Source organism: Quercus robur, chromosome 6 (genome assembly GCF_932294415.1).
Source record: "Quercus robur chromosome 6, dhQueRobu3.1, whole genome shotgun sequence".
In the NCBI taxonomy this organism is placed as follows: domain Eukaryota; kingdom Viridiplantae; phylum Streptophyta; class Magnoliopsida; order Fagales; family Fagaceae; genus Quercus; species Quercus robur.
Window position 1 is genome coordinate 53,673,065 of NC_065539.1, and position 70,000 is coordinate 53,743,064.

A 70,000-nucleotide genomic window follows, 5' to 3' on the forward strand; every position below is an offset into this window, starting at 1 on the left:
AATCTTATGAATTACTATTTTTTGAATGACAATGTTATGAATTATAGTCGACTATAATGTACTTTGTGTGACGAAATTCCTTTGAAATGGTTTGTCCATTAGTAAAACCGTAAAGACCTTTAATTAGACTGACATTTCCGCCGCTTTTTGTCTCACAGATAAAACAGTGTGAGAGAATGTGAGATGATACACACACACACACACACACATCCTCTATAAAGAGACCACCCTCAACTTCATCTTATAAATAAAAGCACTAAACTCTCACTCTCTTTATTAACATAACGCTACTATTAGTCACACAAAAAACAGAGCCTCTGCTCTCATGGACAAGGCCATACCCGAGTCTTGGAGACCCGACCCAGTCCATTCGGGCCTGTACCGGCCACCGGAGACCCCACGTGAGCCCATGGAGTTTCTGTCAAGGTCATGGAGTGTTTCAGCTCTGGAGGTCTCTAAGGCTCTGGCACCACCACCACAAATGGTACTCTCTAAGACCTCTAGTGGTGTTGTTAATGTGAATGGTAGTGGAGCTATAATGGAGGACTTGGCTGGTGAGTTAGAGGAGGCTGCTACGGTTTCTGGGAACCCTTTTTCGTTTGCTTCGTCTGAGACCTCTCAGATGGTCATGGAGAGGATCATGTCACAGTCGGTGAGTGAGTGTTGTAATTGTCACAAGCAGGGGACTAAATCAGATTCTTTGTGTGTGTGTGTGGACAAATTGTGGTGATTTTTTGTTTTTTGTTTTATGGGGTTTATTTATTGAAGCTTTTCTCTTTTTGTTTTTGTTCTCTTTCACTTTTAAAAGGTGGGTTTTATGATTATTCCACTTTGGCATTTGCTCTTAACTTGACTGCTTTGCTTCTTTCATTTTCTCTTTTTGTTGTTTTTCTTGTGTTTGTTTCTGGGTTTTGGCTCTTTACTCTTTAGTTCTCCAACTGAGTTTTTCCTTTCTTTTTCTTTTTTTTCATTCAAATTTTATGATACATGGAACTTCAATTCATGGCTTTTCAGGTTGGCCTTCTATTTCGAATTTTTAGTATTGTTTTTCCCTTGAACTGTTTTGAAAATTTTTGTCAAGGTTTTTTGTCTTGTTAACATTTTCAACATCCTCGGAGTATTCCTTAAACCGTTAATGTTAAGGATTTGTGTCTACACCTACTCTACAAAATCTCACAGGAAAATTTTGTGACCCTCAATTTGGCTATCTAATTAATTCACACCCCCATACCAAAAAAAAACCACAAAATGATTTCCCTTTTCAATTTCTCTAAAAAAATCATATTAATTCTACAATACCAAGGTACTAACACGTGGGTTTCATGATTTTTGTGTGTTTGCAGCAGGAGGTATCTCCACGAACCTCAGGTAGACTATCACACAGTAGTGGACCTCTCAATGGAACTCAGAGCTGTGGCTCCTTAACCGACAGCCCACCCGTCTCTCCATCTGAAATCGACGATGTTAAGGTTTCTTTCTCTCTCTCTCTCTCTTTCTTTTTTGCCGACGACCATTTTTCATGGTCACCGGAATGTTACACAAAAAAGTTACAAACACATAGAGACATATTATCCAAAGTCTGTACACGTTTTGCTCTTTTTGGGTACAAAGCACGAATACTGGGTTTAATTTTGACAGTACTGACTACTCATAGAGCAAACATCTTTCAGGCTTTCTCTGTAACCAACGCCCTTTATTAACACAGACAGTGTGACTAAGGCTGGTTGTTTTCACTTTCTTCAATGCTAGTTTATAGAATTTACGTTTTTTTTTTTTTTTTGGTTCTCCAAAACACACTCTTGCTTAATTAATTGTTCACTTTCGATTTTGACCCATCAAGTTAAATCGATTGTTTTCAGTCTTTAATTAATTTAGCCAATCGTGATTAAATAACTTAAACAGATTGTTTGTCTCTAAAAAACTTAAACAGATAACCTTAAATTGTACTAAAATCTCTTATTAGTTTAAATTTTAGAGACCAAACAAAATCTTTGATTTTTAGTGATATTACTATTTAATCTGCTTTGTGCTGCCTTTAATAATGACCAAAATTCATAAATTTGGCCTTGGAATAAGCATAAGTGTATATAGGTTGCAGAGTATGTTGGTACTTGTAACTTAAATTATTCACAATTGGCACAAATCTACCGTGGGTTTTACAGAAATGCCACTGAAATAATTGCTTGGTGTGCACGGCTTGTGTTTAGTCACTGGATTGCCTAACTCTGTTTCTTGGTCCCCCTTGGTTAGTGGCTTTTTTACTGTTGAGTACATGGTGCTTGTCACCAAAATCCTGTCCTTTTGGAGACTCTGTAACAAACACACCTTGATACCATAGCCCTTAGTTCTCGTCCCACTTGGGGTGCAAGGGTGCAGTAATGTCTCATGGACCCCTCAATACACCAGGTGGGTGCGCGCTTAGTACAACCGCACCCATTTAGTAATTCAGCTATGCCCAAAATCTAACTAGTATTTCTTATTTCTTATATTGTTATTATTGCTATTAGGACTTGTATTTATTAGTTATACCCATAAAAATTTATCATGTGGTGCATATACATACGCACCTAATAAAATAATAATGTTACACATATGAAATTACATTCTTAACTATTATTTCTTGTTTCTTATATTGTTATTATTGCTATTAGGACTTGTATTTATTAGTCACACCCGTTAAAATTTATTATGTGGTGCATATACATACGCACCTAATAACATAATAATGTTACACATATGACATTACACCCTCAATTTAGCCTCAATTGATGTGAGAGTGACCCCACACGCATTTATTTTTCTATGCAGTATGGCCGCTCAAGCAACCAGCATAACACCCAATTCCGTGCCGCCACAACAGGCGGCCCCACCCCCGCCGCTGGTGGTGGCAAGACGGTGGGGAGGTGGCTGAAGGACAGGAGGGAGAAAAAGAAAGAAGAGACCAGGGCCCAGAATGCCCAGCTCCATGCTGCCGTTTCGGTTGCTGGGGTGGCGGCTGCTGTCGCCGCTATTGCTGCTGCCACTGCTGCCACGTCTGGGGCTGGGAAAGACGAGGTAATGGCAAAGACCGACATGGCGGTGGCATCTGCTGCCACGTTAGTTGCTGCCCAGTGTGTCGAGGCGGCTGAGGCCATGGGGGCCGAGCGTGAGCACCTCGCGTCGGTTGTAGGCTCTGCCGTTAATGTCAGGTCAGCGGGGGATATTATGACATTAACTGCCGGAGCAGCCACAGGTATATGTTTAATGTAATTTCTAATTGGCTTAAATGGGCATTTATAGAATGTAAAATTAATAATTTAAAATCTTAATGACGAAATTGTCCCTGGGATTTGTGAAATGAATTGCAGCTTTACGTGGGGCTGCCACATTGAAGGCAAGGGCATTGAAGGAAGTTTGGAATATAGCTGCAGTTATACCGGTAGAGAAAGGAATGGGAGTTCCTAATAACGGTAGCAACGGTAATTCCAACAGTAGTTACAGTGGTGAGCTTGTTCCTGAAGAGAATTTCCTGGGCATATGCAGTAGAGAATTACTTGCGAGAGGCTGTGAGATCCTCAAGCGCACCCGCAAAGGTAATTTCCTGGTACTTTCCTGTCATATTTCAAAGGTATATGCTAAAGGTGCTAGCAATTTTACCATCAAAACCTTTTAAACTAATGTGATAATGACTGTAATTGGTGCGACATCAATTTAGTGTGCAGTTTGTTTATATGAAAAATAATGTTTCCGGTATTGCTTTTAATTGGAAGCAGAAAGTGACGTATTTATTAATTGTTTGGAAAAAATTGTGACCGTTACGTAATGTAAGGAGTCAATTATGGAGAAACAGTAAGCAATTATATGTCCTGAAATTTATGTTTATTTGTCCAAATTTAGATTTGTTGTTAGTATAGACACAGCTTACAAGGAAGAGAGTTTGATTGTACCATTGTTTTGATAAACGCAGGTGATCTTCATTGGAAAGTAGTCTCTGTTTACATCAACAGACTGAACCAGGTTAGTCTTTCTATGCTAAAGCCTAAAGCACTGTCTGATTTTCCTTTAGAAATTCTAATCACTTAATAATTTGGGAATCAATTAGACTTTTATTAGGAGTGTGAACCTGATAGATAAAAAGGTTGGGAGGGAAAGTTAGGAAAAACTGAGCATGATGAAATAAATGGATCTACTTTCTCTTTCTTTTTTTGCTTCTTTGGAATCTTTTAATATTTGAGCTTCTTTTTGTGCAGGTTATGTTGAAGATGAAGAGCAGGCACGTTGCTGGGACCATCACAAAAAAGAAAAAGAGTAAGTAATTGCTTTTGTCTTTTCTCTAATAAGTTTGAACAGAATTGGAGGTGGGTCTTCTTCCATTTGGGGATTTGTGAAAGCAAATGGCATTAAAGTGGGAAAAAGATCAAAAGGGTTAATCTTTAATTCGATCTCTTTTGAATTTTACAGATCAGGTGTTGGAGGTAATTAAAGATATGCCAGCATGGCCTGGCCGCCACTTGCTGGAAGGTGGTGAGCACCGCCGTTACTTTGGATTGAAGACCGTTATGCGTGGAGTCGTAGAATTTGAGTGCAAGAACCAGAAAGAGTATGATATCTGGACTCAAGGTGTGTCAAGGCTGCTCACAATTGCTGCAGAGAAGAATAGCAGGCATAGAGTTTGAACTTTGAAATGTGTTTGTTTGTTTACATTAGGGAGGGGGTGAAATTTTGGCAGATGGCAAAGTGGGGACTAGGATTTTATGGCCCTATGAACATAATAGATATTTTAAAATATGGTGGGGGCTGGATTTTTGTGTTCCTATTGTAAAAAGAAGAAAATTAAAAGATAAGTTATTATCCAAATGGGATCACTTTAATCATGGGGGGAATATGTATTTTGAGCTTTTCTTTTTGTTTCTGAATGGAAAAGTAAAGTGATTATCAAAGTAACAAACACCATGTGATTCAAGTCCTTGTTGTTTCACTGTTGTTTGATGAAAGAAAAAGGAGTATCTTGGACTGGGGCAGTCAAAAAGAGAAGGAACGAATCCCGTTTTAAGTAAAGCATAATATTTAGTAGAAGATGAGGACAATGTCCGATTCTATGTGTATGCTTTATTTTATTATTATGTGAGTTTGGCTTTTGTCCCTTGATCGTTTTGGGAGCATAGTTTATGACTTTTAAGGTTTCTGATGTGGTGGAACCAAAGATTGTCTTGTTCTGTAATCTTCCACTTTATATAATAATTTTGATTTGGATTAAGTGAACCAAGGTCTTTGATAATATTTTATTACTGAAAAAGTAGAATGACACCCATATTGTCATAAGTGGGATATAATAGTGGACATAGGTAAGCCCAATGGGACTAACAGTACATACACATTAATTTGTTGGTTTTCAGCTTAATATGATGGGTGTGTTAGAGGCCTAAAGAGGAGCCAGCCAAGACTACTAAATAAGTCTATGGCTGTAGGTTTGGTGTGTGTGCGCTTTTAAAATGTGGGGTAGGCCCACCAAAAAATGTGATTGAGATTTGAGGCCTCTTTTGAGGTGACTTCAAGGCCGAATTTGTGGAAATGGAGTTTAGGCTTTACCTCTTAAAGCTAAAAACTCCATAAAAATAAAGTGCAGAAGCTATAGCTAATAGCTACTGTAGCTACCCAACAGTTATAAAAGGCATTATCTTGTTGATGGATTAAGGAAGCAAAGTTTAGGGGTGTTTGGATTTCATATTTTCAATCATTCATTACTCAATTTTCATTATCCATCACTCAAATATGGTGGGTCCCATGTCTAGTGTGCTTGTTTGGATTTGTTTTCAGTTTCAGTTTTCATCACTCATAACTCTCCAAAATGAGTGATGAGTTACTGAAAATGAAAACACATTAAAATGTGTTTTTGAATCATGAGAAATGAGTTATCCTGGTAAATATGATAATTTCATTCAACTTATGGGATCCTTAGTTTTGTCTTGTCATGTCATGCCAGCTTACACCAACGGATCTCTCTTTCTCTCTCTTAGACTCTCTTTTCTTTTCTTTTCTTTTTTTACTTTTCTTTCTTTCTATTCTCCTCTCTAAATCTCTTCATTCTTCATTTTTTTTCTTCTACACAGAGCCTCCACTACTCCTCAAATCGCTAGTCATCGCTACCACAAGCCACCTCTGAACCACTCAAACCTCAAACTTGAACCCAAATCCCAATGATGACGAAGAACGAATCCCGAGTCAAATGACTCTAGTGATCCGAATCTCGACCACTCCTCACAACGAACTACTGTGACTCTACTCCGGCTTTGAATTCCATCGGTGAAGGCTCGGATTTTAGTTGGGTTTGCTATATTTGCGGGTTTGGGTTTTTTGTACATTTGTGTGTAGGTGGGTTTGGCTTTTTGGTTGTGAGCGTGTTTGATGGTTGGATTTTGTATAGCTATTGGTGGTGTTTATGGCGGTCGATTCTGGGTTTGCCATTAGTGGTAGTGATGGAGCTAGGTTTGGGTGTGGGTTTTATCTTCTCCAAGTAGAGTCACGTGGGTAAGGAAAAAATGGCAGTTGAAAAAAATCTGACCCTATGGCCTGTGGGCTCCACATGTTGGAGTTAGAGTTTAGTTTTTGTGATGAAAAAATTGTATCCAAACAAACTTTAGACTAAGTTAAGGTGAAAATAGAACTAAGATATGAGATGTGAGTTTTGAATTTTGAGTTACAAGAATTGAGTGATAAAAATTGAGTTAGAGTGATCTATTAAAACAAACAGGGCCTTAAGTTCAGCGAGGGAGGCTTTGGTAGCATAGGACTTGGCACTATCATTTCTGCAATACATAAATCATACAAAACATATGGCAAGATTCAAGTCCAATAACCATTCCTTTTCTATTTAATTGCACTAGGAAAGGATGCTTGATAATCTGCCTTGTATAGCTTGAGTTACTGCTTGGAAATTTCTCTAGGCTTATAAAAAATCTAGAATATAAATTGAACCCTCTTTTCAAAACCAAGGGTAAGATAAACAAAGAAAATCCCACCGTAGAGAAGCTAGGCAATAATATAGATATGAACAAAACAAAGATATTGTGTTTAATTGGATTTGCATTCTTAACCACACTTCTCTTCAATTGGGTAAAAAAGGCTCAAAGTTTCTATATCAATATGACTATTTGAAGATGCAAAGATATGAGATTGAGAGGAGAAAATGAAGGCTTTTAGCTGTCTGCAGCATCAAGTAAATTGAGGAGGCTGAGAAAGATGTTGAAAACATCTAGATACAAGGAAGCTGCAGCCCAGATATAATCATCATAGGAGTAGCGCTTGATCATATCGTCAGTGTCATAAACAAGAAAACCACAGAATATAAGCGATGCCAAACCACTGTATATCATCACGAATATCTTGCCCAGAGGGATAAAGATCTGTTCATTAAGAAGAGGTTCCATTAGTCCAAATTTGGATGAAGGGTGAGAGAGGAAACAAAACAAGTTGGGAAGTCCCATTTACCTGAATGAGTCCAAAGACTATGAGCACAAGGAGAGAAGCAAACAGAAAGGGTCCTAGAAAACTGAAATCTTTTCCTCTCTTCACTGCCCAGAAGGTGTAGAGAGTTAGGCTAACAACCGCAACACACGTGAGAATAGCAGCCTCCAAAATAATTCGTCCTGTTGACAACAAAATAAAGTTTAGTGTAAAATAAAAAACCACACAACTTGCATTGATTTTTAAGTTTTAACATCACAATAGTTATCAAGTAAGTAAAGGCTTACACTAACTAAACAAAACTAGATATCGAAATACTATTAGAAGAATGTCATCAACATTTTGTTACAAAAATTAACTAATCTGCATATTCTCAAAAATTCTTTCTTTTTTCAACCCTCTAAATTAAGCATGTTAGATTGTCTAGAATAATTTTTGTGCTCAAAACATTTCAAAACATGGATATTTCAAATAGGAACCTGCTTGTTTCAAAGTGCAAGATTTACAAATTGCAAAAGTCATGCCAAATTGCAATAAGTCCAAAGAGTTCATCAAGAGAAACTGATTCCAACCAACTGGTAACAGATGTAACAAGAGAATTATATTCAGATGGAAGACAGGCAAGAATATAAGAGTTAATTTCATAATCTCCAAGTGATTAACCAACAGAGGAAAGAAGATCAGCATGAGTTTTGGCCTTTCGGAAGTAATCTGGGATGGAGAGATGGCCTTTCTTCAAAGTCGCAAGTTGATAGCGCCTCTGCATAATTCATGCGCTAGATTGAGAAAAAACATCTTCTCCAAAGTTTGCCAGACTTCACGTAAAGAAGTCAATCCAACAATGTTTGGGACAAGGTTTTCCTAGATGATAGAGACTAAAACACTAGCTGATCAAGTTCAAACCAATGAGCATACTCAGGATTAGAGATTATGGTAGAGGCAGAGGAGGGAGACAATTGTTTTTGGAGGACGGCCTGTACTGCCATGAACATGATGGAGGATTTTGTTGCCATTAATATAGGGTAGAATAGCTGTTTTCCAAGAAAGGTATTTGTCTTTGGCAAGTTTGATTTGGAGATGATTTGATGGAATAAGTGTTAAGTAGGATCGGGAGGTGGTGGCTAAATCAACAGTAGAGGAGGAAGAGGAAGAATTTGACATGGTTGGACGTGAGTCCATTTGCTCTGATAGCATAAAGAGAATTTGAAATATGTAATGAGATTCTAAATGTGATTTGCTTCTCATGAAATCATTGGGAGCTTCTTCTTGTATTTATAACAATTGAAAATAAAAAATACATAGTTGTTATCAATCTCCTGTAACTGTTATCTGACATGGTTGATGGTTATCCTCTTGTGGTATTTGACTTAAATTGTGCTGATATGTTACTGGAGTTGAAATCGTGTGAGAGGATGGCTTTAATTGTGTTTGATTCAAATTCAAATTTGTTTTAGCCGTGTGAGGAGATGAGGATAAGGATGTCTCAATAGCCAATAGTAAGTAAGTGCGCAAAAAACCAGGGGCTTTCCACCAATTGTTTGCTTCTGGAAACTAATTGTATTGTAACATTGTTACACATTTAACCTTTTCCAAAACACTGTTAAGTCTCAAAACCATTTTTTCCATGACTAAAAATTGTATTAAACCAGGTTGACAATAAACCACAAAAAGACTTAAAATAAGGCATGGTTAACTAATGCAACTATAACATATACAATGCTCACAAAATACTAATTGCAAAGACATATGTTTATATATGAACAATAAGATTATGATTATGAATTATGATTAGGAACATAGTCTCAGTATTAATAAACAGGGGCTTCATCAAATTCCTTATCAAGCATCTGTTTCACATGTTTCTCACCTGAAAATTAGATCAGTATGAAACACGTAGACATGTGAAATTACCAACTTGAGTGTCCACCACAGATTAATGAAGATCAGTTTCTTAATTGCAACAGTGAGGAAAGAGGGAATTTCTTGAAATAATTTATATAACACCAAAATTAGGCTGTGTCTCCTTCAATTAGATATATTCTAAATCTCTTTTATAAATTATTTTAAATATTTTATCATGATTCTTAAAATTCTTCAACAAAATGAAGATTCACACGCATAAACATTAAGGCTGCCGTTAATAACAGACACAAAACAAAAACCAAAAGGAGAACTAAAGTAAATTGGAATCATCACCACAAATCACTGAAAAAATGCAATTAAATAAAGATTCATACTTCTTTTTTTTCATCAAAGAAGGCTATAAAAAAGTATAAATCTTTATTTAATTTTATATAAAAAGAAAAGAAAAAAGATTGAGGTAAATTGTATTCAATACCTTTTGTAAATGCACAAGCAAGTCCCACCGCAAATGACATTGAAACCGTAAACAGCATGAGAACGAAGAAGTTCCAAGGGTGACGCTTGCGGCAATAGTACAAGGGGCATAAAACTACATATCATAAAACAGCACAGAAACAAAGTAAAAGAGCATCAAATTCAAGAACGTGTATGGCACCAAAAAACCCACAAAGAATTTCAAGAAAAGAAGAGAAGAGAAAAGTTTTAAGTACGTATGGGAGGAAGTATGCAAATGACGATATAGACAGCAAGGCCAGCAGCGGTTTGAGTGAAGAAGTTTGGTATGGGGCGCACGAATACAACTGTTGCGGCAACCGCTGTGGTTAGAAGCATTTGGATGCATAAAATGCTGTAGACTTTGCGAATAAACGCCCATCGGAGCTGAGGCCTCTCAAGCATCATGGGGTAGAGTTGGTTGTTGTTTCCAGACTCTACGTCACCTTTGTTGCTACGAGTCATTGTGTTTGTGGTGACAAGAGTTGATAATTAACGATGAACAGTGGGTTTTGGTTTTGGAGGATATGAATTATATATGAAGGAATAGGGTTTCTTGGCTTTTCTTGTGGGAGAAGAAACAGTGTGAATGTGAAGGGGAAGAATTGTGGCGTTTGGAGTTATGGTTAATCTTGAATTCTATTGATATTGGAGACCGTTATTGCCTAATTGGAGGCTATATGTGGATAGCTTATGGGCAATAAATATACATGGTTTTTTCATGGTATGATTTGTTTTTTTTTTTCCTCTTTTATTTTTCATTCAAATATGGAAATTTAATACTCATGATAATAATTAACACTAGCCTCATCGCACGCAAAGGCAATAAATATACACGGTTTTTTCATGGTATGATTTGTTTTTTTTTTCCTCTTTTATTTTTCATTCAAATATGGAAATTTAATACTCATGATAGTAATTAACATTAGCCTCATCACATGCGCTTCACATGCGATGAGGGTTTTTTTTTTAAAATTTTCCTATTTAGTATTTTGTAGCAAAATAAAATTTGTGTTTTTATTATATATATTTATATATATATATATATATATAAAAGAGAATTTAAAAAAAAAAAAAAACAACAGGAGGGAGTAGTTTGTATTTCTAGAATTATTCAAATAATAATCAATGTTAATATATTAAAAGAAAGTACTATAAAAAAATGAAATATTATAATAATAGTCCAAAAATATGTGTGTGTATATATATTTAGAGAGAATATATGTATATATTATTTTGAGAGATAGTTTCAATCAATGTTATATTAAATGTTGATTCATGGTTAGAAGTTAATTTTTTTTTAATATATTATATGTAAAAAATAGCATTTGTTAAATAATCTTACAAATATATTTTGTGCATGTGTAGGTCATTCTTTGGATATATATATGATTTATTTTTTTTAGCTCTTATACTAATTGTGGATTCAAATTAGCCAAATAATGAAAACTTTATAATAGTTTCTCTAATGTGGTGTGTTTTTATTGGTAATAATGAAAATTTAAATGCCAGAGAGGCTTAATGTATTCAAGCTAATTATTCTTATTATGGCATCAATATGCTGTTTTTGTCTTCATTTGTTGAAACCCATGTTTTCTAGAGAGTAATGCTAGAAATGTCTGCCCGAGCCAGTTGTCCAGTTTTTCATATTAAAATTTCATGTATCACGCGATACAACCTTGTTTTTGTTTCTTTATAGTATTTTCCTCTTTTTAAAAGTGAAAAAAAAAAAAAAAAAAAAAAAACTATTAGCAATATAAGCAAATGATTCCTTTATTAGCTTTGATTCTTATCCATGATCTTCTAATTCAATCGAATCACAGTTGCCATTATCATTTTCCAGTTTTCACACTTACATGTAATAACCATGAATAACCATTACATGTTAAAGACAACCAAATAATGAATAAGTATTCCACAAAATAATTATTTCTTTACTAGATTTATTGTAAGCATTTCAAACTTGTCCGCATACTTTCCTCGTGAATGGGGGGGCGGGTAAATATCCTTAATTTTAAAATTATGAAACAAAATATTTCTCTTTTTAAACTATTTAGTAAAATGCCCTTATTTTTAGAAGTTGATTTTAACAAAATCGAGTTATAAGTGAAACTCAACATTAACAAAGTTGAGTTCTATGCATATTTTACTACTTAATTTTTTTTGAAAATTTAAGTGAAACTCGACATTGTTAATAATGTCGAATTTTATTTAAAAATACACATAGAATTCAATTTTAAGAATATCAAATTTTATACAAAACGTAAATTTGTAAAAATTGAGTTCCAAAATCGGGACATTTTATTAAATAGTTTGAAATGAAAAATATTTTGTTACATAGTTTTAAAATTAAGGGTATTTATCCATTTTGCCTGACTTGAGCTTATAAATGGAAAATTGCACCAATAGCTATAAGGCCATAACATGGCTGCCTCTTTAAGTTAAGATGGCCGAAAAAAACCGATCCAACTTTACCATATCATCGGCCCAAACTGAACCCACAACAGGTTTTGGACCATAGTCCAGTTACCAATAATTCCAACTTCGATATATATGCCCTTTTGACACAACAGAACCATGAATTTTCCCTCATGAGCTGGGTCTATAAATGCCACACAATTGAACTTATCCCCCAAGACATGAAACTGGTACAAATTTTACTTTTTAGTTTCATACAATCATACATAATTATGTCTTCTGCTACTACTGCTACTGCTGCTAATACAGCTGACGCTGCTACTTTTACCCAGACAAATGTTTTTGCTATAGGGAGGTACAAAACGGTGCTTCAAACAGTGGAAACTAGGAGCTGCACCACAAAGTCTACACTTGCTGTCCCTCCTCCAAAGCCACTTTTGATTGCCAGGCCATCTGAAGCTGGAGAATACCCAATACTAGTGTTACTCCATGGTTACCTTCTTTACAACTCATTTTACTCTCAGCTTATCCAACACATCGCTTCTCATGGATTCATAGTCATTGCCCCTCAGGCTAGTATCTCTCTCTCTCTCACGCATTCACAATTTTGTTCAGTCAAACGCTTGACATAGTTTTTAAGTTTAGAGTAAGTATGAACCATCATCATGATCACCTGCTCACTTTTAATTTATATAAAATTGCTGTATTGGTCTTGGACTCTCCAAGTATATTGACACACTTGGTGATCATGGAAATACTTGCTCAATTCATTAGTTTTGATTTTGGCCCCCTTTGAATTGGATCTATGAATCACTGCCAGGCCAAATACTCCTAAATCCTGATTATACATGTCCTCTAGGCTTTAATATTAGTACAGTTCCTTAATTATCTTAGATATTTAATGATTGCTCCAACCATTAGATTTTTAGGGCATAACAATTGAAACAATTGTTGATTTACCTTTGGATTATACAATCTCTGTGACTTTGTCTTTTTGTGATATTTCGCCTCATAATTCCAAGAAGTGGCCCCCAGTCAAGACCAAAAATAATGCAGGATGTTCATATTACCTTTAATTGCCTTAGCTTATAAGGGATTTCAAATTCAAAACAGCAGCTTCCAACCCCATTTCCGAGAATTTTGAGATACTTTGTCAAAGAATGCAAAACATGTGAACTATTGACCTTTCATTTGCCCTTGCCAAAATAATGAAAGCTTCGTTTCACTCATGAGGCATGCTTTTATTGGTAATAGTGAAAAGTTAAATGCCAGAGAGGCTCAATTTTTTTCAAGCTGTATATTCTGGAGTGGTTCTAGGATACACAAAAAAATTACACTACTTCTTTATCACAACTTTAACGTGGCAGGTTATGAATGTTTTCCTATTATTTACGCATAAACCTGCCACTTTTTCCTCACTAATCACACTCTGCAACATCAGTTGTGACAAAGAAGTTGCATAATTTTTTGTGTTACTAGACTTTTCCTATATTCTGGCATCAATGTGCGGTTGATATTTCTCCTTTCTTTGGATACTGGAGAGTATCCAGAAACGCCTGCCCTGACTCCTGAGCCACTTGGCCCAATTTTTCACATTCAAATGTCTATATATCACATGATACACCCTTGTTTTGTTTATCTCTCTTGCATTTTCTTCTTTTAAAAATTAAAAACCGATTTAGCAATATGTGCAAATGACTCCCTTCCGTTTTGATTCTTAACTAATTCAATTGAATCACAAACATCATCTACTTTTTCTGCTTTTTTACACTTTGGTATCAGAGAGGGGCAGGGGAGTAGGTCCAAACTCCAGAGCCAGTAGTCATTTATAATTTTGTTAAGCATTTTGAGATTTCCGCAATAAAAAGAAAAGATAGAACAATGGTGGAACTCAATTTGGACATATGGTACACTTTGAAAACCAAGAAATCTCTTAAATTTCAGGGGAACTTGCCTCCGTGCTATGACTGGTTTTGGTTAGCTGTGTATTAGTATGTACTATGATTTGTGATACGTGCAGTTGAAACATCTTATTTTGCTCTGTCTATTATCATTTGAAAATGAGCTGATATGTTCCAATCCTATTACCAAACCCAAAGATTAAAAATAAATAAGCACAAAAATTAGTGAAAATTATTGGTATATGTTATTTGATTGGCTAATAGCAGATTTCATCTTTGCAATTAACAGTTATACATCTTGGCCGGACCGGATACAACTGATGAGATTAAGTCCACAGCAGCAATAACAAATTGGTTATCCGAAGGACTCCATTACTTGCTTCCACCACATGTTCAGCCAAATATAAACAAGCTAGGACTCGCCGGCCATAGCCGTGGAGGCAAGGTTGCTTTTGCACTTGCTCTTGATAAGGAAGCTACTTCTCTTAAGTTCTCTGCCTTAATAGGCATTGACCCAGTTGATGGAATGGACAAAGGGAAACAAACCCCTCCACCAGTACTCACTTATGTCCCTCATTCATTTGACCTTGATATGGCTGTAATGGTTATTGGGACAGGTTTGGGTGAGGTGAAAAAGAATCCTCTATTTCCTCCTTGTGCTCCTAAGGGTGTGAACCATCAGGACTTCTTTAATGAATGTCAAGAACCAGCTTGTCATTTTGTTGCCAAGGACTATGGTCATCTTGATTTATTAGATGATGATACTGAGGGACTTAGAGGGAAAACTACATACTGTTTGTGTAAGAATGGCAAGTCTAGGGAACCCATGAGGAGGTTTGTTGGAGGCATTGTGGTTGCATTCATGAACGCTTACCTGCTAGGTGATAACAAAGACTTATTGGCTATAAAAGACGGGCAAAAGACTGTACCAGTGGAGCTCAAACCTATTGTCTGTATTGGGTGAAGTTTAAATTTAGAGGCTGCTATATTTGTTAGGTTATAGGAGTCTTTATAACATTTACCTTGAATAAGATTGCAGTTGAACGTAAACTACCTTAATTGAGCAAATTTTATTCTGAACTATACTTAATTTTTGAAGTAGAATGCTTTGGAGATAAAAAAAAATTTGTAGTAAGTGAAATATTTTTGGGACTTTTGCCCATAAGAGGTGTGCCAATGATTGACTACTAATCATAGGAGGGGCACTTCTTGCATAGCATGATTATTTGGCTGACCAGACTACTTTAGTTTTTTCATCATAAGAGTCCCTGATAAATGATAATCAGTTGACAACATTTTTTTGCCCTCTCGGGCATAAGGTTGGTGTGATAACTTTTATTTACTGGCTACTTAGGGACTGTTTGGATTTTTAAAAATACTTACTCATCACTCTATAACTCATCACATATCACTGAAAAATGAAAAATGAAAATACCACAACTTCCTAAGGTGTCATGTTTGGCACTTGTTTCCAACTTTGATAACTCAAAAAATTTTACTTTTTGTAGAACCCACGAATTGACTTGGTGCAACTTTTACTTCTTTTTTTTTTTTTTCCTTAAACCCCCAATACCCAAACTCACCGAACCCAATAAAAAAGAATGGAAAAAAGAAAAAGAATAAAAGAAACCAAACCTAGAAACCCAATGTGAAAAGGAAAGAAAAGAAGAGTCATTGTTACAAAAATGAGAATCTTTGTTAAAAATTGGATGATTTTGTTTTAGTTACAATTGACCATAGTTGGTAAAGACTAATATGTTAGGCATTGTTACAAAACTTAGAAGTGTCATTTCATCTATAATTTGGAGGTGAATGCTATTTTGTAGCATCTGAAAAGAGGTTGGTGTGATTTAGCTATTTGTAGGTGAAATAAGCCAATAAAAAGGGAAAATTCCAACAAAAAGGAAAAGCCCCAAAGTTTGTCCCATGAGATGAATTAAATCCCACAATTTTTAATTTTACCATTTTAACTAAAGAATTTATGAGTTGAGACTCATGACAGTGTTTTTATTCTTTTGATATATGATGGGAGGGAAATTTACATTAGTACTCATTACATGTAAACAACACTATTTAGTTTAGTCAACTCAAGTATATTCTCTCTCTCTCTATTGTCCACAGTGTCTTCTCTCTCTTTCATGTTTCACCCTCTCTATTGTCCATGGTGAGGTGGTGTTTATTTTTTCTTATATTCATGATGAATTTCATGAATTTAATTAGTGATATAGAAGCATCATTTCACTGTACTCATCTTCTCCAAAAAAAAAACCTCACTGTACTCCACATCATTTAATAAATAATCTCTTTTTAGAGTCTTTATCTCTAATGTGGGAAAAAAAAATGTATAAAAAGGTAGTACTATAGAGAGAGAGAGTGTGTGTGATGCTCAAGTTGATTGTTTTTTTTTTTTTTTTTGGGAGGCCTTCAATACTAAAGTCCAATATGCAACCCAACCAAAAAAAAAAAAAAGGGCCCTGTTGTGTTTTGTTAGCCCAAACCGATAAAGTGAAAAGAAATGGATCCAATTTGTGGCAGATTCTACGCCCTACAGCCCAAATCCGAGACACAGACAGACAGAGACTGAAAGAGAAAGAGAGAAGAGGAAACAGAGAGCGAAAGGGAGAAGGAGATTGAGAGAGCGAGACAGATCGAGAGAGATATCTATTTTCGAAAACCCAAAAACAAATCGACCTCGGCGGCTCTGGCCACCATTCGGCTTCTCCGGCCACCCTTGAGCATCTTCAGGGGATGAAGATGTATGTAGCTTAAGCTTAAGCTTTTGTTTAGAAAGTGAGGGTCATCTTTGTTTTGCTTAAAATTGTTTTTTGGTTTGTCAGATTAGAAGCGAATGCAGGTGCGCTTACGAATTACGAAGTAGTAGACTTGTTACGCTCAAAAGGGGCTGCTAACGATTCCACTCGTGTTCTTGCTCAAGTTTCTCCTTCCGAATACAAGGTCTTATTCTCTTTCTATGTGGACTCCGACTCACCCCACTACATTTTTTTCCACTAAAGGTTGGGACTTTATATATAGGTGTATGATTATTTGGTCCAGACTGCTGCTTGCAATCAAACCAGAGAGCATATCAATGAGTTCGTCGACAAGTGTAAAATCTATGGCCTTGCAAAGGCTGAGGTCCTTAATATCATCAACATTAGGCCTACTTCTATCATTGATATTTATACGGTAACATTTTACTTGGAAACCATCATTTTCTCCTTTTCTTTTGCTTCATATCTCTTTTGTTATGTGCCATTATATTTTTACTTATGCCCGCCCATGTAGTAGTATTTAGCTAGTTTCAAACCTTGTGTTCAAATATGTGTAGGGTGATTCAATAGGGATTCAGATATTCTCTCTCTCTTCCAATTCTTGAGTAATGGATATATATTCATCAGAATTGGAAAAAGAAAAACCAATAAAATGTTATTACTTGTCTCGGAATCTTTGTCTCATGCTTCTTTATCTAAAGCTTTACATGGGTAGAAATAGAATCACCTTCTAAAATGATGAAACATTGGCCATACACAATAGGGTTCTTTTAGAGCCCCCCGTGGAAGTTCTTGAAGGTTTGGTCATTGGTGAATCAGACTTCCTGTAACTTCTTGCTTGCATGAAGAAACGATCAACTGTGTCTTTGTGACATTCCATTTACCAAAATGACTTTGTTTTCAAGTGATAATTAGTCAGTCTAAAAATGTTGCATCAATGTAGTATTAAGGCAATATATATTACTTAGAAAAGGTTTTTTTTTTTCTCCTCTGATTTTATGAGGTGGAGCTGTATTGAGTACAGTTTTTAAGCCAGAAACCAAAATAGAGGCATTGGCCTGAACGTAGTGAAAACTATTCTCTTGGTGGAAGCAGTTCTTCTTCTATACAATTTTCTTGACTCCTTGTACTTTATTCTATTTATTTTTTATTGCTGAGCTCTTCTCTTGTATATGTATCATGTATTTTGGTTGCATCCTTTTTGGTGTTCTTGATCAGCTTAACAAAAAGTCCTTAAACGTTTTATCCCCTTTTTCTCGATTTATTCATATAGTAGCGACAGGGGGCTCTCTCTCCCTCATGAGCTGCTAGGTGATTGCTGTCCTCTTTTTCTGGATAGCTAGCTGATTGCCATTCTTTTTTTTTTATTGGATAAGTAGCCAACTGCAGTGCTTGATAATACAATTAGCAATGAAACTCCGAATACTCCAGTTCTACATGATAAATTTGACTTAGTAGCTGCTTGTGTTTAAGCCTCCATTCTTATATTTTACATATCTTTTTCTGGGGGATTTTTGGAGGGGGTGGAGTGGGCTGTTGAGGTGTTGAGCAGTAAAGCATTTTATATTGTAATTAAGGCCTTTAGAGGCATATAGTTGGAGTGAAGTGTGGGATTTCTTGGGGCCAGTGGGCAACAGATATGATGAGCAGGCCTCACGGTTGTACTATTTGGAAAAAAACATCAAAGCAGGTTAGAAAGGGGTTTTTATTTGCCCTTTTCTTTCGGTTTATGGTAGGGGACAATAGGAGTGACGGTTGTTCGTATAACAGGTAGTGTGGGAAGTTTCAAGGTTATTTCTTGATTTATTCTTAATAGCAGTAATAACATTCTTATTTGGGATACTCAGAAGACAGAGGGAGTCATTCCTTGAATCCCAAGTTTGTTTGAGCTTTCCAGGGCTGGAAAATAAAGTCAGATGTTTCTCTGATGGGCCTTCTATACTCTAATCTCACAGTGGGTGAAGGAGTTGATAAGACTGTTTTGGAAGCCTAATTGAAATAGTATATTTGATGTCGAGTCTTTTTTATGAGGAAATGAAAGGATATGATGACTTACAATTTCTTTGGAGAAGTATTTAGTCTAACAATGTTCCTAAAATGATTGTAAATTCAGTGAGGAATCAGTTGAAACCCTACTGCTTCATTGCTCAAACTTGTAAAAAGTTGTGGTCTTTCATCTTCTCTTTATTTGGAGTTCATTTGGTGATACCCAAGAAGGTAATTAATGTATATTTTGGTTGGAAAGAACTATATGGGTGACATAAGAGTAGCTTGGTGGGATGCCTTTTGCCTCTTTTGGATTATGTGGAGAGAAAAATAATAGCACTCTTAATGGTGTTGAGAGTTATACTCTTGAGCTTAAAACTCTATTTTGAGATATCTATATGATTGGATATTGGCTTATGGTGGTGCAGCCTTTGTCTCTTCTTCTTCAGACTTTAGATCTCCTGAATATTCTTTGTAATTGTTAATTTGACTTTCTGTATGCTTGCTGCATTCATAATCTTTGATATAAGCTTAGTGGAGTTTCCTTGGCATGTAAATAATTCTACAGTGATATTAGGCAACATGATGACCCAGCCAAAGTACAACTGTACAAGACTAGCTCTTGCAAAAGTAAAACAGTTGGACAACGGTTGGTATACTTTTAATTCATATATCCATGAAATTGAACAATATTTGAAGCTAAAAGAAAATGGGTTGCTACATTTTTTCAGAATTTAAACCTGATGACAATCAGATCTGAATACCCCATTTCTGATCTGATGCTTTATGTCAATTGTTCTCCTCGGTTTAAGATTAGCCATACCTTTATATTCCAAGTTAAGATTGTTGGGTTTGGTATTGTCTAATGTTGTTAAGAAGTTGAATATACAAACTGTATTATTTATCTTGTTGGACAAGGAAATTGATATTACTATCAACCTGTTACTGTAATAAGTTTCTCTGTCAAAATTGTTCCGGAAAAATATCTGCTTAGCATGCCCTATATTGGTGTTTGTTAGACAGCTTCAAATTGTTCTGAAGGCATTTTTTCGTTTTAACAGACGGTAGAATTTTGTTGCACAATGAGATCAATGGCTACATGGGTAATATTAATTTTTCTTATTAATATAAATAGGCTTTTGTGCAATGGGTTGATTTTTTTTTTTTTTTTTTTTTATAAGAAATGTAAGAAATTTTATTTTTTAAAAAACAAGTACATTGGAAGTGTACTACAGTGGCACAAATCAAGAACCCAAATTACAACGATCAATAAGATCGGGGAGAGAAAAACAAGAATAGGGTGTGCATATTCTGTAATGGATTGATTTTTCTGTCCTATTTTATTTTGTTCTTTTTTGGTAACTCACCTTTGAAGGCTTCATGCTTAATGCCCTTGCATACATCCATAGCTAGCCTCATTTCAGAGTGACAACAAGGATCAAGGAGCTCACTTCCATCACAGGGAATGGCATAGTAGAGCATCTCCTATGACAAGAATTTAAAGCAAGTGCATATATGGTACTATAATAATTCACCTTCTCAGCTCAGGCTGCTGCTTCTATATGCCACAAGGATTTGTCTTTTTCGATAATGTTAACTCAAGTATTGACACTCTGACTAGTATCAGGTTTTGGCTGTTGGTCAGGCCTTGTTGGACTTACATGTGATAATGTACTCTTTAAGACTGATTACCTTTTCTGCGATCTCATATCATATCCTAGTGGTTCTGCTATCTGAGGCTTTGGGGAAGTAGGAATACTGTATTTCTCTTTTTTTGGTTTCCCAGGACTAATACCTTGAGGTACTGTCGAGCACTAAGGCGGGGACCTCTCCCAAGAAAGTTTGCTGCATCCACAAGGGCTCAAAACCGAGACCACTTGCTTAAGCGACTAGAGCCCCTTCCACTCAGGCCAACCTTCGTTGGTGGAATACTGTACTTTGATTATAGGTTATTGTAAGATTGTTAGCACAGATATCAATCATCTTATTTTTGCAAATGAATTGTGCTTTGATGCTTCTATGTATAACGGCCAGAAATTGCTTTTTAGGTAGATCATTTTTATCCGGAAGATAAACTAATCTGCATATCTAATCTCATGCTCTATTTTAACTGGTCAAAAAATTTGGGCTATTTGGGTGATGCATTAGTTATTTATTTCCCTTATGTTTGACAGATTATAGAGGAAGGTGAGACGCGTTTCGGAGATGAGACGCGTTTTGGAGAAGTAAGTAAAGAGCTAGCTGAGTTGGTGGAAAAAACGTTGCCCCCACCTCCAACTGATCCAGAATCTGAAGCAGGGATCAACGAGGGTAAAGAAGAAACTGAAAATGAGGAACACAACGTAGAAACTAAGGGTGAGGAACAAACTAAAGAAGGGAATGATGATGGCAAAGAAGAAACTGTAGTTGGGGAATTAATGGATACAAGTTGAGGCCGTATCTGCCTGACTGTTGAACTAGAAACTAATAAAAATTCAACAGATATGAGTACATCTGCTCAATATAAATATGATGACCATGCTAGTTATTAAAGGAGCTTTAGTTGAGGATTTTGTAATTAGAAACTTCTCTAGTTGGGTTTCGTTTATAGATGAGTTTTGCATTAGCAATTATTCCCGTCTACTTTTACGTTTTACCCTGAAAATGTTGTCTCGTTGCTCAATTAGCTTGTGTTTGTGTTAGCTTCGTACTAAAAATTTTACAATAATTCTATGATAACAACCTACGCTCTTTTCTACAACTATCTTGTGTGGCTAATTATGAGGAGTGAAGAAAAAGTAGTGAGTTTATGTGAAAGTGATTGGCAATTAGTCATAATATGCTATTTCAAGATTTTAGCCAAAGTTGTGATTTTAAAATTATTCAAAATTTTATTTTATGAAAGTTAACAAAAGTGGAGTTATAATTTCACGTTATATTTCACGTTTTAAGTAAAAAGAAAAAAAGTGAGACTAAACTAATTGATGGGAAAATGCTAATTCAAACTCACATTAAATGAGGTGTTTAGCTGCGGGATGGAAAGAGAATTTGATAGGTCTTCCTATTTCCTATGGAGACATCCTAATTTTTAATTTCTCTCTTCTATGGTAACTATTGAATTATCAAAAAAAATTATAGAATTTGTAACGGTGGTGGTAATAGTAAAGAACGTGTTTTAACATATTTTCTCATAGAAAGTTGTATATCTATTATAATAACTTTTATCCCATAACCCTGTGGATTATGAGAAATGGGCTGGATTCAACTGTTATGGTAATGGCTTCCATGAATTGTTCTTATGGTTATGACATCAACCTGTATCCCACTACCCAATGGTTTATTTCGTTTTGGGCACCGGAAAAGGGACAGTATCTTTGCTGCCATTTTTTTTTTTTTTAACTCAGAGAATGGCATTTATTAATGTTTAATAATGTACACTGCAAAAAAAAAATAATGTACACTGCAAAAATATCGTTTTAGTTTTAATGAGTAGTAATAGTTGCCATTTACTACACTGCAAAACAAGAAGATCTTTAGTTGTCTTTTTCACTGCACTGCAAAATCAGCTGTTTTGCCATCCTATACACAAAATGGAACCGTCTTTAATTACTCCTGCATCATCAGGGATGACACATTGACACCTCCTTCTTCTTTCTGTTGCTGTTTGCAGTGGCTCATATAACTTTTTTAAGACTTTTGGGTATCCTCGTTTGATCTCCTATGTCTTTTATTGGTGTTCTTTTGTCCTACAATCAGGTCATAATAGTATGACAAGTATGTATAACCCCTCCCAACTTTTACAGTACTGCTCACTTATTCTTCCTAAAAGTCGTTAATAATATAATCCTCTGAATTTGTGGTCAGGTCTTTTCTGAGCCCCAATTGTGGTTTGGCACAATGTGAACTTGCATGATTGAGAAGGGACTCACTTTTATGGCTCCAACGTTCAAATTTTGGAACTTCCTCTAAATTTCTCAACACGTGGCATGATCATAGTGACAAGCATCCAGTTGGGACATGGAGGTCCATGGATGTAGAATGTCTTCTTCTTCTTCTTTTTTTCCTTTAATTTAAACCTGAAATATTTAAGTTGGAAATGCATGATATTACTAATTGGGAGGTGCCGAGCCAGTAGGTTTTGTTTTGTTGGTAAAGAGTCCTTTGCAGCGCGCCAAATGAAATGCCGTATCTTATTTGGCGTCCGGATCTTCCAAATCTTCTTCCAAACCAGACCATTATTGTATGAAGATGCTGAGCTCGGCATAAGAGAGGCTTCAGCAGAAACAAGCATCCGGTAAGCACTCCTAACACTATACTCACCATCATTGGTTAGAGGCCAAATCAAAGTATCTTTAGCCCCATCCTCGCAAACCTGAATCCTCCGCACCATATCTGCCTCCCACGAAAGAAAACAACTCGCTAGGCGACCCGGGTCCCAAGTTCTTGTGTCAAGGAGGAATAAATCACAAACCCGATGAACTAGCTCTTGGAGAAATGATCTTACTGTGGTTCAGATCAGGCAGCCACCTATGATGCCACACATCAATCAATTGGCCATTGCCAACCCTCCATATTGCCCCTTTCTCAATAACCCCACGAGCTTGTAAAATACTCCGCCAAGCATAAGAACATTTAGGATGAACTGAAGCCTCAAGAATATTCCCATTCGGAAAATATTTAGCACTAAACACTTTAAAAAGAAGGGAGTCTCGATGATGAAGAAAGCGCCATACTTGTTTAGCCAACAACGCATTATTAAACTTTTGGAAATCCCGAAACCCCATACCTCCAATTGATTTTGAAGAGCATAAAGAACTCCACTTAACCCACTGAATTTTCTTCGCATCACCATTGCCCCACCAAAACTTACGAATCATGGCTTCAATATCTTTACAGAGACCCATCGGAAGCTTGAAAACACTCATCGAGTAAACTGGAATAGATTGAACCACTACCTTAATCATAACCTCCCTCCCTGCTTGAGACAACAACTTTTCCTTCCATCCTTGCATACGGCCCTATATCCTTTCTTTGATTTGAGTGAAACATGTCGTCCTATTTCTTCCAACAAAAGAAGGTAAGCCCAAATATTTCATAATGTCTAATAGCAGGAACATTAAGGGCCACTTTTAAAGCTTCCTGAATTGCCTTATCTGTGTTTCTACTAAAGCAAAGAGTGGTTTTCTCCTTATTGATCACTTGCCCCGAAGCTACCTCATAGTAGGCCAATAGCTCTTGAACTTTATTGCATTCTTCTAAAGTAGACCTGCAAAAAATTAAGCAATCATCTATATCAGTCCAATAAGTTTGATAAAATAAGGGCAGCATACCATCTGGACCAGGATCTTTAAGCAAAGCCATTTCCTTGATTGCCACTCCCACCTCCTCACTGGTAAAAGGTCTCATAAGATCTACGCTCATAGTCTCAGTTACCACAGCTTCAACCCCATCCAAAACCCTGTCAAAATCACGTGGATTCGAAGAAGTGAAGAGATGAGTATAAAAATTAGTAAGGAGAGCCGAAAAAACTTCCTCATCCTCCTGCCAATCACCATTCCCATCACGCAAACCCTTAAAAAAATTCTTCCTCTTTCTTTGTGTAGCAGTCCCATGAAAGAACTTTGTATTCTGATCACCATGTTGCAACCACTGAAACCTGGACCGTTGTTGCCACATCTTCTCCTCTTTATCATATAAAGTATTCAATTCTTTCTTAAGCCGCACCACATCCTCATGCTCCCCAGTTCTGGCCGAAACTTCTTCAGCATGCCACAGCTGGTCCTTTGCTTGCTTAATCTGCTGTTTCACATTACCAAAGTGGACCCTATTCCAGGACTTCAAACGTTTCTTACATCTCTTAATTTTTGTAGCAGCAACGAACATGGGAGTACCATTAGGAGCACAATCCCAAGCCCTTTTTACCACTTCTTTGCACTCAGGATCTGAAATCCACATTGCTTCAAATCGGAAGGGCTTCCTGCACCACTTTTGGAACTCATTTGCAGCATCCAAGGATAGAAGAATTGGCCTATGATCTAATGTAAAACAATTCAGATGCTTCACCCTGCCTGTAGGAAACCGAGTCAACCACTCATAATTTGCAACACCCCTGTCCAATCTTTCCCATATCCACTCTCCTCTTCGCCTACCATGCCAAGTGAAATCCGGTCTTGAGAACCCCAAATTAGCAAACCCACAATGGTCCAACGCATCACGAAAATTTTGCATCAAGTAGTGAGCTCGAGGTACCCCACCTTTCTTCTCTTGCACTTCAAGCAACTCATTAAAATCTCCCAAACAACACCATGAAAGCTTTAGTTTAGAGCTAAGCGTACGTAACATATTCCAACCCTCCATCCTATAACCTGTCTCAGGCTCTCCATAAAACCCAGTCAATCTCCATGCATTTTCCGAACCACCATGCACAATAGAATCTATGTGATAGTTCGAAAAACTATCCACCCATACATCAATCCCTGCTTTCCACCAAAGAGCTAAACCACCACCCCTATCATCCGTAGGTACCGTAAAACAACCATCAAAGAAAATCTGATCTCTTACCCATTTCATACGCTCCTTAGATGACCATGTTTCAGATAAAAACACAATCATGGGATCTTGTGCTTGCACAATATCGACAAGCTCTTGAACTGCACGCCGGTTCCCAAGCCCCCTGCAGTTCCAAGCTAAGATTTTCATGGCTGTCGGCGGGGTTGAACATCAGCCTCCACCGTTTGATTTTTGTAACCAATTGCTTGTTTCTTTCTACTAACTCTCCCAAGATCCCTTTCCTCTCTCGAATCCTCCCTTGTGCGCTTCAAAGAACATAACTCCAATATTTGTGTGGAAGAGGCACTACCCCGTATAGGTTGAAGAGGCAACTCCTTCTCCAACCTTGCTGTCTCACCCATCCGAACTCCCACACCACTAACCATACTGTCCCTAGCACCCTCCCTATTGTTCTCCCCACCATCAAAACGTTCTAACTCTACATCTATATCGTCCAACTGAGCTTGGAAATCCTGACTAGTGGAACCACTTTGCTGTCCTAAATGCATATTTGTATTCGAACTACTCACCTCAGGAGTTCCGTTAACTTCCACAGCCACTGGTGCCGCAACCTGAGCAGGTAGACCATCACAATCAGCTACCCGACCCACAACTTCATTACTATGGAGCTGTTCACTACCATCCTTGTTTTGAATAATATTCAACTCATCCATATCTCTATCATTACCCCATTCTGGACTTGGAATAGCCTCATTATCCTCATTTACCTCCTCTTCATACCCTGCAACACGAACCACTATTTTCTTGGCCAAGTTCGGGGTGTTTGCTCGCAGCCAAGGACCAAATTGTTTGTCAATCTCCCTCAACGAACCCTTCCTTTTCACCCATACCGAGCAGTCCTTATCATGGTGGGTAAGACGCTCGCACCAATAACATACGTTAGGCAAGCGCTCGTATTTGAAACTTACCCAGCTTTCCTCACCGGAATTTAATCCTATCTTTCTACCTCTGCATAGTAGCTTTGTAATATCAATCTTCACCCTTACCCGCAAAAAATGGCTACCCTCATAATCCTCGTCCTCTGCTCCTGTGTTTATGACTTCCCCTGCAACTGATGCTATGTCCTGTGCCACCCGCAACTTCAAACTACTGATAGGAAGGTCATGGACCTATAACCAGAAGTGTGCATTGTCAAAAACCAAACCTTTCATCTCCGTTTGTCTCCCTATCCTCTTCAAGGCGACCAAACACCTATCAAAAGACCACGGTTCACCGGCTAGGACTCTGTCAACATCAGACTTCTCAGAGAAAATAAATAACACTTGGTTGTCGCCCATATCACGTACTTTGAATCCCCTCTTAGTATGCCACAGTAGTTTGAAAGTTCTTGCGATTGCCTCTATATTCAGCGACCTCACCGTAAAAAACCGCGTCGCCAACAAGAACTTCCCTTCAAAACCCCCATCATCAACGTTATACTTGCTTCCTTTAGACTTCGTCAATGAGAAAGTCTCCCATAAAGCAGATAGATTGTCCATACCTAACTTACCAGAGAAAATCCCTATGCCGTTATGGTCACAAAACCAGAGAAAAAGAACCACAGCCTCACTCAGGGAGTAGGCACGTATTCTACTAACCTAGGGTTTAAGCGCCGCCTAAGGTTAGAGAAACTTTTTTATTCTTGGATGGGAAATAGTTAACGAGTTATTATCTACAATATGTACCTATTTGATATTGAAGTTTAGAAAAAAAAAAAAAAAAAAAAGGCACCTGTTTGTTTGCACTAAATTCTTATAATTTTTTTTTTTTACCTTATTGACATAATATGTATAATAATTAATTAGAAACTTTCATTTTTCCTTTCTTTTTTTTTTTCTTTTTTAATTGAATCTAGTTACTCGTGCGTGATTGGATGAGTGATAAAATAAAACTGTACTATTTGTTTTAACTTTTGTAGTGCATCCATTGGAAATGAACAAAATGAAGGAAAAAAAAATACATGTAATCTATTCTATTTAAAATATTGAAGATCTATAATTTAGTTAATAGGAATCATGGAAAATATTAGGTTCAAAATTATGATTATTTCTTTTTCAAATCAACGCCAATAATTTTTGAATGAAAGATTAAGTGTCCGTTTTTTTTGTTATTATTTATGGGCCCATTGCACTTTTTGGTACTATTTATGGGTCACACTGTACTAATTCAGCTAACTGTTACCTTTATCTACAGCACTTTTCGTAAAAAAATTTCAATTTCAAAAGATCCCAAACTGAGCCTAATTGTCCCAATCGTTGTTGTTGGAGTAGTATCTAGCCTTTTTTTTTTTTTTTTTTTTTGAGAATGAGAAAAAAGGGGTGTTTATGGTTATATTAAACCCCTAGACAGGGCGCCAGTTGAAGGCAGGAGATGTTGCACTCCTTTCCAAACTGTGTGAGGGGGCCAACCCTTACTAAGGATGTCCACTAGACGAAAGCCTGCTGGCAACGAGACTCAATCCTAGGGGTCCGTTTGGATACAGCTTATTGTTGCTGAAACTGAAAACTGAAAACACTGTAGCAAAATAATTTTTAAATGTGTAAATAGTACCGTGGGACCCATTTTTAATATTTTTTAATATATGAACAATAACAGCATAGTACGTGAACAATACATTTACTGTTCATAATAGTGAAATTTGTCTCCCAAAGTCAGCAAAAGCGGGCCAAAAAAAAAAAAAAAAAAGAAGAGAAAACGCGAACTGGAAAAACGCAGACGCAGCGGACGCGGAGCCCAAACGCTCACTAGGTAGGTTAGACGAAGTGACCGAACTTTATCAACTGAGCCAAGCTCCCGTTGGTAGTATTTAGCTTATTTAAACTTCTTTTACTTGATTTAAAAAAAAAAAAAAAAAAAAAAAAAAAAAAAAAGAAAAGAAAAAAAGGAGAAGGAGAAGAAGAAGAAGAAGAAGAAGAAGAAGAAGAAGAAGAAGATTTGTTCTACTTATTTTAAACAAATGAAATTAAAGCTAAAAAGTAAAATCCTAAGAGCATTCACAGCAGTGTAGCTATAATGTTATATTGCTAAAATTTAGCTCCACAAACACAAAAAAACGCTTACAGCAGTGGAGCCATAGTTAAAAAATTTAGATGAATGGCTACAGTGCACATCTATATATAGATGTGCACTGTAGCTTGGAGCAAAAAAAAAAATTAATTTTTTATTTTACATTCACACTACTTTATCTATTTTTTATTCTTTCTTGCTTTTCTTCTCTCTCCGTGTCTCTCTCCCTCTCCATCTCTTCTTTCTTCCTGCTAGAACATTCTCAAACCCTCTCTCTCTGGCCTCCATGGATGAAACCTTCAAGTAGTGCCTCCTTCTCTCCAACACCATACACACACCACCACCACCTCCAACACCCAAAAACCCACAAATCCACCACCACTAAACCCATAAATCCACCATGAACCACCACCAACAACAACCAAAGCAACCCCAAAACCCATTAAACCCACACCACCATCAACACAACCAAAATCAAAACCAACACCATCAACCCACTACCACCAATCACCAAACCCATCTCAAAAAAAAAAAAAAAAAAAACCCACCGATGAGCAAACCCACCACCACCACCACCACCGATCTACACGGACCTAGACCCATTCCACGGACCAAATCCACGAACCCAAACGCACGAACCCAAACCACAGCACCTCTACGGACCCACCATGCTCAGCCACCGCCGATCTACACGGAGCCAGGACACCGCCACGGACCCACCATGCTCACCACCATGCTCAGCCATTGTTGATCTACACAGAGCAAGGTTTGAGAGAGCTGATATGAGAGAGGGAGAAAGAGAGAGCTGATCTGAGAGAGGGAGAAAGAGAGAGAGTTGAGACCGGTGACTGAAGAGAGAGAGAGAGCGATGATAGAACTGAGGAAATAGGGGTTTTTTTTTTTTTTTTTAATATTTATTGAGAGAGAAAAAAAAATATTAATTTTTTTTTTTTTTTTATGTATTCTTAGATTCACTGTTCACCGTTAGTAAATTTTTTGGGTAGCGATTGCGGTGGTGGTGGAAGAGTTGGTGGCGGCAGTGGTGGTGGCGGCGGTAGCGGTAGCGGTGGCGGCAGCGATGGCAGCGGCGGTAGCGGTGGCGGTTGCGGGTGGTTGTAATTGTTGTTTATTGTAATGAATATATTATTTTATTGTAGTGAATATATTATTTTATTGTGATGTTTATATTATTTTATTGTGTTGAAAGCTAAAATAGATCCACTGCTGCAGCATGTGTGTAGGTAAAATAGATAAAGTAACTTTTGGTGGAGCTAAAAAGCTAAATTTTTAGCTCCACTGCTGTGGATGCTCTAAGCCACGTAAAATCCACAAAGACTGACAAGAGCACTCCCAAAAGTTTTTATAATATGAAAGTTGAGAGGTCTTTATTAAAACTCTAATGTATGTACCACCTAGTTCACCGGCAGCACCAACCAGACTGTCAAATCAAATATCACTTCATAATAGTAATAATAATAAAAATAATGCATCTTTCCTTTCTGAAAATCAAAGTGAAGGTGGTATGTCATGTGTGTGGGGGAATGGGCAAACTGACTACACATTCAGGTTTTAATAAGATGTATGTTTTTGGAGTTACAGCCCCACTTTTCTAATCTCTTTGTCAAGTTGCCTCACTCAATTCAGAATTTTAACACTTTTTCAATTATTTAATCATAAATACTGAAATTATTATAAATAAAATGTCAGGCCTCGTGAAGGGACAGCTGGGCAAGATACTACATTATCTATGTCATTTTTTTTTTTTTTTTTTTTTTGGTGGGGGCTTGGGAGGAATTTGCATTTGGGAATTCTTTCTTTGAGTTGTTTAGAGGAATTAAATTAGGATCCTTTAAAATTAAGGGTTTTATTAACTTATGTCTTTAATTAGAATATACATTAGTAAATTATTTTAAAATATATATAAAAAAATAATTAAATTTTTTTATAATTTTATAAATTTTTATAAAAAATTTCAAAAATAAATTATTAATATATGTTATAAAGGTATATGTTAACCAGACATTTAAATTAAAGAGCGGTGGAATTTTCTTTTTACAATATTCTTTCGACCCCATTTAACATAAAAAAAAATATTTTAAAAAAAAATTAAAAAAACACTGCCACGGACTAGTTAAAGTTCAGCTTCCAATTCAGGAAGTCACAGTAAGTCATCCCCTCGTGAGTTGTGACATGAGCTCTAGCCTCTAGTCTACCACACTGAATATTTCTTTATTTAAAAAAAAATATTTTTCACCAAAATGGAGTGGAAGGCAACTATATGATCGTCGAAATAAAATGTAAGGGGAGGAATAAGTGTATTTTCGAGCTACACAATTTATTGCAACAAACCACATCATGAAAAAAAGGTAGGAACTGTACATTCTCAAATTGAGAGGAAAATAGTGTAGGACGCGATAGATCAAATGAGGAGTTGGAATGAAGTAGCTGGCTTGCACTGATTACAAGGCTTTTTTTTTTTTATTCTTTCAAATTTTCCATGGAAAACTAGTCCAGCGATCTCTTTGTTTGAGCATGAAGACGCAAGTTTCTGGAAAAATATGTGGTAAGGTTCATTGGGAATTTTCTCTCTGGCCAGGTATAAAAACATCGGAATGCCATTATTGCTAAGGTGACATAATTAAATGACTAGGTCTCTAAAACCAGAAATTTATATGGCCTCAGTGTTTAGTATATGATAGTATGATTTTTAAACTACAGATAGGCAAAATGTTTTTCAAGTAAACCACAGGTGGATAAAGTGTAATTTCCCCTTATTTTTTTTAGAACCCATTTTACTGCTGCTTGGGTATTTTTGCTTCTTAGAATGCAAAATGGTGAAAAGATTAAAGATTTCATCATTCATTTTAATTTTTTGATAGTAAAAGTTAGCCAAATGGGTCGAATTTCTGTAAAATTTTCTGGCTGTGATTATAACAAGTCTTCAGTTTTTTAAAGTGGCATTAAGCCTTTATATCTGCATTCTTGTAGTAAAAAAAGATTCTTTTTGTTGATTCCTTTGAAAAGCTTAAGTTCATAAGTGATGAAATTTGAAACGATGATGAGTTTGTAAAAAAACAAGGAGAGAATGGGTCAATGGTGGTGATGTTTTAGAGAGTAGAGGGAGGCAAAGGGTTGAAGATTGCAGAAATAAAGATAGTTTGAGTTGGCTTTTTTTGAACCATTAGATCATTTAATTGCCATGTGTCCTTTATCTATAGAAAAAATGGAGAGAACGGGAGAGTTTCTAACGGGAGAGGAGCTTGAGCCATTGAATTTGACTTTGAAAAAAGAAATCGAGAAAATACTTATTCATGTGAACTAATAAACTAAGGGAAAAGTTAATGAATGCCTAAGAGTATTGATTTAGGAACTATTTTAAGAGTCTTTTATGAAAAAAAAAAAAAAAAAACTTTTTTGACAATAAGTATAAGTGCTTGTGAGGTGTGAGGGGAGGGGGGGGGGGAGAGTTGAGATTCAAGTTTCTAAAAAGGAATTTCACACATATACACTTAGATTATGGTAGAATAAAATCATAACATAGTCTATAACAAATGTTCTAATGGCATTCATTAACAAGACACATAAACTAAATATAATGAATATGGTATCATTTTATGAGTATTCTTACATTAGAATATCACTTAATATACACATGAATATCTTAACATGATTGACTTTTTATATTTCATATCAGTATTAGCTTTGTCACTATGCACAACACAACTTTTTTATTTTGTGTGTTTTAAGATAGATAAATAGTGGAGAAATAAGACTCGAGAATTCAAACTACAAACATAACACATCACCAAAAAAAATATCATTATCATTTACTACTTGATTATTACATTTTTAGTAAAACCATTGGATTATTAGTTTTGTGAGAGTTTTAACATGTAATATCCGTTTTTAATGAATGTTCTTTACTATTAAAGAAATACTATATTTATAACATTTTCACAATACTTTTATAAAAAAATTTTAAGTGACAAATTATTATTAACTGTTATGGGTGGACAATAAAATAATTTAAATTGTAAATTTAAATTAGAATAAAAAAATAATTTAACACTTAAGATTTACATTGCATTTCTTTTATCATTAACTAGTAGACTATTATTAGCTGTTGAAACCCACATTGCATTTCTTTTATCATTAACTAGTAGACTAATATTTCTCAAAAAAAAACTAGTAGACTATTATTAGTTGTTTTTTTTTTTTTTTTGATATGATATGACTTAAATGACTTAAATGACATAACTATAATGTGATATGATATGACTTAAATGACAATGAATATGAAATGAAAGAAACAAGTGCATGTCTCATACGTTGGCTCACGATTAGACCAAGAATTGCCAACAGACTGAAGAAGCAATTTGGCAATTCGGGAGGGTTAAATTTGGAAACAAGAGACAGTGAGACTTTTGAGGTACGATCCGGAGAAAAAAAAAAGTGAGATTTCGTATCTCTCAACAGCGAAAGTGATTTTATAGAAAGAAAGAAAATTTCAGAAAGATAAAAAAAAGTGTAGGGCCTACACATAAGAAAACCAGCAATCAGATTGCAGAAGAACAACGAAACAAACAAATGTCCTATCTTTGCTTTTTCTCCTTTGATGCTCTATCTCAATCGTTGCCAATGATACTCATAATAGAATGGAAACCCATTTTTTTGATTGATTCACATGGATAGAGTACTGGTTGTTTTGTAATGAAAAAATACCATTTTCTCTGAATTCAGTTCACTGCCTATTCTATTTCCCTCCTCTGCAATTTCCCATCTCTGTAGTGTCACTGGCTCACTGCTACCTTATTATTCATCACTATTTACTAGTTAGAATTCAGAGGATGAGTGCAATAATGGCTAGTACATCAACCAAACTAAGAAATACTAAGGATAAACCTCAGACACTTAAATAACATATTCAATAAGTTGTACGTAACACGGTCTTCATTAATTATTTAACATACATAAAATTTCCTTATTCTACTTTCTTTCCTTTTCTTTTTTGGTAAGTTAAAACCCAGCTCTATTCAGATTCTTTCTTGTCTAAGGCTAACCTAGCTAGGTAAATAATTAAAGCTTGACATTTCTAAGAAGAAGAAGAAGAAGAAAGAGAAATTCAAAATGTAAAGCAACTTTATACTACCATTTTTGAGAAGTTCAATATGTTAATTACAGCTTTAACTTCCATTTCACATTAATGCAAATCCAAAAAATAAATTAAGGACCAAAAATATCATCATCATAAGCTAACAGAGAGGGAGAAGGATAGAGATCTATCCCTCTCGATAATATAACCTAAAATTAACTTCTTACATTCCCAACGATTCCTCTTTTCCCTCAAAGTAAAGCAAAACCATCCCAGTAATAATAACCTAAAAAGAACCACCAAAGCCGCAGGCAAGGCAAGTAGAAGTAGGTAAACCACTAAAAGATAGCTAAAATTACACAAAAATATCTACTTTGTTTTTGTTGTTTTCTCCAGTGTTTTGCTTGCTCTTGCTCATCATGGTGTGGTTTTCTTTGTTTTGTTAAGGCATGTAGAGCTTATTCTTACACTGGCATCGCCAAGCTTCAGGGTAGTACTCTAGTGGAGTGGTCACACCAGGGTGAATCGCCACGTGAACTGGCTTACACGGTGAGCACCTTCCACACTTGGATCTACACGTGGGTGGTGATGAACCCAAGCCTAGTCTTCTTCTACTACTAATAATAACCCCAAAACCTTGTTCAAATACTTCTCCTTTTGCATCACTTTTGTCTCTCTCCGCTTCAGCTTCACTAGTGCCTAGCACATAAAAGAGGCAGTGATCAATTTAAAGAGTTTTAAAGAAATATTTCTTTGTTTTTGAAAAGAGTTTTAATTGATGTGCTTACCTAGTAAAGAAAGAGTGACGGCAGTGGCAGCTGAGGCAAATAAGAGAAATGTTGTTAAGGCTGTGAGAGTTTGATGATGGTGGTGGTGGTGGCCGCGGTGGTGCAGTACGCCCATCGCCGAGGTGGTTAGCAACAATCTGATGATGAGGAAGATTTTTAGTAATACATATGATGATGGCTCATCAGTTCAGGAGAGTGATGAAACAAACCATGGTATGAAAGAGTGTGATGGGAGCTAGGCTATTATTGGCTTATTGCAGGCGTTTTTTTTTGCGTGTGAGCGTGTGACTATATGTCTGAGTAAAAAGTCTTAAGTCAAAGAAAACACATACCCAAAAGATGAGAGAGAGAGAGAGAGAGAGAGAGTGAGACTGTTTGTTTTATTGTTTGGCATAAGGGTGGGTGGGTCCAGCAGGTGGACCTACTATACCCTGAATGATTGTGATGGCCTTTGGGATCAAATACAGACCAGACCATTTAATTTACTGTATATTCCAAATGCCATTTATGAGATAGGACTTGTTAGGAGAAAAGAGTAATGGTAACTGCACAACAGAATTTGACAAATTTTTCACTTCAAATGGTAAATTTTTACTAATTTTTATTTGTTTCACTGTTAACATTACTCTTTTAACTTATGACAAATAATCTACTTCATTAACGAATGTTAAATTTTTTTATTTCTAAACTTTCTCATGAATGGCCTTACCCTCTCTTAAAAGTCATCATGACTTTTGAGTGTAGTTGTGGTGTACCTTTATGTTAGAATCACTTTTCATCTCTTTTGTGTGTGTTTGTTTCTTTTAAAAAATAAAACTTTCTCATGAAGAAATTCATGCAGATTGAATGGGAAAGAAGTGGGCAACAAAGTCCAAGTTGGGTATTCTTTTCCGCCCCCGTACAAGAGGGTAAAGTTTGAATAATACATTTCTTTTCAAAGGTGTTGTGACATAGAGTTTCTTAACTAAATTCTATGACGTATAATAAATTATTAATTATTTCAAAAAATTAAACTGCTAAAAAATAATAAATTTGGTTATTAACTAATAATTATAACACTTCTTATGGCCTGTGGGCCTAAACTTCCATATGCAATAAGTGGAGCTTAACAAATGAGATTCTTAACACTTTAAACAGAATGTAAAGTGGAAACAAAAATTGAACTTATATTTCCTACTTTAATATTATGATAAATTACCAATTTTTCAAAAAGTTTAAAGTGTTAGACAATCGTGAATTTAATCATTTAACAATAATTCTAACATTTACTTTAATAAATAAAATCACATGATTGAATATATTTTCCTAGGAAGAAGATAAAATTGTTTATACTCATTGGTTAATGTGGTCTTTGTTAACAATTGCACTAAGTACATAAGTTAAGATGCGCTCAATGTTCTATTAAATGATACTTTTATTAGTTTATACATTTTTCACAAAATAAAATCAAATTATGTACCCATATAAAGAAAAACATAAACAACAACGATACTTTGTGTGTGCAAACCAATAAATTATCAACAAGTGTATTTTTTGTTTTAAAAAATGTGTATTATAACTCATAATTGAATATATATTATTTCTTAAATTTATACGTTGAAGGTGCTTATTAATTAACATGCCGAGGTGAATATAATTAACTATGGAATTGAATTTAAAATTTAAAATTCATTAACTAAAAAATTGTACCTAAGTTCCAAAATACAATTTTTAATTTTTAATTATAGTCGAAGACTACAATAAAAATCTGAAAACAGCAATTTTTGTTGTTAAAATGTTTGTTTATTTCATCCCAAAAGAGGGGTTTTTTTTTTTTTTTTTTTGAATGACGAAATGTAAAATAAAGAGCGAAATTTATGATGTTTTATATAAGTGAATTTATGTAAAATTGATAAAGTGACATTCTGGTAACGATGCATGAAAGTCTGTGATGGGATGAATCAGAAAATGGGGAAATAATAAATAGGAATTTGAGGGAAATGCAATCCCTAAAAGAAGGGTGGGTGTTAAGGTAGATGGTAACAGCACACGTGCTGTTGCGTACGTGTGAGAAAAATGGAGGGTGCTGTCTTGTACGGGACGAACATCTGAGGTGAAGCTAAACCCAAGTTACCCAACCCACCATTATTGCTCTTTCTATCTAACATGCCATGGTGTGTGTGTGTACGACATGGCCTCATTAAATATAAGGGCCCCTACAACACTCACGTTTGTTGTTGCTATTGTTTTTGTGTTATTGGCCTATTACTATTCTCTCTGTATTTCTGTGTTCTCTTTTTTATGGGAAGAAGGGGAGCCAACTTCAAATTGCGACTCGACAGACATAGAAGAGGGCTAGCTAGGTGACATTGGCCTACATAAGCCTTTTGACGTGTTTGTTGTGTTTGTATGCGTGATTCTTGAGGGTATGGTTAATGAGTGTGAATGTCAATTTTGTTATTGCCATCCCACTAGTTTCTTTTCTTTTTTTTTCTTTTTTTTTAGAGACATATAACAATTTAGTTCGAATGGTATTTATTGATTTGTTTTAGTTACTGCAGTAAATTCCACTTGATTCCTCTTTATCAAGTATAATCGACAATCGAGCACCTGTTACCATATTCATTTATTATTTTAGGGTTTTGTATACAAATGACTTTGTGCTAGAATCTTATAATGCAGTGTAGCTACTTTTTATAAAGAATCTCAGCTTTAAATTTAAAATTTATACCTTTATTAGTTTTTGTTATTTTTCAATGCACGTCTCAAAAAAAAAAGTATAAAATTTTATGCCTATGTTTGGTATAGCTTTTTGGCTAAATTAAAAAAAATAAAAAATAAAAAGAGAGAGAGAGAGAGATATGAAAACAAAATACTAAAATTACATAACCAAAAATGAGAAGAGAATTTTAAAAATGAAATAATAAAAATTATGCTAACCTGGCTTAAATTAATGAGCTACATTTATTACATACAAACTGTTATAGATACTCCATTTTTTAATTAAAATCGTGACTTGAAATCACAGTGTTGAACTTAAAAATCGTAACTTCAAATCACAATTTCAATTAAAAAATAGAGTACATGTAAAATTGTATATAATAGTTTGTGTGCAAAAAAATATTAACCTAAAATAATTTAGGATATCTCATAAAAAAAAAGGTATAATAATGGTTTTAAAAATATACCAACACAATCAATCAATTAAATTAAGTTAACAGTGAACCGATGCCTAAAGTTTGTAGCTAGGTCCTACCAAAAACTAGCCAATTAAAATTATTTTTATTCTTTTTCTTTTTCTCAATTAAAATATTTGTCATATTTATTTTGAAATAAACAAGTAAACATTGTTTCTTTCTTCAAAAAAAAAAAAAAAAAAAAGTAAACATTGTTTCTGTTTTTGTTTTGTATTTAATTTTTTTAAATTGTTTTTTTATCTATTAATTTCATTATCATGGCCCTTTTTTGAAAGTACAGTACATTATCACGATCTAATCACATCACATGTTCAAAATTATTTTGTAGTGATTATTATATTAATTTGGTAAAATCAAGGGCAAGGGCCTACATTAATGAACCCGCATGATCTTTCTGTAAGTGAGGGCCTAGGTGGCTAGCCTGGCCTGGCACTGGCAGTGAGGTTTGGTAATCTGGCTCTGTGATTGATGGGTTTTGGTAATTTTGGGTTCGGTTAGCATTTAAGGCATGCAATTGACTAGCCATATTTATATTCAGCAGCGAGCTTGCTTCAGTGAGAGGATCTAGTAGTATTGTTGGCCGGTGCAGCAGGGTCTTTGTTTGGACAAAGGAAATCTAATTTATTACGATGTTGAGTATAACAGCACAGAGCAACACTGTGGATATAACGTGCATACCATAATAGTACAAGTGAGAAATCAGTGGGGTGGTTTCAAGTTTGGTAAGTTTACTCCAATGCTCTTTAATGGAGTCACGAAAAAGAAAAAGATTGTAATTGAAGTATCATATATATATATATATACATGGAAGTTGTTCCTGACAAAAGGATTGGTAAAACAAAAAGGATAAAAGAATTGTAGAACAATCTTTTTATTTACTATGCATGCATAGTGTCTATAAGTACATTGCTTTAATTCATTAATGTCCCACAACTTAAACCCCATGCACATGCATGAGTTTAACTATAAAACCCAACATTTTCTCATAATAAGCTATTAGAGCATTCACATCAGCTCGTTTAAAAGATTCCGTCTATTTTACATCAAAAACCTACTTTTTCTATTTTACACCATCAATTTTACAAAACACCCACATCAGTTCATCTATTTTACCACAATCCTTATTTAAATAATCAATTTCCTTAATTATTTTATTATTCCTCACCTAACCCATTTCCGTTTTTATACCCGCTTTCTCTCTCTCTCTCTATCATATTTCTGATTTCCTCTTCTCTCTCCATCTGATTTCTTCATCTGATTTCTTCTTCTCTCTCCATCTGATTTCTTTTTCTCTCTCTATACCCGGTCTATCATATTTCTGATTTCCTCTTCTCTCTCCATCTGATTTCTTTCTCTCTCTCTATACCTGGTCTATCATATTTCTGATTTCCTCTTCTATCTCTCCATCCGATCCACTCTCTGTCTCCGATCCGAGCAGGGAGCACGGCGCCGAGAAGAACTTTCGATCCACTCTCTCTGTCTCCGATCCAAGCACGGCGAGAAGAACGCCGATCCAAGCACGCCGATCCGCCACAAGCGCCGATCCGCTCTCTCTGTCTCCGATCCAAGCATGGCGAGAAGAACTCCGATCCAAGCACGGCGAGAAGAACGCCGATCCGCCACAAGCGCTGATACACTCTCTCTGTCTCCGATCCAAGCACGGCGAGAAGAACGCCAATCCAAGCACTCCGATCCAAGCACGCCGATCTGCCACAAGTTCCGATCCGCTCTCTCTGTCTCCGTTGGTGTGTCCGTGTGTGGGTGTGTTTGGTTTTGTGGTGTTTCTGGGTGATTTTGTTGTTGATTTTGTGGTTGATTTTTTATTTTTGTTGTTGATTTTTGATTTTGACTGTGGGAGTGTGTGTATAAGAGGAAGAAGCAGTTGATGATGATGAGGGTGTTGGTTGTGCAGATGGAGAAGAGAGAGAAAAAAACGAGCGAAATTAGAAATTATTATAATAATGTTTAGACGAGCTACAGTAACCGTGTATATATGCACGGTTACTGTAGCTCATGGAAATTTTTAGATGATTTTACACAGGTTTACATGAGCTGATGTGGGATGTTTTTTGGCCAAAATGTGTAAAATTTGCACTGTAGATCTATTTTAGAAGACTTTAGATGGGCTGATGTGAATGCTCTTATGATTATGATAATGTCACGATTGATCATCGTTTTATTAAGAAAACAAAACAATCACCGTGCACCCTTGATACAACAATCACTTCATAAGTATAAGTACTTGTGGGGTGTGAGAGGCAAGAATTGGGGTTCAAATTTCTAAGAGGGAGCTTTACATATATATACACTTAGACTTTGTTTGGTTGGAGGAGAGGAAAAATGGAAGGATAGAAAAATTTTGATTTTTTCTCATGTGTTTTTGGTTGGAGGAGTGGAAAAGTGAGAGGGTGGAAAACTCTTTTATTTGGTTGGAGAAAAAGTGGAAAGATGAAAATGTAGTTTATATGAATTGACTATTATCTCCTTATTATAACAAAATACCAAAGAGTTAATACCAAAGATGAGGGTATTTGTGTAATTTACTACCCACATCATATTTTCTTCTTAGTTTTTCTCCCAAATTGGGAGGACAAAATTTTTTGGGTTTGGAGGGAAAATTTTCCACACCGTTTTCTTTCTCTCTTGTTTTCTCTCCGGAACAAAACAATGGAAAATTATATTTTTCGCCTTATTTTCCTCTCATTTTTTTCCATTCTTACTGTTTTCACTCTAACCAAACGAGACTTTAGATTAAATTAGATTAGAATTTCTATCTTTTATTTTTATATATATATATATATATATATATAACAAAACGATACAAAATAAACGTAAAAAGACAACACTCTGGATTCAATTTGGAAAAAGCCGAGAAAATAGGTTTCCGTATGCGGCCCCTTGGATATTCAGATTCCAGCTAGTATGAAGAGGAGAGATCTGGACTGGTCTAAAATAGTAGGCTACTGTCGGAAAACCATTGCAGCAAGCAACCACGACTTGTTTATTTTCAGATATCAGGTGTGAAATTTTTGAAAAGGACATTTAAAAAATTTTAAGACCAGGTGAAAAAATCACAACTTTTGCAATAATTGTTAACGTGGTAGATTGTGATTGGTGAGTTCATATGAAAACAACATGCAATTAGTAACATTATGTAAGATAATTGCGACCAAAGATGTGATTTTTTTTATTTTTATACACTTCAGTCTGGGCCTATAGACTTACACATTGAAAATAAATTTTGCGAAACGTCCCCATTTGACTAATCGGATACTATTCCGTTCATTTAAAGAGTTTAGTTTAAATTTTAATAATACTTCAGGAAATATTAAATAAATAAAAAAGAAAACGGAAAACAATTATTTAGATAAAACATATATATTTGACTTTATAGAATTAACGGATAGGATTACTGTGTTGTGTGATTCGGGTTGTTTTCGAGACAGTAATTAAAAAAAAAAAAAAAAAAAACATATAAGGTAAGCTAAGTTACACCTAAGTTTAGGAAGGTTGAATGATTCTATTGTGTATTTTCCAAAACATAATAGTTATGAGACATATAGCTAGTAAAATATGGTACGGGTTTAATATTGTAAGTATGTATATGGACACATATAATTTGGTATCTTTCAAGAAAAGTACGTTTAAAAAATTCGGCATAAAAATATAGCAACAGATAAAGAATGATACGTGTATAGTATGAGTATGTTACGTTTATTTTTTAAAAAAAATTGTAACAAAAATACAGAAATGTTTACCATATATGTTATTAAGATTAATTCTATAATCTTTATATCATGACCTTTAACTTTTGTCAAGTGTGATTTAATCCATAGAACATTTAAAAAAGAAAAAATTAGGTATGTCAGGGTTATTACAAATTTTACTATATAGGTATTGATGTGTTAATAATCATTAAAAAATAATAATTTAAACACTCATTTAGCATCGTGTTGTGGTCACACCAATCTCATTCATTGGCACATTAACTTGTAAATATTTTCTAGTAAAATTTGTACTCCATCATTTTTAAAGCATACAACAACATTAACACATTGGGATTTGTGTCTAGCTAGTAGCTTTAGTTTTTAATTTTGGGTTTAGGATTTTAATAATGAGATTAAATTTAATAAGGATGTTGTGTAAAACTCAAATTTTACTCATTCAATTCTAACATACCACATCATCATAGTACATATTAAAGAATAGACATAACCAATTTCAATCAATTTTAATACTCATTTGAAAATCTAACTTAATTGGGAATTTATTGAAATGTCATTAAGTATAGTAAGATGTATTAAGTTTTAAGTAAAAAATTGATGTGATAATCTCTTATTGAATGATGTAAAATATGAGTTTTACACCTCATCTTTACCAAGTTCGGATTCTTTAATAAAATATTTTTTGACAAAACTTATGTACCATACTTTAAGTACTGTTGTTCCCTATGTCTCCTCTTAAGATTCTGTCATGTGATTACTTAACTAAAAAAATATACTTCCATTTCATATTAAAAAAGCTACATGACAGAAATTTAAGAAGTAAACTTAAGGACTATACCTAAGTCTTGCCCAATATTCTTATAGCAATACATTTCTATTGAAACTTTTTCAGCTTGTGTTTTATATATGTGTTCAATATGAGACAGGGTCGTTATAAATTTTTAATTCCCTTAATCTCCTCTTTGTATAAGCGGGATCTAAACTCTGATTTTTTTTTTTTTTTTGATAAACTAAACTCTGATTCCTTTTTCAATAATAAAAGACCTTAATGTCTAATTTTATGATTGGTTTCAAAAAAAAAAAAAAAGAAGAAGACTAATTTTATGATTAAAATCTAACACTAAATAAACATTGAAAGTCTCAAAGTCCTGCACAAAAAACTAGCGAGAGAACTTCATGTATCAGTATAAAATGGCACGACCCACTTCACAGACTTAAACCTTGACCCCTTGAGCAGCAATTTCAGCCTTTCAGGTCATATTCAAAATTTCAAATCCTGAAAGTACGGATTGGGCTTAAAACTATTGGTGCAGAGAAAGAAATAAAACGTACGAAGAGAAAGGTAACAGATCAGGCCCCATAAGGCCAGGCCCGGAGTTAAAAAGTTAATCTTTTTAGGGCCTTGAAAACTCTTTAAGAAAATTCAGGGGGTAAAAAAGGTAGAAATCAAGGCTAAGCCGTAAGTCGTCTTAAATGGTTACTTACAAAACTGAAAACATAAACAAGATAAAAGACATAACGTAATTTGATGATTAAAATCTTAATCAGCATTGCCGAGTAAAACAAGGAAGAAAACAAAAATTCAGAGGTTTGGGTGTCTGGTAAGTAAGTTCAAATACACTTTTGAGCATTTTAGACAATATTACACATATTTCCACCTACTTTTTCACCTACATGTATATCAAAAACATCCAAACAATATTAATCAAATTTTTCTACCAAACACACTTTGCCAACTAAGAGGGTGGTCCAAGTGCAGCTGAGATTAGAAGACGTGATAGTGAGGGTGTGGTTTCCTTCTCCCATATGGAGAGAAGTTAATAAATTCGAATGCATGCATGTTTGAATTAATAAACAAAGAGGACAGAGAGGTGACCAATCTAAGGGTGGTCAAATATATTGATTGATCAAGAGGTAAGAACCAATTCAGTTGGGTTCATATATATATATATATATATATATATGTATATGTATTGGTATTGCTGTGGTTTCTGTGGGCTTATTAATTAAACGACTCAATGTTACCAAGTGAGAGAGAGAGAGAGAGAGAGAGAGAGAGAGAGAGAGAGAGAGACCAAAAAGGTTGGTCCTAGTGACTAGTGAGCCTAGCTGAGACTAGTAGATGTGGACATGAAGGATTGGTTGGAGGTGGTGCAAGTAAGGCAGATATTAATTTCATTATATAAAACAACAGTTTAAAAGACGGTAATAAATAATTACGATGTTAACTTGATCTCGAGTCTCAACAACTAGTTGTATATTATTGTGTTGGTGTTCTTTGTATCCCATCTTCAGCCCAAACGGTCGACCTAAAAAATAAGTGAGTTTCTCATACAGATCAAAAGTATGGGGTTTCATAAGGAGTGGGTAAGGTGCTATTATGGTCATGTCTAGGTAGAGAAACTACATTAGTCATCCCCTCTACCCATTTTCTTTAAACCAAAAAATAATTAAGATGTTTTTTTTTTTTTTTTGAAAACTAAAATTAAGATGTTGAAAACAATAATTATGATAAAATAATTAAGTTCACACAGCTGATACTTTGATTGGATTAAAAACTTACTTGAAAGATTTGGCACTAGAAATATATGGAAACTTGAATTAATACTTTGAATATAGGAAACTTGATGATATAAATTGGGAATAACAAAATCCGTGGAAATATTGGGATCCAAGCATTGGGAAAAATAAGTTTAACTTTTATTTTCTTGTTTTTGTCTCACGATTTATCAAATAAACTTTTTTTTAATAAGTTAAAACTTAAAACTAATTTTTATTTTATTGTTTTGTCTCTAAAACTCTAACAAATAAGTGCAAACTCAACCACTCAATTTGAAAAAAAAAATGTTAAAAGATGACTTTAGGGCAAATATTAAACCATATATAAAAAGTTTTGATATTATTTATATAAAAATATAAAAGGTTATCATACAAAATTAATTATTTTATTATTTTTTCATAAAATATTTCTCAAAATAGTCTCTTAACTAATACCGCATTTTTTTAACATTAAAAAGAAACCGCGTGGCCCGAGAAAGCTTATTCAGAGCGTACAACACTTGCTGCTTCCACTTTAGACAGATGATATTGTACAATATTCAACTAGACTCGCTTTCCAATAAGTTTACACGAGTGGTGATTTTAATTCTTTATAGTATTTCATCTTCTAATAAAAAAGAAATAAGAATAATTTTGCAAAAAAAAAAAAAAATTGCCACAATTTTTTTTTATGTGACTGACTATAATTAATAGAAAAAAAGTAATGATACATCAGAAAGTAACAAATAACATCAGTATATAATGTAAGAAAATCGTGATAAAAATTGTAAACTTATTTATGGTAATAAAATATGACAGGTATTCATTACAGACATTAATTAATTATTCTTATTCATGTAGTGTAGACCACAAGACCAGATATTTATTTTGGACAAAAAAAAAGGCATTAAGAAATATGATTAAAATAATGTATGATGATTGATTATAAAAAAGAAAAAAAAGAAGAAGAACAGTAAAGTGTAAAGAGGAAGAGAGAGAAAGTTTAATTAAGTTTAAGTTGATGATATAATAGAGAGAGGCAGCATACGTGGCAGTCTAGGGTGCATTCTAGCTTCTAAAGAGCCCCTAGCAAAGAGGAGACAGACAGACTCACACGCCGCGGTCACTCTCTCTCTCTCTCTCTCTAAAACAAAAACAATAACCTCTCACACTTCACACTTCACTTCTTCACTCTCTCTGTCTCACACACTCACATTTTATTTTTACACACACAGACTCTCACTCACTCACTATCACTAAACAGAGTAACCATTTTTTTTTTTTTTTTATTAAACCCCTTTTCAAAAAAAAAAAAAATTAGGGAGTGAGCGAGTGAGTGAGTGGTCAGATCAGTTGGTAGCGGCGGCGAATCGGAAGCGATGAACGCCGCCACGACGACGTACGGGTCTATACTGGAGAAACCCCTAAAGCAGCTGACTGAGGAAGACATTTCTCAGCTCACCCGCGAGGATTGCCGCAAATATCTCAAAGACAAAGGTTCCTTTTTTTGCTCTCTTTTCTTTCCCGATATTTCCACTTTTGTCCTCCCTTTCTCTCCGTATTTTCCGCTACTTACCTACCTCAACTTCTCTTTAAACTCTCTCTTCAACTCTTTAAAACTGTAAAACTAAACCGCCTACTACTACTTTCTATATAATAATAATGTTTGTTTATTTTATATTTTATAATTAGCAGTGGGATATGATTAAATTTAATTATTATTATAGTAGTGTAAGGATTATTATTATTAATAATGAGACACAAAAAAGAGTGACACACGTGTCCGTACGTACAGGAATGCGAAGGCCGTCGTGGAACAAATCGCAGGCGATCCAACAAGTGATTTCCCTTAAAGCTCTCCTTGAACCTTGCGACGACGACGACGTTTCCGCCACTCATAACCTTCGGAGGAGGGTTGTTCCTCCTCAATCGCAACCCGGCCACGTCAGCGCCTTTCTCTCTCTCTCTTACTCTAACCCTTTTCCTTATTTTAAGGATGTTTGTTTTTTTTTTTTTTTTTTTAGCTTTGACATCAGTTTACCGTTAAAAAAAAAGTTAGTTGTTTTGTTTATTTGTTTTTGACTCTGAATGTTGAAAATGCGCTGACTTTTGGAATGTTTGTAATTTTTTTTTTTTTGGGAATAATGTGACTATGTTGTTGAATAATTGGGGTTTATGTGTGTGTAGGGGACTTCGAATTCGGTTGATTCGGTTGAGGAACCAAGTCCGGATGTCCAGGTTTCGGTATCGGCGGAAGAGCCACATGGGAGAATGGATCCTCCGAAATTGGGTCCTTCAGGAGAGCTACCCTGTGTCGACACTGATAACAATGCCATTAGTCCAAGGTCTTATTTTTTTATTTCATTATTATTTATGTTTCGCTTGACTTACTGCATAAATTAGCTATTTGGATTTGCTAGGAATTTGTTTGATTAGAGCTACACAGGTTTTCATTTTTGTGAAATTTTGTTCTGTTTCGGCCGCAATGTGTATGCTTAGTGAGTTAGTGAACTGATGGTGCCATCAATCCAAGGTCATGAGACCATTCCACTTTTATTAAATCTTATGACTAATTAAATCAATTAAACAGGTCACATTACTAGTATTATATATGTCATGTGACTAAAAGTAGACGTGGATACTCATTTGGAGGAAAGTTCTATCTTTGTTTAAAATTAACAAAATGGTAGCTGAATGTGGGGAGTTAGAAACAATAAGAGGGGTCTTGGTTTCGATTTATTAATTCACGACACGGTTATGAGGTTTTTAACCTAACATGATGAGCTCAATAAAGATTGAACCCTACCAACACAGATATGCTGATACCGAATTCTATAAGCTTGTACCAGTTCATTTGGAAGTACAATATGGTTGGTGTTCAGTGTGGGGTATGATGAAGCCAAAGTTGCTGGAATAGGAGTTTCCTTACCCTGTTGGGTGGGAGCTTAGTTGGATATATATATCAGATGTCTTGTTTTCGCCCTGTCAAAGGACAAGATAGTGATGCATCTTAAGTTTTGGACCTAAACTGATAGAAAGTAGAATATTGATGAAAGGAGAGGTCTGTGTATTTGGCTGCACCAGTTGTGACACTGCCATTCTTGTGGTCATCTACTTCCGAAATAGGCCCTACGATGCAGTTACTTAAGTTTTCATTCAAAAAATGTTTGCAGGGAAATATAACTTTAGGTGCTGATAGGTCATTGAATGGACGAACTTCCTAATAATAGCACCTGTTTCATCGCCCCATTTTTATTGACTTATCTGTATTTATTATTTACTACATACTCGATTATTTCCTATGGCCTTATCAGCATGCATCCCTACTATGCAATGAAATGGCAATTTCTGTGCATGTCTGTGTGTAGAACAAAATGATATAAAACTGTTATCTGTTGATTAGTATATGTACCATTCAATGCATGGCTGCCAGCAATTGTATGAGGGGGACTTAACCAAAAGTGAAACTGCTTGGCTTGTTGTCAGAACATTTTTCATTTTGTTTACTAAAAACCTTTGTATCATGAAAGCTTGTATTATATTGAATGCACTGTTCTACTCTCAGTCTGAATTAATTTTAGTGAACCATTGTGAGTAGGGCAATATCTCACCCCATTTTCAATTCCTTATCTGAAAACCATATTTTGGCTTTACTTGTTAATATTTATTCTAGAAAATGGTTCATAATCAGCAAAAACAAGTTTTTGATTCCACATAATGATTAAATTCCTTTATTTCACATTTTCTTTTAAGGTCAAAGATGGGGTTGGGTTTCACAATATTTTCCACCCCCCAGAGCTTGTATGTCTAAGAATTTTATATTTCCTTCTCATCTTCTTTATTCTTCTCCTGTATTCTGTTGTAAATTGCAACAGTGTCTGCTCATCAAATAGCCTGTCAGCAGGCGAACCTTTGAGAAAGAACCAATGCTTTTTTCTCTGTTGCTGAGTTTCAGGACAAGTAAAGAATATAGTTTTTTTCCCCCCTTCTTTTTTGTCTTTTTTTTTTTTTTTTTAATTAAAAAAAATCTATTTTATTTTAAACTAAATTTATGAAATTGATGGCAGTTTAAAGTCATATGTTGATGATCTGGCAGATGTGGAAACACCAGTCCAGAAATCAACTTATTTTGTACTTGATGAATAGCATGTAATTGTGAGCATTGCTTTGCACTGTTGGAATGTATTTTTCTTTATCACTTAACTTTGATGATTTAACTATATATTTAGTTTCTCAAAAAAAAAAACTATATATTTAGTTTTATTTAACAAATGCAGATTCTATGGCTACTTTTTGAGAAAGAAAAATAACATGTAAATAGTTTATATTAACCAGCACAATTCAGTCCACATTTCATTCTAATTAATTTCCTTTTGTTAATTATTATATAAGTTTTAAGAAAAAGGTATTTGGAAAATGTACCCACAGGAGTCCATGTGCAACAAATGGAGCAGTGGGTCAAATGACAATTTTCTACTGTGGCAAGGTGAACGTGTATGAGGGAGTGCCCCCTGATAAGGTAATTAACTCTCTCTTTGCTTGGATACACCCCAGTAGCATATTGGCGATCCAATACAGAAATATCTGGATTTGCAGGCACAGGCAATCATGAACCTAGCAGCAAGTCCAGTTCATTTGCCTCAGGATAATACAATTGGTAGACCTGGAGGTCTTTGGTCCTTTCCATACCATTTACCATCACCAAATGATAAAGATCACCTTATTCCTCCTAGTACCACAATCTCGCAGATGATGCAAACGGGTAAACTTTTGGGCTAGCCTACCCTCTGGATGCTGTAATTTTATATTGCTATGGATTATCTTACCTCAGGGTTGCTTTCAGCTGTACTTGAAACTATGCTAAATAGAGAAGTAAATCCAGGGAATGGTAATGGCATCTCCCTCTTTCATATTTGGAAATGGATAGCATCACTATTGTAAATTCCCTTGCTTTTAAAATCAATCTTAATAGTTGAAAGTAAAAAGGACTTCATTGTCTGGAGGAAAGTTATTTTCCGTGATATAGGCGTGCTGTACTAGTCTTGTTCGTTGCATTTTTTTATGCTATGCATTACTCCAATGCCAATGGCACACAAAATGGGGCAACCTAGAGCTTTCTAAATGAATTTCCTGGATCTTCGTTTAATTGTTTTTCAAAATACTGCCTCAACGTTCATTGAGTTTTGAGCGATTGGTAACAAGTCAATTTGGCAATGCTCACAGGAGATGAATGTTTCTGGCTGTGAATATTGTGATAGTTCAAACTCTTTCACAATTGATAATATTGAAATAACCAATGTAAAAAAACAGTAACTTTTGAGCAATTGATAGCTAGGTAACTGATGATTTTTTTTGATTCCACAGAGAAGATGACAGAATATTCTCAGCAGTATAGGGAGAAAGGGAACATTACTCGTGACCCTGGTAAGAAACTTTGGTTTGCTTGCATTATTATAGCATGATATAGTTTGCATATAATTGTGATGGTTCTCATTTAGGGTGAAAAAATTATATATAGATGTTAATAGTTGTTACACGAAGAAATTATTATTGTAAAAATATTAAGGCAGGCAAGGATATACGTGGTTTTGGTGATATATAGCTAATTACTAAACACTTGCATGCTCTAATGGAATATATACATAAAAAAAACAAAACTTGGGACCATTTGCCAAGTCTAAGAAGGCCATTCTGTAAAGAATATTTTCTGAACTGTAATCCAATCTTTAAAAAATAAATAATTTAGTGGTTGTTGAAGATTTCATTGATTCTCTTTCTTTTTGTTTGTAGATCTCACTTTGTAATTTTTAAACCACTTCATCTATACTTGAGGTAGTTTCTCTTCTTTGATCAAATTTATTACTTATCTGAAAAATGAAACATATTTTAGGGGTTTTCTCTAGAACTTGTTAAGACCCCTAGGCCAAGTTTATTACTCTTCATTGAGGAGGAGCCTTTCTCTTCCTGAAACCAATATCCTCCTATGATGGGCTTCATGAGTGCATCACAGGTTTATTGGATCACAAGGCCAATGGTGACTCTTTTAAGTCCCTTTAAGAGGAGGCTGGTCCTGTTTTTTGTATTAAACTAAAACCATTTACAGAGTATTTTACACTTTTGAAAACAATAAACAAGATACAGCAATAAAATCATGTTTCCTTGGTCCAACTTAGCATCATAACTACTAAGTGACATGGAAAACGACACACATGCGTGTGTATATATAATCAGTTAACCACTAATGCTTTAGTCCTCAGTCACCTCAGCATTGTAAGGCACCATCTCTTAAACTATCTTTGCAGCCACACAAACTGTTAGCCTCCACCTCCATTTCTTCCATGACTGAGTTCACAATTACCATCCCTTTGTTCATTCCATGCCCACACAATCTTCCCTGCTTTGTACTGTATGTCACAGTGCTGCAGTTTAAAGCATTCTAAGTCATTCCACCTCTAATTCTTCAAGAATCAACAGACCTAGATATGATACTTTTACATATAAATTTTAAAGCAAATAGAAGCTGTGCCTTTATGTGACATCTGTGCATGCTATGGGAGATTGATAATAATAATAATTAATATTTTAAAGAAGCTCTCCTGCCTTACAATGTATGAGACTTATTAGTTATTTATTTGCCTTTAAACTTTTGGTGGTCTTTCTTAAGATGTAGAGGGTCAGGCAAACCGAAAAGTCTCGCTGCAGAGATATCTTGAAAAGCGGAAAGACAGGTAACTAATGTGAATAAATTGTCCATAATTGCATGACATTGATCACCTTGTGTCTTTCAATGCTGAGATTCTTTTCAAGCCTTCAATCCCATCACAAATCATTTTCCTTATTTTTCTGCTTGCATTCATTAAGGGGAAGATTAAAGAGCAAGAAAAGTACAGGACTGCCTTCTTCAAGCTTGGAGATGTATTTGAACCATCAAGTGAGGACAAACACCCCAAATGGAAATTCAAGCCGGAGTAGCACTAGCTCTCCACCCCAGCACGGACTACCACCAGCCTTGAGTAACTCTAGCAATAATCAGCCAAAGAGTGCTGGTCTTGCTGTTGATCTCAATGACAAAGGTAAGCTGCATAGATCTTCCCTGCCTGTTTCTTGGCTTGTAATAGGCATAACTTCTTTATGCAACTTTTAGAGCTCATCAACCAAAAATAAGGTCAACAGAACAGATAGATGGGATGTGTAGATGATCCACAGGCCACTCAGAAATAGTATCATTGTGACACAAGCCCTGTGATTTATTTTTGAGAGAGGATTTGCTGCAACCTTGTATGCAGCAATTGCTGCATATAGGGTAAGGTGGCAGTCAAAGAGAAGTGACAGCAAATCATGGGTAAGCTGGTCATGTGCATTGCACATGACCCACACTTGTCACTTCTCTTTAGCTGCCACCTTACCCTATATGCAGCAATTGCTGTATACAAGGTTGCAGCAAATCCTCTCCCTTTATTGAAATTTCTCTTTTTATGTTGATCAACTATAAGACATAACGTTTTGGTAGATGATTAGCTGAAAGTTGTACATTTATGGATAATAAGTTGATTGCACTGCAGATGCTCAAGAATGCTGAATTTGAACAATCAGATGGTATTGGCAATTAAATAGAGAGCCCTACTTAGATAGTCACTTTGCCAAACATCAAAGAAGGGAAAGGGGGAATCAACTTGTCAGCCTCATACAGGCCCGCATTTTGCACAATTTGGGCTGGCTTTGTGGACTGTGAAGGTTTTTACTGTCTATTTCTGGAGATGCTGCTTGGAGAATCCACTTTTCTAAATGGTATGAGTTGACACTCACCTGATCAATTTTGTAATGTCAAGAATCATTTTACCGTCCTTAGGAATTTCTCTTTTTTCGAGGGTAGAGCCGCAAGCAGCCATTTTCTGTTCACTATGTAAATGTATGCTATCTTTGTTATGGTAATTAGCTTATTCTACAAGTTGAAGTAGTTGTATTCTTTATCCAATGATTATGGTTACAGATAGTAGTACTAGCCACAGTGGTTCCAGTAAGGGTCTTACTAAGAGGTGGTGATAATAGTGGTGGTCATAGGGTGGCAGCACTAGCAATGGAGGGATTCTGGGATGGTGTGGTGGTTGGGCATTTTTGAACCCTATCTTTGTTTTGTTTATGGGGGAATGACACATCTTCCTTGACCAACAGGCAACAACAACAATGAAGTCTTAGTCCTAAAATTTTGGGTCAATTATGAATTTTTAACAAATTAGGAAGGATTGACCATATGTTTTCTTTTTCCTCCATTGTATTTTATTTGAAGTCATCATTGTCTAATATGTGTTATATCATGTTTCTAAAATTTAAGAGTATATATATATATATATATATATTTTTTTTTTTTCGTTTTATTATTTTTCACTAAAAGAAAATTTCCACTCACTAAAAGACAATATGACAATATAAGTGCGACTTTTGAGTTGGAGTTACCTGGTTTTCAATAGTGCAAGTGAACCCACGTACTACAATAGTACTTAATGTTGACATAACAGCTGTATTAATGAAAATGTAAAAGGGAAGGGAAAAGTTTGAGAAAGTATAATAATAAGTTGGTAAATTAATAAGAAAAAAAAAAGTTAAAATTAAGAGAGAATTTTTTTTTTTAATATAAGATAGAATGTTTACTCTAATCTAATCTAAGTATATATGTGGTTGTTAATATGATTCAACAAGAGCGTAGCAGTAATAAATGCTAGCAACAATAAGAGCGTAAGAATAGTATATTGCTTGGTTGTATTTGGGTTGGGCTTATGTTTTAAGGTTGGGCTTATGGTTTAAGTTGATGCTGCTGGAGAATGAACACTCACCAATTCAAATTTGTCCCATTAAATTTGACACGTGGTAGTTCTTTAAAAAGCAGCCAGGACTCTTTTCACGGCCCCTGTCAATTTCACACCATCGAATTGCTCGTGCTAAATAGAATCACCTAATGTTCCAGGCTTCCAGCCTCTTCCAAATATAAAATACCCATCATTTCCCACTATTTATACAGTGAAACACACCCACATGAGAGTTGAGAGAATGAGCCTACACTTGTGAGAGCCGAACACCATTAAAGTGGACACAATGAAATAAGTAGCCTCCTCTCCATATATGACATGACAACCAGGCCTTGTAAGTTGTAATAACCATGGTTTTAAAAACCGGTACGGTCAAAGAACCGGTAAAGAGACTGATTATCGGTTTTATGGTCCGACCGGGATCGAACCGATGGTCGAACCGATGATGTCATAAATAATTTAATTTAAAATATTTAAATAAATTTTATGTGAATTTTTATTTTTCATAAATTATATTAAGAAAATATTTTAAAAAATAAAATTTTTTTTATTCTTTATTTTTTTCCCAATTAATAATTGTAAAAAAAAAAAAAAAAAGTATAATTTGCTATTTTAGTTCCATATATATAAATATATATATATATATATATTATATAAATAATAGTGTGATATTTAACTATCAACTTTTAACTATTTAAAAAAAAAAAAAAAAAAAAAAAAACCGAAAACCGAAGTTCAATAGTTCAGAATGACAAGACAAGTCATTCATTACGTTATATATATATATATATATATATATATATTATATAAATAATAGTGTGATATTTAACTTTCAACTTTTAACTATTTAAAAAAAAAAAAAAAAAAAACCAAAAACCAAAGTTTAATAGTTCAGAATGACAAGACAAGTCATTCATTACGTTACTCTCATAGCATACCAATTGTCAGAAACACTTACTCACACACGTCCACTCTTCTTTTCCTTTTTGTTTTTTCTTCTTTTTTTTATTTCCCTTAAATCTATCACCAGATTCACCACACATTACCACCTACCCACAACCTCAAGACCTCAAATCAAAATCAAACTCCTTTTAAATTTTACTCCTCAGTTTTCTTTCCACACTTTTTCGGTAATGCAGTAGCCAGCAAACTTCATCTTAGCTGCTTCCTCTCAAATCTGAAGTCTTTCTTTTTCTCAAGATAAGTTTTTGATGGTCTTTCTTTACATTCTATTCCAGTCAAAGCTCAAAGCACAGATTTCTTATACATATCATCTAATAGAAGTATTCTTTTATTTTATTTTCACCATAAATTTTCCCCAATTTTACTATAGGGCAAATCTAAAAAGCTTGTTCTATTTTATTCCAGTTTTTCTTTCTATCTTTCTTCAGATTCAAGAACCGGTTTAACCGTGCCGGTTTCCGGTTTTCCGATTCAACCGGCCGGTTTTCACTATTTTTCGGTTTTTAAGCTTTTTTCGGTTTTTAATGATAACCGGACCGGATTAGTGCCCGGTTGAACCGGCCGGTCCGGTCCGGTTTTTAAAACCATGGTAATAACCCAGTTACTAGTGTCAGATTATGACCCTGTATTATCATGGTTCGCATAATATAATGTATGAAGAGCATAGCTACAATCATTCCATGTGTGCCAACCCAAAGGTTTGAATTAGGCTATCCATAAAAGATTGCATATAAACAGTTGTAATACTCCTTCCATAGCCTCCGCAAATATGTTTTTCTTCCATAGAGTCCTAGTATAAATTTTGATGTTTGTTTTGCCTTGTGTGGTGATAACATTAATTGTACTGCCATGCAATGGAAGGTGATTAGGTGAGGATAAAGGAAAATTATTAAATACTCCGGGAGTACCATAAATGCGTGCTCTTCCTTCTCACATGAATTGTAGGTCCCATCATAAATTTAATTAGTAGGACTCATAGTTTATGTGAGAAAAGGGAGTACGTATTTATGGTACTCCGGAAGTACCCAATAATTACCGGAGGATAAATGTTGTAATCTTGGAACACAATAGTTGTGTTGCCAAATATGGAATCAATTTATTGTACCATGGTTATCACATTCTTTATAAAATTGCCTTTTAGAATAGATATGTAATGTGTCATGATAGCCTTCAAAATTACAGCTATAACATGTGGATAGTTTAGCCCATTTCGAACAGACACAACTTGGCCCTTACTTGGTCCGGTTGTGTTACAAAAGGTTACATCCGTAGCAACAAACCCTTGCCCATCTACAGCCGCAATAGAAATTATAACGCATAAAATTATAGATCACCATAATCTGTATTTTGGGTTAAAATGATCACTTAATTAATATTTTAAAATAAGTGTGATTCAATAAATCTGATTTTTAAATTTTTAAATGGGGGTAAAGTAGAGATATGATTTGAATTTATGATCATCTTCATGGGTGGCTCTACACTATTCTTAGGGGGTTCAAATGAACCCCCTGACTTCCAAAATATATATATATATATATATATAAAATATTTTTTTTGTTAGTTTAACGCTATAATTTTTTTCTTAAAAATATATTTGCACACCCTGACTTAAATTTTACACACTCTTATTACTAGTATTTCCAACTCTAAGAATAAAAAGTAAGTGTTTGTGAATTGTAAGTGTCACTATTTTTTATAAATTTATATTATGTGTGTGAGTGTGTCTAATATTGATTGTGTGCATTACTTTTTGTTATAATATTATTTGTGTGAATTATGATGTGTGTGGATGTTTGTGTGTACATTATAATATAAATATATATAATTTAATAATTAGGAAATGGATATGGTTTGTTACATGTGTGTATATTGTTATCATGTTATAACAACTTTTTGTTATAAAGTTAGTAAAATTCAAGAAAAAAAAAATAAACGTAAAGATAGTGATTGTCCAAGCATTTGATTGGTTAAGTAGACACTAGTGTATAATTTTATGTATGAATGAGTGTGGTTGTGTGCGTCAATAATTAATACAAAGCCAATGAGTTTAGTTTAGTCATTTAGTTTAAAATATTTTTATAAAAACAATAACAAATAGATAATAAAAACTGCATAAAAATAAAAATGTTAGATGAACTTAACAAAATAAAATGATTATAGGCTTATAGTTACCCACATTGGCAATAGATACTTATAATGAACTATCATATAACAATTCAAAATTTGAATACCTGTAGAAGGAAATTGTAAAACTTCATGTATTAATTTATTTATTTTTTTCGGTAACTCAATATCACTTAGTTTTTTCTCTTTCTCTCATACTAGGCGGCAGGGTAATCGTGTGGCCCATGCATTGGCTAGGAGAGCAATAGTTTCGTTTCCTTTATTAGTTTGGATGGAGCATGTTCCATCTGATATTTATCCATTTGTCATTTCAGATTTTCCTGATAGTTAATAAAAGTGCTCGGGTTTTACTCTCAAAAAAAAAAAAAAAGTTCTTTTTTTATTAAAATTTTTTAATGACCCCCCTAAGCAAAATTATTGGAGCCGCCACGGATCATCTTAAACTTTGATACCATGATAAACTATCAATTGTCCTAAAAGTTTAATTTATTAGAAAATTATGAATTTAATCCAATAACTATATATATGAGATAGATTTAAGTTAAAACTGATATAAATCCATAAGAGTTATACATTTTTTAAACCATTGATTTCCATCCAATGTAATGGTTAAAACCCACCAAAACTACATGTGATCTATAAACCACAAAATATATTTACTCAATTGTCAAAAGTCTCAGTAGACTCCAGTTATACGAACACAGTAGTAGACTCAGTTATTTTTAAATTTCAAATATAAACATAGAAAGAGAGAAGGATATACTATTGCACGCAGCACGCTGACATATCTGGACGGATCCAGCACCGGGCTTCAAGTGAAGGTTGGAGTGAAGTCCAACTATGGCTAGGTGGCAACTAAAGTTGGTTTTTTATAATTAGAGATTTTGGGTTTTTTTGGTGGGAGATTAACTCCACAATGGTTGTTTGGTTTTTGGGTACTCATGGATTCCATCAAAGGAGGTGACAAATTGAGGGTGAGGGGTGTTGATTGTTGGTCGCTGTTGTTAAAGTTAAAGAAATCATCTGCATTTTAAGGTTAGAGATAGAGCTAAAGAGGGAGAACCAAAGAGGAGTCCTAGAATAGAGAACCAAAGAGAAGAGAGGAGTCGCATAAGAGTTCGGGTACAAATTCTGAAACTTGAAAGAAAGAAATTTATTTATTTTTTAAAAATAAAATAGTGTTGATGCGGAAAACAAAATCAGAATTTATGTTTTTTTTTTATTATTATCGGTTTTTAAAAATAGAAAATCAGAATTTTTATTTAAATAATGCTGATGTGTAAAAATGTGGAAGATTTAAAAAAAGTTAGAGGCCACTTTGGGATTGCTTAATAACATACTAAATAAATATATAAAGCAACAGAGCCATCATATTACGTTTTAACTACTCCAAAATAAAATGAAGGATGGTTATTGGATTATTTACCAATCGGGGTCTGATAGGCCCTATATTTAAATATTTGAATTTGATTTTGGGCACTAATATATATTTCACTATGAAGGATACTTTGATGAATGTTTTCTTTTATTCTTTAAAAAAAAAAAAAAAAAAATTGGGAAGAGTTTTAGACTTGCATTTTCTTTTCTTTTTTTTAGCTAAAAGTACTTGCCTCTTTGTAGTTAAAAAATTTCAGTTGAGGTTTTGGACTTTCTTTCATCAAGCCAGTGAGTTATTCTGCTAGATTTGGTGCAAATGTGACTTTTATTTAAAACCATCAACTGACAATCAGGTAGAATGTGCTGGTGATCTCATGGCATTGAGCAATCTTAATGACTCTTGCAACTACTATTGGCTTCCCAGAAGGAACGGGAGGACATGCATTTATTATAGTAGTGAATTTTCTAGAGGGTTTAGTTTGATTTGCATTATGCATATTGAAATGCTCCCTCAAACATAACTATGTTAGCTTTAGTAGTTACTATTGCTTCATAATTTTTTTTTTTCTTTTCAATGGCCTGTAGTAGTATTTGTGAAAATTTTTATCTGATAATAAAAATATTCAAGGTGTCCAACAATTTGCTATACAAGATCGGAAGTTTAGTATGCATTTGGTTCCAAGAATACTAAAGCCAAGAGAGTGAAGTAGTTGCATATTATTTTGGGGCTGTTTGCTTTTATGGCCAAATGTCAATTGGGCAAGAGGTTTTTATAATATGTTACGCTTTTAAGTATGCACCAATAAAAAAGTATTTGGCGTAGTAGCAATATGAAATTGAGACAACTGGCAATGAAATTGAAATTTTCATTGTCATAGCATATGTTCGATTCTGTTTTTAGGTTCAATTTCAAAGAAATAAAAACTAATTGTATTTTTGACTAAATTTTAATTTGAACCTTTATTTTGAACTCTTTTTTTTTTTTTTTTTTAATTTTGAACTCATATTTTTAACCTGTGCATCGCATGGGTTAGCGACTAATGTTTAATAAAATTATAGCTAACAAGGCAATTTCGTAAAGTGTTTGTTGTAAACATTCTAATATATATCCTAGTAAAAATCTATAGCATTAGTGTGGATCTTGATTGGCTAAAATAAAACAAAAAATAGTAGAACAAAAAGTCGGTCATGAGTAGAATTTTTTTCCTACCCAAATAAGAATAATACAAAGTCAAACCTTTCATGATATAATATATAAACTAAGTAATTTGGAGTTTCACCAATCAATGAATCAATCAAACATGGGGGGTTACTGCAAGACTTGGGTTCTAGTGAAATCTGTGATACATTTCAAGTGTGTAAAAAAGTCATGGTCCAATTTTCTTCAAAGCTAAAGATTCATTGAAAAACACCACCGTTATCTTTCTTTTCAAACAAATCCAAGTTTTCTCTTCAGACTTAATCCCCAAGTTTTGTCATGTCCTTGCACCCTCATACTGACGAAGAACATGTGGATATTCGAGAGAGCATAACTATGATCAGCCCATGACATGACATGTGTGCTTGCATCAATGGCATAATTTGCTTAGGTGGTTTATTCGCTGGCTTCCATGGATTTGTCTTATGGAATCCGGTCATCAAACAATATATGATCTTTCCCTATCCCACCTTTCCTGATTCTCCTGTTGATATTCAACAAAAAGTCACATCTAATATCATTAAGTTATTGAATTATCTTCTAAAAATAAACAGAAAGTTATTAAAGTTTCATTAATATGACACTCGATAATATCCTGGCCCAATTATTGCAAGTAGTTCAATGAGGTATATAAGTACTAAACACTTAAATTTTGCTTTAAAAAAAAATACTAACACAAAAATCAAATAGTAGTAAACACTCCTACTAGCTGGTTATGGCAAACCCATGAAAGATGTCGAATCTTCCAAAACTGGAGATGCCTAGGAGGAACCTGGTGCACACATTGGCATTCCCATCCCTCTCTAGGGAAGATAGATGCTCATTGTTTTCAAACCAAATTTTCATCCTCTCCATCAGACTTTTCAAATAATGGAAATTCTAGCAAATATTTATCTAGTATATTCTCAATCTTTCTTATTTTCTTAATCAGAGAACCCCACATGTATTAATTTCCTCCAATATCTCAATAATTTTCTTTGTAAATCTTTTAATATTTAATATTTTATTTTATGGACAAAATATAAAGACAATAATAGTGGTGTAGTGTTTAGATCATACTATATGTATTTCCAAATTTAAAAATGGTATGTGTAGGGACACGATCCTCAAACGGCCCAACGACGAGGTTGGGCTCGCGCGTGATGGATCCCACACAATAATATTTGTAGAGAGTGGGCTTGAAAGGCTAGCGTTGGGTCACGGGGCGTTGGTACAAGCCGGACTTTAGGTGAACCAAGACAAGAAAAGGCTTTAGTCTGGATATTCAAGCCCTATAACTTTATAAATTGAGGGATTGGGCTCCTCGGATCATGTCCGAGGAGCACTAATGTTTTTCTCCGGTTTCCCGACGGTGGGTTTTCCGTGGTGGTGCGCATATATTGTCTGGGCATTCTCATTCCTGAAGTTTTTTCCAGGAAGTGAGATGGGGGATCCCCTTACTTTGTTACCTTACGTTTTCTTTTATACTAGTCTACGCTCGTTGTCCCTCGTCCACGTGTAGGGTCGATCTTTCCGGGACAGATATTTGTCCCATCAATCTAATCCCGAAATTGTTGGAGATGGTCAATAAAGCCTAGGAGTCCGGTTCTGTTAGGTGCAGTGTCATATCAGTGAAGGGTATTAAGGACAATTTCCCTGAGATATTTTCTGATCTTTTAAGTTTGCTTGTATGCCACTCTCATCCATGAGACTTTGGGCCTGCCGAGGACTAAGCTGTCCTCGGCTGTATCTTCGGGCCACTTTGGGCTTCCTATTTTTGAGCTTGGGCCCTGGCCTCCTTCAGTGTGAACCTGTGGACTCCCCATAAGCGAGCGGGCCGGGCCCATAAACTATTGGGCCCCACAATAGCCCCTCAAAACCCTGCTGTCCAACGTCTTGGTTGGAAAGGTGGGTTTTGGTAATACCGAGCCTTTATTGCGGCTCATTTAATTCAGCCCTTGACCAACGTGGGCGACTCTTCACCTTCCCGAGGAATGCGCCGGTCTACAGGACGTTTCCCTCAATTTACGTGTGATGCGTTTATGCCGTTTGGTTATCCGAAGCGCGCCTTTAATGTCTTCCTTTTACGAGACCTCCCAGATCTAACGGTTACTGATGGCGTGAGGAACGAAACGGATGTACATTGATCTGCAGATTTCCTTGGGGATTAGAACGTGTTACGCACCCTCGTCTTCCTCCCCTATATAAAGAGAGAGGACAAAAAGTGATTCTCTCATATTCGAACCCTTCGGGCTCTTCCCCGAGTTCACTTCTTTCCTCTGGTTATACCCTATCCAATAATACATCCACCATAGCAGTCAGCCATGAATAAACCCTTCCTTTCCCAGAAATGCCATGTCCTAACAAAGCTTGAGATGGCTCGGTCGGGGCAAGGATGGCGGAGACTCAAGATTTGCCTCCCCCCTCTTTTAGCCAAAATCCGAAGCAGGGACTCGTCACATCCCACTTCCGGTGTGACTGAGTCGAAAACCTCCCTTGTTATCTCCATCCGCTCTCTCATGAGCATACCTAATATGGCTCCCCTTTTCCCTCTTTTGCTCATTTCTTTTTCTTTTCATTTCTTCCCTCTTCTTCTCCTCCTTCCTACTCATGTCTTCCATCTTCTTTTTCCTTTGCACTCCTCAGCGACAAGAGCTTGCTGAAGTGCTTCCATGTGTTCCAATTCTTCTTCCTTCTCCTTTTCTATATAAGGCTCTTCTTCTGATATAAGCAGTACTGAGGCAGAGATTTTAGAGAGACTTTGAAGGCGAGTTTAAAGGACACTTGACGGTTTACTTATCTGTATTACGGATGTTATTACTGCTTTGGCAGTTCATTTTTTGTATAGGCTTGCTTAAGCCCTTCTTTGTACGTTGTAATAATTTTTTATATTAATAAAAGTTACTGTTATTCTATTTCGCATGTTCTGTTTATATGTTTTAATAAATTTGCAAGTTCTGCTCGGCACAGTAGTATAGCATTTGAACCAATGACAACTAAGGCCAAAATACTTGCTAATAAAAAGACGCTATAATAACTTTAACAAAATTATTATTCGACATAACGATCCGACCAGTGAGGAACGAGATTTACCTTAAAATTAGTCGAGATGGGGACTAAGTGTTCGATAAGGTGTAAGAAGTAGTTATCCGAGGACATGTCACCTTCCCAATGAACAATTTCCTTAGGCTAACGATCATCAGTTCGTTTCGCCATCTTTTTAACACACTGGCCTTAACTTTTTCCCGTATTTGAGCCGAGAAACTTCTCCATCCGAGCAGTTGATTTCCCAAAAGGCCTGAGTCCGAGGACTTCGCAAAGCCTAGGTTTTATTTAAAACTTACGCTTTTCCTTTTATGTACTTGGCTTCCCCATAGACTTGAGTCCGAGGACCATGCAAGCCCTAGGTTCTGTCCAAGACTTTTAAGTCTTTGATTTCCCCATAGGCTTGAGTCCGAGGATCATACAAGTCCCAGGTTCTGTCCAAGACTTTTATGTCCTTGGTTTCCCCATAGGCTTGAGTCCGAGGACCATACAAGTCCTAGGTTCTGTCCAAAACTCTTCGAGTTCGGATTCTCCCTTTCATCAGGCATTTCATAAGGCGCCGAGCAGGGGTTGTCCTCGGCAACGGCTATTGCTCGGCGTGGGCCACAGTACCTGGGCCCTCACGCAAAGCGGGCCTGGGCCGCGAATCCACTTAGCCCATGAATTAAGAGATATTTCTGCAACCTCTGGCCACGCGGTACTCTCTGATGTCACAATGACCGAGGTGCGCCTTTACGAGGCTCTTTAATCTTGTGGTTGCAGTTGATGTTGGAAGTTGAGCCAGAACTGTTTTGTCTGTAGCGTACCTTGGGATGCTGCGTGAGTTGACTGCCACCCCTTTATCTTTTCAAATAAACAGGAGAGGGAGAAAGTTGCTTTATACACGCCCAACTCCTTCAGTTTTCTCCCATATCACAACTCCCACTTCCGGAGCTCTCCTCCCTTAACATAACATGTCTAAGGCAGGGGTTGGGAAGAAAGAACTCTCTCCGCCGCAGAAGCACCGTGTCCTCATGAGACTCAAAGTAGTAAGGTATGGGCACAGGAAGCATAAGTTCAGGAGAACACTTCATTTCGACCGAGGGGGAAGGGGGTCTCTCCCTCTTTTAGTCAAGATCCGAAGCAGGTTCTGTCCATGCCAGAATTTTGGTGTGGCAGAGGAAAGATTTTCCGCCATCAGCGCCTCTGCTTTGCGGCAGGCGTATATTTAGAGAAAGCCCCTCAACCTCCAACTCCCTGCACCTTTCCTTCAACGGTGTCAGGCTTAAGTTGGGTCTCTTTTGCTGTTTGAGTTGTGGGCATGTGAAAGCATTGAGGAAGAACAAGGTCTTGGGGCTGTAGCCAACCTCTCCTCTGACCTACTTCCTCAGCTTCATTTTATTCTCTTGTATCTTCCTTTCTTTTCGGTTATGTAATGAGCTTTGACGCAAACTGATTCCAGCTTTTCATTGTACGCTGTACTATTTCTTTGTTTCAGTGATAATGGAAATTTCTTTACTTGTTTTGGATACTGTTCCTTTGACTACACTACTTTGTGAGTGAGTGTGCCCCATGCGTGTGTTTCTTTCAGAATATTTAGAGCAAAATAGCTTGAAACATAATCTAACTAACTCTAATTTATCAATATTACCAGGCATTATATCGATAATTCATAGTAAATCAAACTTAGAAAACTAACCAGGATAATAGTCGAATATTCTGTGATAAGCGTGTGAACACCGCCCAAGACTGATAATCTCTAAATAATCCATCCGAGCAATCGACTGGGAAGTAGGGGACCCCGATGGTGCTTTTGTGTACTTGGTTTCCCCATAGGCTTAAGTCCGAGGATCATACAAGGCCTAGGTTCCGTCCAAAACTTACGGTTTTTATTTTGTGTACTTGGTTTCCCCATAGGCTTGGGTCCGAGGACCATGTAAGGCCTTGGTTCTGTCCAAAACTTGTAAGATTTCTTTTTTGTACTTGGTTTCCCCATAGGCTTGGGTCCGAGGACCATGCAAGGCCTTGGTTCTGTCCAAAACTGGTAAGATTTCTTTTTTGTACTTGGTTTCCCCATAGGCTTGGGTTCGAGGACCATGCAAGGCCTTGGTTCTGTCAAAAACTTATAAGATCTCTTGTTTGTACTTGGTTTCCCCATAGGCTTGGGTCCGAGGACCATGCAAGGCCTTGGTTCTGTCCAAAACTTGTAAGATTTCTTTTTTGTACTTGGTTTCCCCATAGGCTTGGGTCCGAGGACCATGCAAGGCCTTGGTTCTGTCCAAAACTTGTAAGATTTCATTTTTGTACTTGGTTTCCCCATAGGCTTGGGTCCGAGGACCATGCAAGGCCTTGGTTCTGTCCAAAACTTGTAAGATGTCTTTTTTGTACTTGGTTTCCCCATAGGCTTGGGTCCGAGGACCATGCAAGGCCTTGGTTCTGTCCAAAACTTATAAGATCTCTTTTTTGTACTTGGTTTCCCCATAGGCTTGGGTCCGAGGACCATGCAATGCCTTGGTTCTGTCCAAAACTTGTAAGATCTCTTTTTTGTACTTGGTTTCCCCATAGGCTTGGGTCCGAGGACCATGCAATGCCTTGGTTTTGTCCAAAACTTGTAAGATCTCTTTTTTGTACTTGGTTTCCCCATAGGCTTGGGTCCGAGGACCATGCAATGCCTTGGTTCTGTCCAAAACTTGTAAGATTTCTTTTTTGTACTTGGTTTCCCCATAGGCTTGGGTCCGAGGACCATGCAAGGCCTTGGTTCTGTCCAAAACTTGTAAGATCTCTTTTTTGTACTTGGTTTCCCCATAGGCTTGGGTCCGAGGACCATGCAATGCCTTGGTTCTGTCCAAAACTTGTAAGATCTCTTTTTTGTACTTGGTTTCCCCATAGGCTTGGGTCCGAGGACCATGCAATGCCTTGGTTCTGTCCAAAACTTGTAAGATCTCTTTTTTGTACTTGGTTTCCCCATAGGCTTGGGTCCGAGGACCATGCAATGCCTTGGTTCTGTCCAAAACTTGTAAGATCTCTTTTTTGTACTTGGTTTCCCCATAGGCTTGGGTCCGAGGACCATGCAAGGCCTTGGTTCTGTCCAAAACTTGTAAGATCTCTTTTTTGTACTTGGTTTCCCCATAGGCTTGGGTCCGAGGACCATGCAAGGCCTTGGTTCTGTCCAAAACTTGTAAGATCTCTTTTTTGTACTTGGTTTCCCCATAGGCTTGGGTCCGAGGACCATGCAAGGCCTTGGTTCTGTCCAAAACTTATAAGATCTCTTTTTTGTACTTGGTTTCCCCACAGGCTTGGGTCCGAGGACCATGCAATGCCTTGGTTCTGTCCAAAACTTGTAAGATCTTTTTTTTGTACTTGGTTTCCCCATAGGCTTGGGTCCGAGGACCATGCAATGCCTTGGTTCTGTCCAAAACTTGTAAGATCTCTTTTTAAGTAGTCTTTTCTCTATAGTTATTTATTTTTTGGAGGTTAGCCCCTGGGCCAGGGAGGGGAGAGTTGGCCTGAGGCCGGAAGCCCCTAGAGCTGCCCGCGCCGTTAGCAGTGCAAGGCGTAGGCCCTAGCAGAAACTTATGGCGGAGCAACAACTACACGTCGTCGGAGATGGGAAAAACTCGTGAATCTCTGCTTTCTAGAGAGTTGACTCATGCGCCACCCGTGCCAACACGCAAGCCTTCCCACAGACGGCGCCAATTGTAGGGACACGATCCTCAAACGGCCCAACGACGAGGTTGGGCTCGCGCGTGATGGATCCCACACAATAATATTTGTAGAGAGTGGGCTTGAAAGGCTAGCGTTGGGTCACGGGGCGTTGGTACAAGCCGGACTTTAGGTGAACCAAGACAAGAAAAGGCTTTAGTCTGGATATCCAAGCCCTATAACTTTATAAATTGAGGGATTGGGCTCCTCGGATCATGTCTGAGGAGCACTAATGTTTTTCTCCGGTTACCCGACGGTGGGTTTTCCATGGTGGTGCGCATATATTGTCTGGGCATTCTCATTCCTGAAGTTTTTTCCAGGAAGTGAGATGGGGGATCCCCTTACTTTGTTACCTTACGTTTTCTTTTATACTAGCCTACGCTCGTTGTCCCTCGTCCACGTGTAGGGTCGATCTTTCCGGGACAGATATTTGTTCCATCAATCTAATCCCGAAATTGTTGGAGATGGTCAATAAAGCCTAGGAGTCCGGTTCTGTTAGGTGCAGTGTCATATCAGTGAAGGGTATTAAGGACAATTTCCCTGAGATATTTTCTGATCTTTTAAGTTTGCTTGTATGCCACTCTCATCCATGAGACTTTGGGCCTGCCGAGGACTAAGCTGTCCTCGGCTGTATCTTCGGGCCACTTTGGGCTTCCTATTTTTGAGCTTGGGCCCTGGCATCCTTCAGTGTGAACCTGTGGACTCCCTATAAGCGAGCGGGCCGGGCCCATAAACTATTGGGCCCCACAGTATGATATAGTTGCTGATATAGATAGACATGTTTCTTACCTACTCAAAAATGCAAATGTTGTTCCATAAAATAAAAATGTAAGTATCTTTCAATTTTTTTTTTTTTTTTTTTTTTTTTTTTTTTTTTTTACATTCTTGATTGCATGTTATTAAAAAAAAAAAAAAAATTCTCTTTTGTTGGGCTTTGTTTCAATTGTTGTAAAAACAACTAAATTTGAGTAAAAATATCATATTTCAAATCAATTGTTTCTCATATAAACTTTAAAAAATGATATCCAAATTTCATTATACTTAAATAGTTAATACACCATTTAAAATAATCAATACAACAAAATATATGTATTTATCATATTAGTAATTTTTTCATTTACATAGAATAAATACTACAATGTTGGCCCCACACATATATTACATGTCATTAAAAGGAGTTAATAAATCTAAATGATTAAATTTTTTTTTTTTTTTGAGAATCCGTCTTCATCATATAAAAATTGAAATCAGCCAAAGTCAGCTAAAAGTACATCAGAAATTGGTGGTGGAACATTCTCCATCCACACTAAAAAACCATCAATAGTTTTTGCAAATTTGGCTAAAGAATGAGCAACTGAGTTCCCTGACCTTCGGGTATGAGAAAAGGAAATGCAATTACAATAAACTAAATAGTGCTTAACGGAAGAAATCAGATGGCCAAAAGAAGAGAAAGATTCCTCTTTTTTTCTTAAGGCTGAAATAACCACTTCGAAGTCTCCCTCGACAATAAAAGAGGGTAGATTGAGGTCCATAGCAAGGGTGATAGGTCTAACAGCTGCAAGCGCTTCAACTTCGTCTGATGATGATGGCAGCTTGATCTTTTCCGCCAAGGAAGCGAGCACCTTTCCATGAGAATCATGTACAACTACTCCCAACCCAGCTTCCTCAGTTTCTTTGAAGAGCGCGCCGTCAAAGTTAATTTTAATGAGCGATGGAGAAGGGGGTTCCCACTTAGGCTGAGATCGTTGAGGAGGAAAAGACTGTAACGTAGCTACTGGTTGTGCCTCTTTAAACTCGTGAAGCAGCTGCTTAGCCGAAGGGACGACCTAGGCAAACAACTCAGGATTTCTGTCTTGTTCCAACACGAAACTGGCAAGCTCGAAAAAATTTGAAAACTTTTTAGACCTACGAAACAGCCAAATCAAGTCAGTTTCCCAAATTGCCGAGAGTGCAGAATAGTCCCACAAAGCGTGGTAACCATCCTCGGCCTTCAAGTTACAGTGGTAGCAAACGTCATCATCAAGGACCCTTCTGCGAACCAGATTTTTCTTAACTGGCAGAGCTTCCCTACAAGCCTTCCACAAAAAATTTCTGACTTTGTTTGGCACCGAGAGCTTCCACAAACGGCTCCAAACACTTGTGGCTTCATTTTGGGAGGAGGGAGATGGCAGTGGACCTGATTTTTCTTTGACAAGAAACCTGTATCCAGACTTCACAGTATAGACTCCATTAGGTACATGAGGCCAAATGAGCTTATCCTCAACCTTAGTTGGGCTAAGAGGTATTCTTAAGATCAAATTAGCTTCCATAGGAGCAAAATAACCAAATAAAACATCCTTATCCCAGCTCCTAGATATGGGGTTTATGAGACAGTCAACTGTAGCTTCCTGTAAACCATCTATTGCTGGAGATAAAATTCTTGGATGCTCTAAGCTAGGCAGCCAAGGATAGTCCCAAATCTTGATGGTTTCTCCATTACCCACTCTCCACCGGGCCCCTTTCCACAATACTTCCCTACCGTTAAGAATACTATGCCAAGCATATGAGCCACTTGGATTATCTGGGGCTTCCATAAAAAAACAATTAGGGAAGAATTTACTCTTAAAGACTCTATTCAAAAGCGAATCTTTATTGTGAAGAAGACGCCAAGCTTGTTTGGCTAACAAAGCATCGTTAAAAAGAGCCAAATCTTTAAACCCCATGCCCCCTGTAGACTTAGATTGGGTAAGGGTCTCCCATTTTACCCAATGAATCTTGCGCCTGTCTTCACGCTGACCCCACCAAAATTTCCTGATAAGGCTCTCCAACTCATTACATAGGCCGAGGGGAAGTTTGAAGCAACTCATAGTGTAAGTGGGAATTGCTTGCACTACTGCTTTGATTAAGATCTCTCTTCCTGCTTGAGAGAGCAATTTTTCCTTTCACCCTTGTAACTTTCTCCGAACCTTCTCCTTGATGAAGTTAAAACTGGCTTTCTTCCTTCTCCCCACAAAAGATGGTAATCCTAGATATTTCTCATACTGCTTGATCTCCAACACCCCCAAAGCTTGTTTGATATGCTCTCTTGTATCTTCAGAAGTAAGCTTACTAAAGAAGATGGTAGTCTTATTTCGGTTGATTTGTTGGCCAGAACAACTCCCATACACATCTAGTATCTCCAAAATATTATTGCACTCCCGTTCTATTGCCCTGCAAAAGAGAAGACTGTCGTCTGCAAACAGAAGATGTGTTAGTCTCGAGCTATTTCTGCATAAGGCATAACCCTTGATGTCTCCACAATTGGCTGCTTGAGATATTAGACCATTGTTGATGCCCAATTTTGCAAATCCATACCCAAAGGCCCATGAGGAAGAAAGCCCAATGAAAAGCAAGGCCCAAAGGCCCACCAAGAAGACCAAAGAGCAAGAGAGGTCCAAAGAAAGAAATACAAGGAAAAGCGATCTGCAGCAGAATACAAATCTGCCGCAAAATACAAATCTGCCGCAGAATACAGCTTTGCCGCAGAATACAGTTCTTTGGCAGAATGGCTTCGGCAGACAAAGAAATATTGGGCCCAAGACCCTTTTGATCCAGTTAACACTATCTAGCCCACAAAGGCCCAAATCCTTTTGTATAAAAGATAGGCGTGAGAACTAATATGAGAAGCATGGTGAAAAAAAACAAGGAACGGCAGGAAGTGTCAGCAGCAGGAAACGCGTGAAGGAAAGAAAAGCCAAACCAAAGGAAAATGACAAACGTAGCAGGAAACGCGTGAAGAAATAAGACAAAACACGCAGCAGAACGAAACAGAACTAATTTGCTACGGCAGGAACGGCATGGCAGACAAAAAAACAGAAGATAGCAGAGCAAGCACAGAAAGGCCGGGGCACCACCAACCTGTACCCAGCCAATACAAGGGAGGTGGGCCCACGATCAAGGGGATTCAGAGGGCGTGGTTTGGTGGAGGGGGGAAAAGGGGGTCTATATTTGGTTTCCTGCCGTAACTTCTTTTGGGAAATATATCTTGCTGGGATGGTATCTTACCCAAAAGAAGTAATAAATGGTCGGGACCATCTGATGCATGCCATAGAGCTAGGTAGTGAGGTAGAAGTATACAACAAGAACAAACAAAAAGGAATTTTGTCGTGAAATGAGTAATGGTGCAGCAGACATGTACTGTACTGAGCAATGGCAGGGGCAACCAATGGGTGAGTGGATAATCTTGAAAGGATGCCCACAACAAACCAAAAACAGTTGGTGAAGTCTTAGGGGTAAAAGGGAGAAATCCCATTGAATGAGTTCACTATAAAAGGAAGGTAACCACGGCAGATTAAAAGGACCGAATGGAAGAGGGAAAAAAAGAGGAAGAAAAGGAAAAACAGGAGAAGAGAGAAAAAACACCGAAAGAGAGAGACCTAATGAAGGGAAGCACTTAAGGGAGGAAAACCCATGGTAAGAGAGTAGTAAGCACCTAGAGAAAGGTACCCAGGAAAAAGAAAGACCAAAAATGGGGAACAACCCACAGCAAGATAGTAGTTAGAAACTAAGAGTAAAAAAAAAGAACACAGAAAAAGAAAAAGAAGAGAGAAAACGTGGCAGGAATAGGGGCATGCATCAATAGACTATCTTTTCCCCCCCTCTTAGCAAACCCATTCTTTGAAGTCTCCAAAAGTAATAACTAGTAGCCATTTAGGCCTATTCTCCAAAATGAACAACTTTTATGGCAGGAGCCTATGACAAGGTTGTTCAAGTTGGAGTTTGGGTTCCTTCTTGGTTTACTTATCCTATGGGAAGATTCAATACTTGATTTTGATTGCAAATATATTTGATTTCTCTCATTATAAATTATATCTGCTGTATTTAGTCATCCTGCTGTAACACATTTTTTATCACGTCTGCTGCATCAGTTGTCTTGCTGTGGTATCTTTACCTGTTGTACTACTTATTCTGCTGTAGCACATTTTCATTATGTTTACCGTGTAATTACGTGATTTACTTTTGACACAAATTAATCATTATCCTGCCATAAGTATATATATACATATATCTTGTCTCTCATGTTCTGCAAAAAATATATTTTATATATGTATATGTGAATACGTATAAGTGTATTTGCTTATATA

General features: G+C 36.0%; 7 protein-coding genes across 14 annotated transcripts; 4 read left to right on the forward strand and 3 right to left on the reverse strand.

Annotated features, from left to right (window-relative positions):
• Nucleotides 1-205: 205 nt before the first annotated feature.
• Nucleotides 206-5,241, forward strand: LOC126689504 (VAN3-binding protein-like). 4 transcript variants are annotated; one of them, XM_050384737.1, is made up of 7 exons: nt 206-652; nt 1,347-1,469; nt 2,809-3,232; nt 3,348-3,572; nt 3,947-3,996; nt 4,230-4,287; nt 4,441-5,241. In XM_050384737.1, exons 1-7 carry the CDS (start codon nt 326-328, stop codon nt 4,653-4,655), a joined length of 1,422 nt encoding a protein of 473 aa, XP_050240694.1. In that variant the 5' UTR covers nt 206-325; the 3' UTR covers nt 4,656-5,241. The 4 variants fall into 4 exon arrangements, with proteins under 4 accessions (XP_050240694.1, XP_050240693.1, XP_050240695.1 ...); XM_050384736.1 differs by having other exon boundaries at nt 209-652; nt 1,344-1,469; XM_050384738.1 differs by lacking the exon at nt 206-652 and adding an exon at nt 851-1,014 and having other exon boundaries at nt 1,344-1,469.
• A 1,513-nt stretch (nt 5,242-6,754) lies between these two features.
• On the reverse strand, nt 6,755-10,380 carry LOC126689505 (protein LIFEGUARD 2-like). Its single transcript, XM_050384740.1, has 4 exons — nt 10,017-10,380; nt 9,782-9,895; nt 7,468-7,625; nt 6,755-7,382 (listed from the first exon to the last, which is right to left on the reverse strand). The coding sequence occupies exons 1-4, from the start codon at nt 10,261-10,263 to the stop codon at nt 7,176-7,178; spliced, it is 726 nt and encodes a 241-aa protein (XP_050240697.1). The 5' UTR covers nt 10,264-10,380; the 3' UTR covers nt 6,755-7,175.
• A 1,984-nt stretch (nt 10,381-12,364) lies between these two features.
• On the forward strand, nt 12,365-15,200 carry LOC126689506 (chlorophyllase-2). 2 transcript variants are annotated; one of them, XM_050384742.1, is made up of 3 exons: nt 12,365-12,446; nt 12,549-12,788; nt 14,407-15,200. In XM_050384742.1, exons 1-3 carry the CDS (start codon nt 12,390-12,392, stop codon nt 15,079-15,081), a joined length of 972 nt encoding a protein of 323 aa, XP_050240699.1. In that variant the 5' UTR covers nt 12,365-12,389; the 3' UTR covers nt 15,082-15,200. The 2 variants fall into 2 exon arrangements, with proteins under 2 accessions (XP_050240699.1, XP_050240698.1); XM_050384741.1 differs by lacking the exon at nt 12,365-12,446 and having other exon boundaries at nt 12,453-12,788.
• A 1,472-nt stretch (nt 15,201-16,672) lies between these two features.
• Nucleotides 16,673-21,486, forward strand: LOC126689508 (uncharacterized). Of its 2 annotated transcripts, none has more exons than XM_050384744.1 (4): nt 16,673-16,873; nt 16,955-17,072; nt 17,172-17,303; nt 21,049-21,486. In XM_050384744.1, exons 1-4 carry the CDS (start codon nt 16,866-16,868, stop codon nt 21,304-21,306), a joined length of 516 nt encoding a protein of 171 aa, XP_050240701.1. In that variant the 5' UTR covers nt 16,673-16,865; the 3' UTR covers nt 21,307-21,486. The 2 variants fall into 2 exon arrangements, with proteins under 2 accessions (XP_050240701.1, XP_050240700.1); XM_050384743.1 differs by having other exon boundaries at nt 16,680-16,873; nt 17,151-17,303.
• A 1,830-nt stretch (nt 21,487-23,316) lies between these two features.
• LOC126690369 (uncharacterized mitochondrial protein AtMg00310-like) lies at nt 23,317-23,865 on the reverse strand. The gene has a single exon (XM_050385475.1). It carries the CDS (start codon nt 23,863-23,865, stop codon nt 23,317-23,319), a length of 549 nt encoding a protein of 182 aa, XP_050241432.1.
• Nucleotides 23,866-33,577: 9,712 nt separating this feature from the next.
• LOC126689509 (EPIDERMAL PATTERNING FACTOR-like protein 4) lies at nt 33,578-34,589 on the reverse strand. Its single transcript, XM_050384745.1, has 2 exons — nt 34,289-34,589; nt 33,578-34,199 (listed from the first exon to the last, which is right to left on the reverse strand). The coding sequence occupies exons 1-2, from the start codon at nt 34,401-34,403 to the stop codon at nt 33,943-33,945; spliced, it is 372 nt and encodes a 123-aa protein (XP_050240702.1). The 5' UTR covers nt 34,404-34,589; the 3' UTR covers nt 33,578-33,942.
• Nucleotides 34,590-44,814: 10,225 nt separating this feature from the next.
• Nucleotides 44,815-51,697, forward strand: LOC126689510 (protein TIFY 4B). 3 transcript variants are annotated; one of them, XM_050384747.1, is made up of 9 exons: nt 44,815-45,224; nt 45,523-45,671; nt 45,915-46,072; nt 48,156-48,246; nt 48,306-48,489; nt 49,092-49,151; nt 50,398-50,455; nt 50,589-50,800; nt 51,290-51,697. In XM_050384747.1, exons 1-9 carry the CDS (start codon nt 45,107-45,109, stop codon nt 51,304-51,306), a joined length of 1,047 nt encoding a protein of 348 aa, XP_050240704.1. In that variant the 5' UTR covers nt 44,815-45,106; the 3' UTR covers nt 51,307-51,697. The 3 variants fall into 3 exon arrangements, with proteins under 3 accessions (XP_050240704.1, XP_050240703.1, XP_050240705.1); XM_050384746.1 differs by having other exon boundaries at nt 44,817-45,224; nt 50,392-50,455; XM_050384748.1 differs by having other exon boundaries at nt 44,818-45,224; nt 48,324-48,489; nt 50,392-50,455.
• The last annotated feature ends 18,303 nt before the right edge of the window (nt 51,698-70,000 follow it).

Bases quoted from the DNA above. Each gene is read 5' to 3' on its own strand.
- LOC126690369 (XM_050385475.1), bottom strand. From the start codon at position 23,865: ATGCAAGGATGGAAGGAAAAGTTGTTGTCTCAAGCAGGGAGGGAGGTT.
- LOC126689509 (XM_050384745.1), bottom strand. From the start codon at position 34,403: ATGGGCGTACTGCACCACCGCGGCCACCACCACCACCATCATCAAACT. The intron at 34,200-34,288 runs GTAAGCACATCA...TTTATGTGCTAG, and splicing joins CGTCACTCTTTCTTTACTAG to GCACTAGTGAAGCTGAAGCG.
- LOC126689508 (XM_050384743.1), top strand. The intron at 17,073-17,150 runs GTCTTATTCTCT...CTTTATATATAG, and splicing joins TTTCTCCTTCCGAATACAAG to GTGTATGATTATTTGGTCCA. The intron at 17,304-21,048 runs GTAACATTTTAC...TATGTTTGACAG, and splicing joins CTATCATTGATATTTATACG to ATTATAGAGGAAGGTGAGAC.
- LOC126689505 (XM_050384740.1), bottom strand. From the start codon at position 10,263: ATGACTCGTAGCAACAAAGGTGACGTAGAGTCTGGAAACAACAACCAA. The intron at 9,896-10,016 runs GTACTTAAAACT...TATGATATGTAG, and splicing joins TTGCATACTTCCTCCCATAC to TTTTATGCCCCTTGTACTAT. The intron at 7,626-9,781 runs GTATTGAATACA...TGTTGTCAACAG, and splicing joins TGCTTGTGCATTTACAAAAG to GACGAATTATTTTGGAGGCT.
- LOC126689504 (XM_050384736.1), top strand. From the start codon at position 326: ATGGACAAGGCCATACCCGAGTCTTGGAGACCCGACCCAGTCCATTCG. The intron at 1,470-2,808 runs GTTTCTTTCTCT...TTTTCTATGCAG, and splicing joins CTGAAATCGACGATGTTAAG to TATGGCCGCTCAAGCAACCA. The intron at 3,573-3,946 runs GTAATTTCCTGG...TGATAAACGCAG, and splicing joins CCTCAAGCGCACCCGCAAAG to GTGATCTTCATTGGAAAGTA.
- LOC126689506 (XM_050384741.1), top strand. From the start codon at position 12,489: ATGTCTTCTGCTACTACTGCTACTGCTGCTAATACAGCTGACGCTGCT. The intron at 12,789-14,406 runs GCTAGTATCTCT...TGCAATTAACAG, and splicing joins TCATAGTCATTGCCCCTCAG to TTATACATCTTGGCCGGACC.
- LOC126689510 (XM_050384746.1), top strand. From the start codon at position 45,107: ATGAACGCCGCCACGACGACGTACGGGTCTATACTGGAGAAACCCCTA. The intron at 48,490-49,091 runs GTAAACTTTTGG...TTGATTCCACAG, and splicing joins CTCGCAGATGATGCAAACGG to AGAAGATGACAGAATATTCT. The intron at 49,152-50,391 runs GTAAGAAACTTT...GTCTTTCTTAAG, and splicing joins GAACATTACTCGTGACCCTG to ATGTAGAGGGTCAGGCAAAC.